Source organism: Merops nubicus, unplaced genomic scaffold, assembly GCF_000691845.1.
Source record: "Merops nubicus isolate BGI_N331 unplaced genomic scaffold, ASM69184v1 scaffold19323, whole genome shotgun sequence".
In the NCBI taxonomy this organism is placed as follows: domain Eukaryota; kingdom Metazoa; phylum Chordata; class Aves; order Coraciiformes; family Meropidae; genus Merops; species Merops nubicus.
Window position 1 is genome coordinate 1 of NW_008601571.1, and position 70179 is coordinate 70179.

The 70179-nt window shown below is 41.5% G+C and overlaps 2 protein-coding genes across 2 annotated transcripts in view; one reads left to right on the forward strand and one right to left on the reverse strand.

Moving 5' to 3' along the window:
- The first annotated feature begins 1747 nt into the window (after positions 1–1747).
- Positions 1748–45879, forward strand: DYNC1H1 (dynein, cytoplasmic 1, heavy chain 1). The gene is made up of 78 exons (XM_008938035.1): positions 1748–1814; positions 2289–2376; positions 2931–3104; positions 4102–4357; positions 5267–5453; positions 5635–5906; positions 6018–6245; positions 6758–7834; positions 8124–8303; positions 8795–8944; positions 9198–9344; positions 9491–9631; positions 9775–9951; positions 10063–10173; positions 10256–10375; positions 10592–10831; positions 11343–11498; positions 11783–11896; positions 12532–12642; positions 12739–12948; positions 13355–13501; positions 13724–13890; positions 14547–14720; positions 15448–15613; positions 15692–15880; positions 15964–16158; positions 16865–17147; positions 17420–17520; positions 19018–19177; positions 19476–19719; positions 19900–20083; positions 20565–20777; positions 20956–21194; positions 21291–21447; positions 21876–22103; positions 22339–22569; positions 22695–22835; positions 23092–23325; positions 23915–24121; positions 24215–24336; positions 24713–24878; positions 25149–25312; positions 25552–25681; positions 26447–26580; positions 26846–26960; positions 27083–27244; positions 27321–27535; positions 27632–27836; positions 27966–28139; positions 28237–28356; positions 28469–28589; positions 29956–30151; positions 30723–30840; positions 31810–32025; positions 32578–32790; positions 32982–33109; positions 33530–33683; positions 34468–34614; positions 34709–34859; positions 35068–35321; positions 35479–35613; positions 35713–35807; positions 35904–36078; positions 37550–37625; positions 38763–38923; positions 39188–39299; positions 39382–39442; positions 39835–39958; positions 40296–40409; positions 40670–40840; positions 41042–41259; positions 41453–41556; positions 41931–42142; positions 43009–43162; positions 43935–44077; positions 44453–44621; positions 44985–45112; positions 45548–45879. Exons 1-78 carry the CDS (start codon positions 1748–1750, stop codon positions 45674–45676), a joined length of 13752 nt encoding a protein of 4583 aa, XP_008936283.1. The 3' UTR covers positions 45677–45879.
- A 19340-nt stretch (positions 45880–65219) lies between these two features.
- HSP90AA1 (heat shock protein 90kDa alpha (cytosolic), class A member 1) overlaps positions 65220–70179 on the reverse strand; it is a 6123-nt gene continuing 1163 nt past the window's right edge. The window contains 8 exon segments of the mRNA XM_008938034.1: positions 65220–65962; positions 66111–66444; positions 66810–67078; positions 67807–67954; positions 68083–68273; positions 68530–68695; positions 69342–69650; positions 70111–70179. The exon segment at positions 70111–70179 is cut by the window's right edge and continues 12 nt beyond it. Of these exon segments, the coding sequence (XP_008936282.1) occupies positions 65853–65962; positions 66111–66444; positions 66810–67078; positions 67807–67954; positions 68083–68273; positions 68530–68695; positions 69342–69650; positions 70111–70179 (1596 nt within the window). The 3' untranslated portion in view covers positions 65220–65852.

The following is a 70179-nucleotide window of genomic DNA, read 5'->3' on the forward strand; positions in this document are numbered from 1 at the left end:
CGGCGCTCGGTGGTCTCGGGGCTGTCATCTGTGTACTGCGGCCGCGGCCTGGCCTGCGTGGAAAGGCGCCCGAAGTGCTTCGTCAGTGGGCTGTGGGTGCTTCCTACTGCGGCCTCCTTTTTGCGGGGAAATCACTTCCTTCTTGGCAAGGCGGGGGACTTGATTGTGTTCTGCAGCAGAACAAAAAACAAAACAAAACAAAAAACCTACCCCGAAACCCTGGGAAAAAAATAATAATAAAAAAAAAAAAGATAAAAACCCTCACACCTGAATCAGGCTGTAAAAAGCGTTATTCCATGACTCTGAAGTTCATAAATCAAGGTGTGGACCTTGCAGTGTCTTTGTTTAGTCAGCAAAGCTTGGTGGCCATGCTGCTTGTAAACGGTTCTCAGAAACCTCATCTAGTACTGTTTTAAGTACTACAGCTAGATTCACATTCTGACTTAAGAAGTATCCTTAGTATTTACATTTGACGATTTAATTTCAAATTATTGACTATTTGTTTCAAAAATGTCTTTTTATTGTCAACGAATCTGTTTCTACATAGGCACTTACTGTTGCAGAATCCATCGTAATGAACAGTAATAAACTATAACTGGGCTTCATTAATTACACATACTTTTACTCTTGAACAAGACCTAGAGGCTGTATATGACCACATGCCTGCCAGTCTGAGTTTGCAGAATTTTCATATTAAACTTCTGGCTCTATACTCCTACTATGCTGTTGGTGCAGTCCCTGTATATGTATATCAAAACTTAATATAGTTATATTTCATGCTGCATTGTTTAATGTGTCAACAGCCTCAGTGTAAGATATTGGATATATGCCCTGCAGTTGCATAGAAGGCAATAGAAGGTTCTTCCACTCACTGTCTGTTCACTGTGAACTTACAGTATTGCTTAAATATCCTGTCTTTATCTTATACCTATTTCCACTGATTATCCTCCTCCTTCCCTTCCAGAGCTTGAGACTTATTTTTAGCAGGCATGACAATAGAATTTTCTAGAGGGTGGAAAAAGAACAACAGTCTTTATGAATTTGTGGTAACAAGTGTTTAACAAGCTTTAAAGAAAATCCAGTGCATTTTAATAGGGTATGTAGATAATTTCTAAATTTCTCTTATGTCTGTCTCATGAGGTTAGTTATCCTTAGTTCAGGTTGGAAGGATGAACAGTAGTGGTGATCAGTTAGCTTCAGGCTTGTTGCATAAATATTGTTATACATGTATGATTAAAAACAGAGAGATGTTTTGGAAGCTGAATGCTAATTTACTGTGAGCAGAAGGTATTTCCGGTGATGTCTTCTGGTTTAATAGAAGTTACCTAGGAGAATGGATTTTGGGCTTGACAGACAGTCTTCAAACTCAACAGATTCAGAATGTCCAGCAGCATATGGAGTTCTTGTTTTCTCTAACCCTATTAAAAATGCTGTTGTTATTGAAATTTGTGCATGGACTAGATAGTATGAAGTAAATTATCGATTACAGATAGAAGAAAACAGAAGCCGTATTTGTGAGTAATTAAAACTGCTGTGTGGTATCACGAGCTGCAGAGCCTACAACAGCTTTCATACAGCGTTCCTGTGGTGTGTACTGCAGTGTTCAGTGACCAGGCTTCTGGTGCTCAGTATCACAAAGGTGACACCCTAAGGCTGTATCTCCTGTGAAGGGCCACATGAAGGCAGAGTCCACTGTACTGCACCCTTTCAGTGTGTCCCCCAACAGGGAGTAACCCTGGGCACCGAAATGGCTGCATTGCAGCAGAGCTTCCTGCGTGCCCAGCAGTTACGTCATCTGCAGTACACTGGCTGTGGTAATGCCTGAGTATTTCCCATGGCTTGGGTTTTTGTTTTGTCCAGAGGCTTTTTATTCAGAGACCGAATTTCAAAGTCACTTTCAAAGAAAACGTCTGAGCATACAAAGCAAGCTTTAAAAAGAAAAAGCAACTGGTTAAGGTTCTCACTGAAGTGTAGTGACTCTGGCAGCATATCTCTGCAAATAAATGGACATTCTGTACTGCAGATTTCTTTCTCAGAACACAGGTTATATTTTGCCTGTTTTAATGTTTTATCGGGTTTTGTAGCAACTTAAAAAAGGAAATAGAGTTTTGTTAAAGAACAACCCACTCTAAATCTGAGGGATTATTGCAAAGCTAAATTTAATTTAGTTAATTAAGTTGCTGTAGAAATTAAAGGTTAGAAGATAGTCTCATAATGGCAGAAGATGATCGAGAGAGGGGCAGATGCCTTAGAAATACAGTATTTCTTACATAGTGTATTTTTTGCAGAGGATGTGGGAGATGAAGGAGAAGAGGAAAAAGAGTTCATTTCCTACAGTATCAGTACTGATATTCATTATGGAATAAAATCAAACAGGTGAGTTGTAAAATAGATCTTGACATTTCCACCCTATGAACACAAAACCTACACAGGCAGATTTACCTCTTTACCTACAAATTCACCTGCAGTTTACACAGTACTTCATGCAGTGTTTTTATCAGGTAGGGCAATAGCGTTTCAAGGAGGAGGCTCTTATAAAGCATGGGTGTGTCATGAGGCTGAAAGGAATGGATTTAGGACCAGCTCTGAGGTTGAAGAAACAAAGTCTTATTAATTTGGCATAGGTGGAGATGTAACACAAACACCTTGGGCTCAATAATCTTTGGTTATGACTGACTCTTATGTACTTGTCACTTACCTGAATGCATATTTGACTCTGAAGCTTCCAAAGATGCCTGTCTCTTTGGTGTGTCAAGACGTATTTTTGGGGAAGACTTGTTTTCATGTCTCTCAGAAGAAAGATTATAAAGTATGATCCTGCAGGTTGGCTTCTGATTGCCATGACCTAAACTTGCAGTCAGATTAAAGGTATTGTAATTGTTGCTTACATTTGAAACATTTGGTCGGTAACTCTCTTCTTTGTTCTGCAGCCTGGCATTCATTAAGCGTACACCAGTGATTGATGCTGACAAACCAGTGTCTTCCCAGCTGAGAGTGCTCACACTCAGTGAAGACTCTCCGTACGAAACACTGCACTCCTTCATTAGCAATGCTGTTGCTCCCTTTTTCAAGTCCTATATCAGGGAATCTGGCAAAGCAGACAGGTAATTCAGTATAAATACTGCACTTCTCTGCAGATGAGTTAAAGTAGGTGTTTATTGAAAAAAATAACAGTGACTGTTCAAGGCAAGTCGTGAAATTTTTAAGCGGACGTTTGCACATGATGCTGGTGCTGACTGTCTCAGTTTGGGGTCAGGGCTGCCCCCAGACCTGTAACAGACACACTCTGTTAACCCCCCTACCCCCACAAAGTGAAAGAGAAAGGGCATAAGGCAGAGAGACTTAATGATTAGAAAAGTGAAACAGCTTTAGTACTACTACTAATAATAGTAATAATAATACAATGGAATATATACAAATATATACAAAACCAGCATTGAACCCAACTGCCCCCTGATGGCAACACGTCACCGTCACCCCCTGGCTGGGGAGCAGCCCCGGGGAAAGGCCCCAGGCTGGACTCAGCCACAGAAGGGTCCAGGATCTGGACTCTGGAACTCAGTTCAGGAGCATGGCTTGGGATCAAAGGCAGGATGGATGGAGTCCTCCTCGGGTGCAGCCACTGCAGGAGCAGCAAAAGGGACCAAGAAGGTGGAAGGGAGGCGGAAAGGCTTCACCCTCATGATCCTTCAGCTTGTATACTGAATAATGAGGGATATAGGATGGAATACCCCATTGGTGAATTTTAGGATCATTTATCTTGTCCGCTCCTCTCTGCAGGTGCAGCCTTTACTTTCTGTCCCCCCTCCATGTGGTACACAAGCTTTAGCAGTGACCTTGGTCTGCATACCGGTCCTTGGTAGCAGCTCTAAACATGGAGTGTTACCACTGCTAAAAGCAACTCTGCAAAAATACACTGTTATCTTCAGACGGTGCAGTTAATTAGAAGAGCTTTATCTGAAAAGTAAAATCATGGAACAGAACCATCTCTGTTCTACCCCAGACCATGACACTGACTCTGGGGAAGTCATTCAGGTGGCTTACATGTTCTGTATGGTTTTTGTTTTGCCTTCTTACATGGAAATATTTGTGTTTTTTCAGAGATGGAGATAAGATGGCTCCTTCAGTTGAGAAAAAGATTGCAGAACTTGAAATGGGCCTCTTGCACCTGCAGCAGAATATTGAAATCCCAGAGATCAGTCTGCCAATCCATGCAACCATTACTAATGTTGCCAAGCAGTGTTATGAACGTGGAGAAAAACCAAAGGTTACAGATTTTGGTGAGAAGGCTGAGGATCCCTTATTCCTCAATCAGCTGCAATCTGGAGTCAACCGCTGGATTAGAGAGATACAAAAGGTAAAAAAAAAAAAAGAGACTACGACAAGAACTTCAATGTAGTAGTCATGTTTTCTTCATAGTTTAACTGGTAAAATACTGCTCCGTGCAGGATCTTCTGAAGATCTGAGACTATTTTTTTAAGTCAAAAGAGACAGTAGTCTAAATTAGACTAAGTTTAATTCTAGACTAGATGAAGCATAGTCTAAACTTGGAGTATAATCTGAATTATTCTGCAAGTAGCTGAGAGCATGACTATTTTGTCTCTGCTGTGACTCAAGTAACTAGCAGTAACTTCTGAATTTTGTAATTATTCACATCTTTACAGGAGATTGAGAGAAACAGATCTTGTTGGTTTGTTATATAATTTGCCCGGGTGCATGTACAGCCACTTCAGAACAATTGCTTCAGTCCTGTCTTGCAATCTCTTGTACTCTTGCCTGTTACATTTCAACAGAAATCTGATGTTCTTCTGTTGTCACTCAGAAGTAGCATCTCAGATACTACTTTGGCTTTTTTTTCCTCCGTGGGCACGGAAAACACATATTGCTCATGGAACAGTGGTGCCTGTTCTGACTCAAGAGCATAAAACAGTTGTTTTCTTGCCTGGCTTGTGTATCATCAACCAGAATAAAAGACACTGATCAGAAAAATGAACAGCTGGCCTTTTTAGGCTGTGCTGAAGGTACTACATGAAGGTCCTAAAACTGGCGTTTAAGACCACTGGAATTAAACCCTGACTCTTGTTGTGCTGCATTTCTTACACTTGTCACTGAGTGCCAGAGCTGCCTGAGGCTGTTCTATTAAAACCTATTAGATGTTAAGGGTTTCAATTAAGTTTAGTAATGGAGCATTTTTGTGCATATATTTTGAAGCATATAAATTAAATAGTTTTCTACTTCCCTTCTATTTTTCTCTATTACTTTTAAGGTGACCAAATTAGACCGAGATCCTGCGTCAGGCACTGCATTACAGGAGATAAGCTTCTGGTTAAATTTGGAACGGGCGCTGTATCGCATTCAGGAAAAACGTGAAAGTCCTGAAGTTCTCCTGACTCTGGATATTCTGAAACACGGCAAACGTTTTCATGCAACTGTCAGCTTTGATACAGACACAGGTAAAATGTCTGTTCAATAAAATTTTTCACATGTCCTGCAGAAATTAAGCTGTTATGAAACTTGAACACGATAGTATAAAGAACAATGCTATTTAGAGTAACTTTGGTATAGTTAAAGCTACAGATTTATTTAATGAAAAAAATGAAAAGTGGTATTCAAAATGTTTTCCATTACATTTAGGTCTAAAACAGGCTCTGGAAACTGTAAATGACTACAATCCACTGATGAAAGACTTTCCACTGAATGACTTGCTGTCTGCTACTGAGCTTGACAAAATAAGGCAGGCCCTTGTTGCAATATTTACTCATTTGAGAAAAATCAGAAACACAAAATACCCAATCCAAAGGGCATTGCGTTTAGTGGAGGCTATATCAAGAGATCTGAGTTCTCAGCTCCTTAAAGTTTTGGGAACCAGAAAACTGATGCATGTTGCCTATGAAGAATTTGAAAAGGTATGTTCATGGTTTTGTAATACTGGTGGCTTTCTTTGTTTGCATTGAATATTGACTTTTGGGAAGCATTTCATTTGGGAGCTAAAGTTCCTGTTCTAAAACTCTCTTCAGGTAATGGTTGCATGCTTTGAAGTATTCCAGACCTGGGATGATGAGTATGAAAAGCTTCAAGTGCTGCTGAGAGATATTGTGAAAAGAAAAAGGGAAGAGAACCTGAAGATGGTGTGGCGTATCAATCCTGCCCATAGGAAGCTCCAAGGTCGTCTTGATCAAATGAGGAAATTCAGGCGCCAGCATGAGCAGCTGAGGGCAGTTATTGTGAGAGTCTTGCGACCTCAGGTAATATTCTTGGTTGTTACCAGGCAAGAGATAGGTGTGAATTTTTCAAAAGCGTTCAACTTTAGGAGCGTTTGCTGTTGCTTTAAGAACCTACCTACACAAAACTAATATCATATTGTTTTGCTGCCTGCTTCCAAAAACAGTCTAGTTTTGAACTCTTGCCAATATGCTTAGCTTTAATTATGAATGTACATCCCATATTATGTGACTGTGTTTGTGTTTATAGACACAGAAAGTCCAGACGTAGAATAGAGGGGATTAATAACTGTGTAAATACTTCAGCTTTGCTGAAACACAGTGGAAAATGAGATTATCCTGCACAGTAGTGGAAGTTTGTAAAGTAACTGTATTGCCCCATTCCTAGTGGAACTCAAATCTGAAAAGACTGAAAGTTTGTTAAGGATCTGATACTAATTTGTAGGGTTTTTGTAATGCTTGTTAGAACAGACTTTTTACCTGTTTGCAGGCCAACTTTGAAGCATCCAGCTGACTAAACTGTGCTTCTAATGCAGGTAACTGCTGTTGCCCAACAAAATCAAGGAGAGGTACCTGAACCACAGGATATGAAAGTAGCAGAAGTCCTTTTTGATGCTGCAGATGCTAATGCGATTGAGGAAGTCAATCTTGCTTATGAGAATGTTAAGGAAGTAGATGGGTTAGACGTTTCCAAAGAAGGTACAGAAGCCTGGGAGGCAGCGATGAAACGATACGATGAGAGAATTGATAGAGTTGAAACAAGAATAACTGCCCGTTTGAGAGACCAGCTTGGTACAGCAAAAAATGCCAATGAAATGTTCCGAATTTTCTCTCGGTTTAATGCCTTGTTTGTCAGACCCCACATTCGAGGTGCCATTCGTGAGTATCAAACACAGTTGATCCAGCGTGTGAAAGATGATATCGAGTCTCTTCATGACAAATTCAAAGTACAGTACCCACAAAGTCAAGCCTGTAAAATGAGTCACGTTCGTGACTTGCCTCCTGTGTCTGGGTCCATAATTTGGGCAAAACAGATTGACAGACAGCTCACCGCTTACATGAAGCGTGTTGAGGATGTTCTTGGCAAAGGCTGGGAGAACCACGTGGAAGGTCAGAAGCTAAAGCAAGATGGAGATAGCTTTCGCATGAAGCTCAACACTCAAGAGATCTTTGATGACTGGGCAAGAAAAGTTCAGCAGCGCAATCTTGGTGTGTCTGGTCGTATTTTCACCATTGAAAGCACTCGTGTTAGAGGTCAAACTGGAAATGTGCTGAAACTGAAAGTCAACTTCCTCCCAGAAATAATTACGCTTTCAAAAGAAGTCCGAAACCTGAAGTGGCTTGGTTTCCGTGTTCCACTAGCCATTGTCAACAAGGCTCACCAAGCAAACCAGCTCTACCCGTTTGCTATTTCTCTCATTGAAAGCGTCCGGACATATGAGCGAACATGTGAGAAAGTAGAAGAGCGTAACACTATCTCACTTCTGGTTGCTGGCTTGAAGAAGGAGGTGCAGGCTTTGATTGCAGAAGGAATTGCACTCGTGTGGGAATCGTACAAACTTGATCCATATGTGCAGCGCTTAGCTGAGACTGTCTTCAGTTTCCAGGAAAAGGTTTGTTTTACCTTTCAAATTCTGAAAAGTTTTTACACTTACACTTCCGTAACGTGTTTTCAACCAAGAGTGGAATTAGATAGTTGATGACCCGTTCTGTAGCTCTTTGCTTAAGCAGCTGTTTGAATTGGCACATATTGGCCAGCTGAATGGATCTTTTAATGCTACTGAAATTGATAAGACTTGCTGCATCCAAATGAAGAGAAGTGACTAATCATGACTGCACAATTATTGCTGTGTATATGTAACGTGTCAAACTAAACATCCCATTTTTCCTAAACTATTTTAGGTGGATGACCTGCTCATTATTGAAGAGAAAATAGACCTGGAAGTGAGATCATTGGAAACATGCATGTATGATCACAAGACTTTCTCCGAAATCTTGAACAGGGTTCAGAAAGCTGTGGATGACTTAAATCTTCATTCATATTCAAATTTGCCAATTTGGGTCAATAAGTTGGATATGGAGGTAGGTTTGAGATGAAGAAGTAGTATATATTTAGAAGAAGCGTTTTAATAAGATGCAAAAATATATTTTGATTATCCTCTGTAGTCACCCAGGCAAAATTCTGTCTCCCCATTCTCTGAAAATTTCAGTGCGTTTTTGGTACGCAAGAGATGCAAGACTTGTTTGGTCTTAGGTGTTGACTTCTGGGATCAATTAAGGAGAGTTTTTGATTCTGCCTGCTAAGTTTCAGGTTATTGAACACTAGGCCAGCTTCAAAACAGTTAAAATGTTTAATTCCATTGATGTCCATGAGGACCAAGAGAAGGTTTGAATAGATATTTAGTGAAAATTTACCAGAACTCTTAAACCTCTTTAGTGACTAAGTAAAGGAGCACTTGATTCTTTGAGGTGCCAGCGTGTGCCTGGTGTCAGTATATGTTGATAGTGGGGATCTTTATACAATGAATATGTATATGGCAGCTTTTTACTTCAATTTGTCTTATTTCCTTTAGATTGAAAGAATTCTGGGTGTTCGTTTGCAAGCTGGGCTGAGGGCCTGGACCCAAGTTCTTCTGGGACAAGCAGATGACAAAGCAGAAGTTGACATGGATACAGATGCTCCTCAAGTGAGCCATAAGCCTGGTGGTGAACCCAAGATCAAAGTAAGTTTTGTTGTCAATTCTTTATGTTTGTTTTTTCCAAAAATGTTGGTCAGTTACTTAGTGCAAGAATTGTATCTGGGGCTTATGAGAGATAAGTATTTATTCTGCATCTGGTTTTGGAGGAATAGTTGCCTCCTCCCATTTAAGTGCAGGTTGATTTTTCAGAAGTGTGCGGTATTTCTTCAAGTTCAAAAGTCTTGTCTGCCTGTAGTACTACCTGCCAGTAAAATTGGGTGTTTTCCTGTTTCTGCAGAACATTGTACATGAACTAAGAATAACCAACCAGGTGATATACTTGAATCCACCAATTGAAGAGTGTAGATACAAACTTTATCAAGAAATGTTTTCCTGGAAGATGGTAATCCTGTCACTACCAAGAATTCAAAGTCAGAGGTACCAGGTAAGTGTCATGAAGCTATATCTAAGTCTGAGCAAGTATTTTCACTGTAGAGTTAATTGTGCTTGATATCTTAGCGTGTTGCTCTGGGACCGAATCTGAGTGCCCTCTAAATTCGTGTGTATCACATGTACAATTGTGGTCCTTAGGTTGGAGTGCATTACGAGCTGTCTGAGGAAGAGAAGTTTTATCGTAATGCATTGACAAGGATGCCTGATGGTCCTGCAGCTCTGGAGGAGTCCTACTCTGCTGTCATGGGAATTGTCACTGAAGTGGAGCAGTATGTTAAGGTAGGAAGCTGACACCACATAATGGTACAGCTAAAACAAACACGGACTTTTTTATCAGTTCTCCTGTGGACTTGGGTGGACATAAAGTCTTTTGGAATACACTGTAGAAGTTCTGAATGTTACTTGTGAAATACCTCCATTAGGTTTGGCTGCAGTACCAGTGTCTGTGGGATATGCAGGCTGAAAACATATACAACCGTCTTGGAGAAGATCTGAATAAGTGGCAAGCCCTTTTAGTTCAGATAAGAAAGGCAAGAGGAACATTTGACAATGCAGAAACCAGAAAGGAATTTGGGCCCGTTGTCATAGACTATGGCAAGGTAAGAACTTGTAATTATTGTTTGTGATTACATGCATTATTTCAGAATGTGTGTAGAACAGAAAATAGCAAGGCCAATAAATTACTATTATGTAACTTTCTTCAATTGTAGGTACAATCAAAGGTGAACTTGAAGTATGATTCCTGGCACAAGGAAGTGCTCAGCAAATTTGGCCAAATGCTTGGCCAGAATATGACAGAGTTCCATTCACAAATTTCTAAGGTAAGACAAGTCCAAATTCGAGTTTTCCACTCTCAGATCGACTGTTCCAGACTTAGAGAACACTGATTTGTGCCCCAAACAGTCCCGTCAAGAACTGGAGCAGCACTCAGTGGACACTGCCAGCACATCGGATGCGGTGACGTTCATCACCTATGTGCAGTCCTTGAAACGTAAAATCAAGCAGTTTGAGAAGCAAGTTGAGGTACGTTGGTCGCTCACGATTCTTACCTGTGGAAATGTCAGGCTTAGCTCTTAAGATGAGCTTTTGTGATACTCAAGTTCTTGAGAACACTTGAATTTCCTATCCTGAGGAATCCTGTGAACACTATAGTGAGTGCTTGTTAAAATATGTTGAGTATTTAGCCCTGCAGCTTAAGTTAGTTTTGTCTTTTTAACTTATCACCACTGTCTCTTGCAGCTTTACCGCAATGGTCAGCGCTTGCTTGAGAAACAAAGGTTCCAGTTCCCATCCTCTTGGCTGTACATTGACAACATTGAAGGAGAATGGGGTGCCTTTAATGACATCATGCGTAGAAAGGATTCTGCCATTCAACAACAAGTAGCAAACTTGCAGATGAAGATAGTTCAAGAGGATCGTGCAGTGGAGAGCCGCACCACTGACTTGCTAACAGACTGGGAGAAAACAAAGCCTGTAACAGTAAGTAGTGATGTTCAATACTCATTCAGCAAATGAGGTAGGGTCTCTGTATTCAGTGAGGAGTAGGCAGTTTTTTTTAATGCAGTTTTTAATTTTAAATTATAGTAAAAGTAATTTTGGTGATTCTGTAGTAACTTGCAAATTTTTTTATTTTGGGGGTGAGCAGAGGCTGGAAGAGCAAAATTAACTTAAAATGTAAGCCTCTGTTAGGTGCAAAAAGCAAGATGACTTCAGTTACTAACGAAGCTTTGGCTAAAGTGAGGTATGTCAGAGGTATGGGTTTGGGTTTGAGTTTTTTTTCCTCCCTAAAGTGATGTTTAGTAAAGCAAGAAATTGCATGTAAAAGTGGGATGAGACTTATTCTGTATTGGTATGTAGCCTTATTGTCAGTGAACAGGAAATGGAAAAATAATGGGGAAAAAAACCAACTTAAGTATTTAGTCTGTGTTTTTAACTTGGCTTCAACTTGATAGTAGCATTTTTGGATTAATGTATCCTATGCAAACTTTAGGGAAACCTGCGTCCAGAAGAGGCTCTTCAGGCTCTTACCATTTACGAAGGAAAATTTGGTCGGCTGAAGGATGACCGTGAGAAGTGTGCAAAGGCCAAGGAAGCCCTGGAACTAACAGACACAGGACTGCTCAGTGGCAGTGAAGAGCGTGTCCAGGTACAAGCTGCTCACACAACTTCCTGTCAGTTTCAGATAAAAATGTTTCAGTTCCACCTCTCTTGCCCTTAAGAGAGAACTTGTAGCCTGCCATGTACTAATGGCAAGAAACAATCTCTGCACTCATTCAGCTCTAGCTTTAAGAGATTGTATTCTCACGAGGCTGTTATGTGACTTGAGATGTGAAAATCTCACCTGGATCACTTGCTATTGCAGTTCTGTTCAATTAATGAGCTGTTTTGACATGTTGGGAATAACTGCTGATGTTTGATACATTTTTTTAGGTAGCCCTTGAAGAGTTGCAGGATCTCAAAGGCGTCTGGTCTGAACTGTCTAAGGTCTGGGAACAGATTGATCAAATGAAAGAACAACCATGGGTTTCAGTACAGCCTCGCAAGGTATTTCACTTCTGCATACATAAACAATGTAAATGGAACTCCCAAAAGTATATGCAATTAGGAGCTGGACCTCTTGAGATAGACATTATCAGTTGTTATGTTCCAGATAATTTTTAGTGTTTAGGTACCTTTTTCAGTGTCCTGTGAGCGTGTTTCTTCTCATGCTAAGCTAGGAAAAAAATAAAAATAGGCTTTGTCACAGCTTAAATAGTTTTGCAGGGGATTTGAGCAATTCCAGCAGTTTTGAAATTGACATTGAACTGCATCTAACAAGAAGAAATTGCTGTTTCTAGATAGGCTCTTGGTGCTCATTGGGGAAAGTTCATCACATGGTTGGATGAAGAGCATCAGTTTTAGTTTAGTGCTCAGGAGGTAGGGAGCAGGAGGAACGCAAAGCCATGGACTGCCCATGACAATACTAGGTCAGAAATCTTAATCAGAGCAGTAAAATCGCATGCCCAGCTGTAGAGGAACCACATCTTATGCAAATACTTACAACGCTGGAAGAACTGTACTGTCTGTAATATCTCATTAGTGAGACATTTCTGTAAGAATTTATAGACAACTTTAAACTTGGACATCTATGTGCACAGTGTTTGCAGAGACAGATTTCATTGTTTTTATGTTGCTGACAGCTTCGACAAAACTTGGATGGTCTGCTGAACCAACTGAAAAACTTCCCTGCCCGCTTGCGACAGTATGCCTCCTATGAGTACGTTCAGAGGCTTCTGAAGGGCTACATGAAGGTAACTTAAACTCAGTTTTTAAAAAGCGTGGGTTTTAAAAGCATGTATTTTGGAGTTCAAGTTCAAGGATGTAACCTGCTTTCTTGTCTTCTGTAGATAAACATGTTAGTTATTGAACTGAAATCTGAGGCGCTTAAAGATCGTCACTGGAAACAGCTGATGAAAAGGCTTCATGTTAACTGGGTTGTCTCAGAATTGACCCTGGGCCAGATCTGGGATGTTGATTTACAGAGAAATGAAGCAATCGTCAAAGATGTGCTGCTCGTGGCTCAGGGAGAGATGGCTTTGGAAGAGTTCTTGAAACAGGCCAGTGTCAACTCTTGGATGTATGCATGTCATAGCAAGTCAAGGGCTTACTCTGGTGGCTGACACAGCTGTAGTTAACTTGTCGGTCTGAGCTGTCCATACAAGCACCAAGACTCCGCTGAACACTGATTTGGGGAGCAGCTTAGGTCTATGTAAGCTTCCTCTGATGAAACTTGCATTGTTTGGGAGAAGCAGTCCTTGATAATGACTGCAGAGCCCCCACCTTGTTTAGGTTTTACCTACTTGCATTATATTCTCAACATTTTTAACAAAACCTTGAGTGTAAGCCCAGTATTCTTGGGTTTAAAAAAAATTTAAAATATGATTGCTGTAATGCATTTCTACTTTGTAACTGTGTTGGAGCAGAAATTATTGATGTCATATCGTAAAGTTTTTTCTTCTTCAGATAAGGGAAGTGTGGAACACTTACGAACTGGACTTGGTCAATTATCAGAACAAATGTCGTTTGATTCGTGGGTGGGATGACCTTTTCAACAAAGTAAAAGAGCACATAAACAGCGTGTCTGCAATGAAGCTATCACCATACTACAAGGTAAAATAGAGGACAGAAGCTAAAGAATCCTCACTTAACTCTGCCTTCCTCTTTTGTTTAGGTTTTACATTTGTCAGCAGTGACTATATTCACTGTTTAAGTTGACAGACAATTGCATATGCATACGTTGTAACTCTCAAACAGTGGGTTTCTACTAATAATTATTAGCACTCAAATGCCTGATACAGTAAAATGAATATTAATGCAGTGTTTAAACTTCAGGTGTTTGAGGAAGATGCCCTTAGCTGGGAAGATAAGCTGAACCGTATCATGGCACTCTTTGATGTCTGGATAGATGTCCAAAGGCGATGGGTCTACCTGGAGGGAATCTTTACTGGTAGTGCAGACATCAAGCACTTGCTGCCTGTGGAGACCCAGCGGTTCCAGAGGTAGCTTTTTCATTTCTCTTGGTTCCATTGTGGCACCATGTGGACAGGCCTGTAACTTCATGACTTCCATGCAGCACTCTCAAAGTTGAAATACTAACTGTATTCTTACCTGATCCAGATGGATTACAGCTTTGCTGTAGACATAAGTTCTTCAAACAAATAAGTATGGTAAGATGTGTATGTATGTAGACAGCTATGATAGAAAAAGAAATTCAGGTGGTTTTTCTTACTAGTTCCAGTCAGCTACCTCAAGGATTTTTCTGGCATTGTGGCTGCAGCTAGCAGGCTGATTTCTCATCCTTTTTTCTCACCCTTCAAATGTTGTTTTCATCCTCTGCTTTAAGTTGCTCTGGTCATCCCTATTCATTCCACACACTTCCAGTTAGAGCCAAGAATCAGATTTATCCATCTCTTCAAGAAATGAAGAAAAGTAGACTTTCAGCAGTGGGACTGATAGATTGAACATTATAAAAGAGTTAGATTTTGTTGTGGACCTGATGTAGATGAAGAGCTATTTTAGGAATTTAGCCTTTTGTTCCATAGGGCAGCTGCAATGATTAGAGAGGCAGTGGTCATTTAGAAACAAATAACTTTTTTGTTCTGCAGGCCTGTGGTTACTAAGTTTGCACTAATGTACTGTGTTATTTTACTTGCAGCATCAGCACTGAGTTTCTGGCACTCATGAAAAAGGTGTCTAAATCTCCACTTGTGATGGATGTCCTTAACATTCAAGGTGTGCAGAGGTCATTAGAGAGACTGGCAGACTTGCTTGGAAAGATACAGAAGGCACTGGGAGAATACTTGGAAAGGGAGAGGTCCTCCTTCCCTCGGTAAGAAGCTGATGTTAGTTGGTGCTTGAAGTAATTTGAAGTTTTTGTGCAGAAGTTGTGTACTGTTCTTTAAAGAGTCTGCCAGTTTTTATGTCTTGCATACATACAAGGACTTATGGCCATTTAAAGATGTGTTATCTAAATACAGAATTTAGTTACAGCTGCTTCTCAGGAAGTGGGACTGTAACCTTACTTGCTCATCCGTGGCTGATTATAGGATTCAAATATTGCTTAAAGAACCATTGTAGCTGATTTCTGCAAACAGAGCTTATATTTTGAACTGCTTAATTCTGGCATTTACATTGGAAGACAGTGTCTGAATTGTCAAAATCAAGTGTTTAAGTCATTGGTTCTGCCTTAACCCATAGTCCTCAACTAGTTTGTCAGCAGTGTAGCATGAGAGTAAGAGTGAAGGAGGTACTGAGTGGGAGTTCTCATTGCCTAGTAGACTTAATTCAATCCCAGAGTTCTGCTGCAGGTATTGTGGGGATGAATGGGTAAAGAAAACCATCCACAGTGTGGAGCATGTGTACACTTCTGTATAGTACAGACCACGTGAACTGATACTTCATCTTAGAACTGAACTAGAAATTCTAGGAAATTTATAGTTCATGCATTTTTGCAAGTGTGGGGAAGTGAGCGTAAATTAATCCTTTGTAGTGGTCATTTGTGAAGCATATGTGATAGCTGGAGTTCTGATACAGATCTGATTTTATGTAATTATTAGGTTTTATTTTGTTGGTGATGAAGACTTGCTTGAAATCATTGGAAACAGCAAAAATGTTGCTAAACTGCAGAAACACTTCAAGAAGATGTTTGCTGGCGTTTCTAGCATTATTCTCAATGAAGATAATTCTGTGGTTCTTGGGATATCCTCACGTGAAGGAGAGGAGGTACAGCTACCATGTTTCTTTTTAAATAAAATTGTGAAATTGAGTGAGTGTAGGATGACTTAAACCTATTTCTTGCAGGTGCTGTTCAAAACACCTGTCTCCATCACAGAACATCCCAAGATCAACGAGTGGCTCACTCTCGTTGAAAAAGAAATGAGAGTGACCCTTGCTAAATTGCTTGCAGAATCTGTTACTGAAGTAGAAATCTTTGGAAAAGCAACTTCAATTGATCCAGCAGTTTACATCTCTTGGATTGACAAATACCAGGTATCCATATGGAACACTAAAGCATACTGCAGCTTGATTGGTTCAGTGAGGAAAACTATCTGATTGTGACTCCTGTTACACAGGCTCAGCTTGTTGTCCTGTCAGCCCAGATTGCGTGGTCTGAGAATGTGGAGTCAGCCCTCAATGGTGGAGGTGGAGGTGGAGACAACAGTCCTCTCCAGTCTGTGCTAGCTAATGTTGAGGTCACACTCAATGTCCTAGCAGACTCTGTGCTGATGGAGCAGCCACCTCTTCGTAGAAGGAAGCTAGAGCACTTGGTAAGTTAAAAAACTCCTTTCCTATTCCTATGGGTTTGCGGGGGTGGGGGATTTTTAAAAGCTTAATGAGAACATTGATTAGTCTAAGACTTATTTTTCCTCTCTGAAATCCAAGTTGCATGTAATTCGAGCAACTGCATCAAGACCTGATCCTGTAGGTTGTGGTATTTTTTCAATCTAGTCAGCTTAGTGCATGATAGAGTAATATAGACTAGCTCAGTGAATTGAGCTTCAGGCTAGGTCTTCCAAATATGGAAGCTACCGATTTTTCATTCAAAAGTAAAATAGCTCATTAAACTGCTTATTGTAATTATTATATGCTTTTGTTTGTAGGTAAGGACTGAGGGAAAGGTGGAGTTAAAATCTTCCTGGGTTATTTCTGTAGATTTTAGAAGGAAACATCTGTTTTAGGACTACAGTTCATAGTTTCTTCAGTAACTTAGAAACTTGGCAAGTAAGGTATCTAGTTCAGTAGTGCAACAGCTTAACAGACTAACTGGACCAGGGTGTGTTGCTGAAAGCTGGGCAAGTCCTTCAGAGCAATCAGCATTGTTGGTTTTATTGTAGCAACAGCTTTTAAGGCAGGGTAGGTCATGATTTCTAGGTGATGGCAGCTTACTGTGCTAATCTGAGAAGCTGTAGGAGTTGTGGCTTTATTAGCAATGGCTTGTATTGCTGTGGTCTAAAGAGTTACTTTGTTCTCCAGATCACTGAGCTGGTGCACCAGAGAGACGTTACAAGATCACTGATCAAAAGCAGGATTGACAACTCCAAATCCTTTGAGTGGCTCAGCCAAATGCGGTTCTACTTTGACCCAAAACAGACAGATGTGTTGCAACAGCTCTCCATTCAGATGGCAAATGCCAAATTCAACTATGGCTTTGAGTACCTTGGTGTTCAGGATAAGCTGGTACAGACTCCTCTTACTGACCGCTGTTACCTGACAATGACACAAGCCCTGGAGGCAAGACTGGGAGGATCACCATTTGGTAAGTTTGTACTGAAGGACAATAAAAGCTTGAAAGGATAAATTTTTATATATTTGTCTCTAATGTATAGCTTTAACGTAAACATGCACAGCACCTATAAGTAAGATAGTGGGGGAAAAAAGCGGTCTCCTGGGGGAAGTTGTAATAGTTTTACACTTCACTGAACAGTCTTCTTGGGGACCATCAGAATCAGCATGCCGGGAGATTACTCGAGTAGGCAGTAGTACCTCAGGTGGTGAACACTAAAACATGTCTGTCCCCCTTGAAAATAGGTCCTGCTGGTACTGGTAAAACAGAATCTGTTAAAGCACTTGGACATCAGCTTGGCCGCTTTGTGCTGGTTTTCAACTGTGATGAAACATTTGACTTCCAGGTAAGCTGTTTGATTAAAAAAATGTAGTCCTTGCTAACAAGCAATAGGAATCTCCTCAGAACTCTGGAACAGCCAGCAGTGTTTGCTTGCAAGGCAGTTATCTCGAAGTCTTAACTGAGTCTGTATGTGTGGGTTTTATGGATGCTCTGTAACAAAGAATGCCTGAAGCAAAAGTGAGGCATAACATTTCTTGGGGAGGGGTTCTGGTTTTTTAGAACAGGTAGTTCTATAGGAGCAAATGAAGGGAAAGGAAAAAGAAAGGGGGGGAGGCTTAAGACTGGCTTCAGTAAGGTAACTTAAACTGTTTAGTTCATGTTGATAGTACTGATAGAATGGAGAACAGATGAGGGCACGAGACTGCCAAAGTAGCTGTTCTGGTACCAAATTATTCTTTGCAACATAACTGGGGAGTTTGCCTCACCAGGTGAAAAATTTTTGAAAACTAAGAAAATCTACTGTGATATTTCAAAATTAACGACATCTGAAAACTGAATTCAATCCCTCTGCAAATCGTAGCACAGCGAATATCTGAAAGTAAAAACCTCAGTCAATTTGATATATAAAAAAGAATATTAAATGTAAATAAGGAATCGTGACACTTCATGGAGTCTGGCACATTACCCATCTTTTCTTTTTTCTGTACAACTGCATTTTGATCAGACCAGGGGTCCATTTAGATAGCATTTGGCCTGTAGTAGTTACTGTAAGAAGACACGTACGGAGTAGTAAAATCACAGATAGCGCTCCTTATTTGCCCCCAGTCCCCTTCCTACCTCTCAAAAGTTGTGAGGATCAGGAGGTCCCAGGCTGAAGTTTGTTATTCTGTTCACACTCCAGGTACTCATTTCTGCACTTAAATTCAGATACACACTTGCTTCTACAGCATTCTTTGCCAGAATTCCACTGCATTGCTATCTACTTTATGAGGGAGCACCTTTTGTCTTTTTTTAATGATTGCTTGGGTCTTATAGTGGGAAAGACAGAGAACAGCTGATGGCTTTTCGTCATAAACCAGTGGATTTTAGACTTCCATCGTATTCCCTCATGTTGCCTTTTGCAGTATCCTACCTTAAAGGTTGTTCTTTAGGTGGGAGCTTTATACTCTGGCCATCCGGTTTACTCTTCTGAAATGTTTTATGGTTATAGTATCCTCCTTGTGATAAAGAACTAGAACTGCACCTGGTATGAATGGTATCAGCAAACAAAACATTATGCAATGGACTTCAGTTATGACTGCTTTGTGAATATACTGCAGTACAGTATGTAGCAGCAGGAAGTTGTGAGCATTTTCTACAATTCTGTGAAGCAGTAAACATTTGAAAGTCAGTTAGAACCCTTTTGTAACTCTTGCAGTACTACAAAGATGGTAACCTACATGTAAATAAAGCTACTTTCTGCCTGGGATGCATTGTATAAAGTGCTCTTTCTTAGTGCCTTTGCCTGTGCATAGGCAAGAACGACCGTGCAGCTTCAGTGAACTTTTCCCTCTACTTGCAGGCGATGGGACGCATCTTTGTGGGACTGTGCCAAGTGGGTGCGTGGGGCTGCTTCGATGAGTTCAACAGGCTGGAGGAGCGCATGCTCTCTGCTGTGTCACAGCAAGTTCAGTGCATCCAGGAAGCCTTGCGAGAGCATTCCAACCCCAACTATGACAAGAGTACGTGGTTGTTCATTCCTAATAGTGTTGTACAGCATCTCTTATGTCTGTCACACTGTTCTGTTGCTCAGTTACGTTTCTCCCAAACAATCCAAAGGTGAAGCTGCTTTCTTATCGAAACTTAAAACATTGAAGTAACTTGCTGCTGGTAGAAATTTGTAGTTGGGTATTTGAGTTGCAGCACTAGAGGACCTGCTGTCCGTTACTGTAGGAAGCCAAAATAGAATAAAGTATGACTTCTCAGGATGATTGGTCATTGACTCAGGTGTGTAACTAAATGCATTCACTCTCTTTTCAGCTGCAACACCTATTACTTGTGAGCTGCTGAACAAACAAGTCAAAGTGAGCCCTGACATGGCTATCTTCATCACCATGAACCCTGGCTATGCAGGCAGATCAAATCTGCCTGACAATTTGAAGAAGTTGTTCCGTAGCCTGGCAATGACAAAACCAGACCGTCAGTTGATTGCCCAGGTCATGTTGTACTCCCAAGGTTTCCGTACAGCTGAAGTGCTTGCCAATAAGATAGTACCATTCTTCAAGTAAGTAACAAATTTGGCTCCAGTCAGTAAAAATAGAGCTTACTGTTCAAAGCTGTAATGGTCTTTGCTACTCGCTAAACACATTGTGCAGCAATCAGTTCAAGTAAATAGTGACATTTACTGAGTGTTGTCTTGGCCCCTATTGAGAATTCAATTGTATTCTGTCTTTTTGCTGCTTAGGCTTTGTGATGAACAGCTGTCCTCCCAAAGCCACTATGATTTTGGCTTGAGAGCATTGAAGAGTGTGCTGGTTAGTGCAGGTAATGTGAAGAGAGAGAGGATTCAGAAGATAAAACGTGAGAAAGAAGAGCGTGGTGAAGTTGTTGATGAGGGAGAAATTGCTGAGAACTTACCAGAACAAGAGGTAATGTGTGTGTCAACTCTTTACTTCTGTAATAACATACAAGATGCACAATAAACAAAGCCAGTAGTCCTACAGTGTTTACCATTGAGCATTAAGCCATGCAAACAAAGTAGTTAAAAAACGTGGTAATTAGATAGCTTAGAAGCACCACATTAAACATGTCTTGGGAGTCCCTGAATCCTTGTGAAAGAGTTGTTCTTACAAGATGCTGTGTTTATAACACTGCCACTCCCATTCCTCAGCAGCTAATACCAAGAGTGTAGTGAAGAGGTGTAAGAAACTACAGTTGCATGAACTGGAAGTCAGTAGGAATGTTTTGTGTAGTTTGAAAGTTGAAACCCCATCAGTGGCTGTTTTTACCAAGACCACCATTGTCTAGTGCTTTATCAGTAAAGCAATAGGTGAAGTATTCCTCATCAAACATGTTTGGTAAAGTGAACTTGACAAAAAAATCTTAACTAAATCATGACTCTCTCCACAGATCCTGATCCAAAGTGTATGTGAAACTATGGTGCCAAAACTGGTAGCAGAAGATATTCCGTTGCTGTTCAGTCTCCTTTCTGATGTATTCCCTGGAGTCCAGTATCATCGTGGGGAGATGACAGCCTTGCGAGAGGAGCTTAAGAAAGTGTGTCAGGAAATGTACCTTACCTATGGTGATGGAGAAGAAGTTGGTGGCATGTGGGTTGAAAAGGTAAAATATAAAGCTGCAAATGTGGAATTGAAGTTTGTGTACAAGACTAAACTTCCTTTTTTATTGTGAAAGATGGAACACTTTTTCCTTTTTCTTGTTTTAAGTGAGCAATGCATAGAAGCCTAGATTGACTATTGAAGTTAAGAATGAATTGGTACATCATTTCTTCTTGTCACAGGTTCTTCAGCTGTATCAGATTACACAGATAAATCATGGACTGATGATGGTTGGTCCCTCCGGAAGTGGAAAGAGCATGGCTTGGAGAGTGCTTCTGAAAGCCCTCGAACGGCTGGAGGGTGTGGAAGGTGTTGCTCATATTATAGATCCAAAAGCAATCAGCAAAGATCACCTCTATGGTACTTTGGATCCCAACACCAGGGAATGGACAGATGGCTTATTTACACATGTCCTGAGAAAGTGAGTCTTCAATAGCACAGATGAAAAAAGGCCATGGGTAATTTGGCCTTCCTAAGCCTTTGTTCTCAAATTAAATAAATATTTCTTTTATTGTAGAATCATAGACAATGTGAGAGGTGAACTACAAAAACGTCAGTGGATTATCTTTGACGGTGATGTAGACCCTGAATGGGTTGAGAACTTGAACTCTGTTTTGGATGACAACAAACTACTGACTCTGCCAAATGGAGAACGTCTCAGCCTTCCACCAAATGTAATGTTCCTTCTTTTGCATAGTTTACATGCTCTCCTATAAACTTGTTGCTTTTACCTTAATCTATGTTAGTATTCTCCCTCTTTCTCACCATTGTTAGTATTGTCCCCCTTTGTCATCACAAGCTGAGTAATACTGATCTCAGATAGTGGTTTGCTGGAGTTAGGAGCTTTTGTGGAAACAGGCATTTCATGTTACACTTACTCTGACCCTCTCAGGCAAACTTTATGGCTTGTATAAAAGTCTAGGGTAGCAGTCAGTAATGATGAACTTACCTTAGGATAGTTTAATGCTGCTGTTGATTATTCAAAGCCTAAATACAAATCGAGTTATTTTAAAAGTTCTCTGCTTTTTTAATGAGGGGGGGCAGTGTTTTGGTTTGCTTTTGGTTTTACTTCAAACTCTTATTTTATATTTCTGCCCGTTAGGTGCGTATCATGTTTGAGGTACAGGATCTGAAGTATGCCACTTTGGCTACTGTGTCAAGGTGCGGCATGGTCTGGTTCAGTGAGGATGTTCTCAGTACAGATATGATATTCAATAACTTCCTGGCCAGACTAAGAAGCATTCCTCTGGATGAGGGTGAGGAGGAAGCTCAGCGAAGGCGAAAGGGCAAAGAAGATGAAGGAGAAGAAGCAGCATCCCCAATGTTGCAGGTATAGTCAGATTACATTTTGGGGTAATGTAAGAAGGCTTGTGCAAGTAGTATGGTGTACTTAGAATTTATGACAGCCTATCGTAAAAAAGCTGACTTCCTCTTTACATCTTTTTTCTTTTTTAAAAAGAATAGTCAAATATGAAGCATTTTGTACCTTAAACAGAATTATTTCCTGCTGCCTGGTAACAAAATGGGATGCAGGTTCTGTGAGCAGTGTTTGTCTCCCCCAACAGATTCAGAGAGATGCTGCAACAATAATGCAGCCATATTTCACATCTAATGGCCTGGTAACTAAAGCACTTGAACATGCTTTCAAGTTGGAGCATATTATGGACCTCACCCGCTTGCGCTGCCTTGGTTCTCTCTTCTCCATGTTGCACCAAGCCTGTCGCAACGTGGCCCAGTACAACGCCAACCACCCAGACTTCCCAATGCAGATAGATCAACTGGAGCGTTACATCCAGGTAAACACAGCACGCTGCTGAGTGACTGCTGTGCTTGATGGGTCAGTATAGCAGCCAGGTTTGATTTATTGTTTGGTTTGTTCCATTACTCTAAAACCAATAGCTGCTTTTGATGTTGCTTACAGAGGTATCTGGTCTATGCAATACTCTGGTCTCTTTCTGGAGACAGTCGTTTGAAAATGAGAGCAGAGCTGGGAGAATACATTAGGAGAATCACCACTGTGCCACTGCCAACTGCACCCAACATACCTATAATAGACTACGAGGTAAACCTTTCTTATGCTACAAGTGTTTCTCTTTTGTGTTCTTAGAAGCTTGCTTTAGATATTGGAATGAAACTGGAAAATAAACCACTAAACTATCTTAACTTTATAGTTTCACAGTTCAGCGAATCAGCTGCCTGTTTAAGTAAACGCATTAAATTTGATACTACAAACTATTCTGGGGATTAAAAAAATATTTTAACTAAGGTTGAGTTATATTCTTATTCTAAATTGTCTGATTATGTTTTTATGCTCCTAGGTGTCCATTACAGGTGAATGGGTGCCATGGCAATCCAAGGTTCCTCAAATTGAAGTTGAAACACACAAAGTTGCAGCTCCTGATGTTGTAGTACCAACCCTAGATACAGTTCGCCATGAAGCATTGCTGTATACTTGGCTGGCAGAACACAAACCTCTAGTACTGTGTGGCCCACCAGGTTCTGGAAAGACCATGACCCTCTTCAGTGCCCTCAGAGCTCTGCCTGACATGGAGGTATGTGAGAGACTCTGTGTGTGCACACACCTGCACCACTTGCATGTCTGAATTACAGTAGTAACAAGTGTCTAATCTCCTTAAAGGTTAAAGCAGTCTTGATTTAGCATGGAAATTGTTTACTAGCCAGAATTCAGTGATACCTTCACTTCAGTCAGTCATGTATACATAGCAAAAAAAAAAACTATTGCATTGAACAGAATCTATATTTATGTCTCAAGATCCTTCACCTAGAAGCTAATTCCTTCCCTTGCTGCCTCAGTAGTACAGGAGCATTCCTCCATTTACTATTAAAAAACTTGTGGTAATGATTGAGAATTGCTCTTGTCCTTCAGTGTATTTAGGAGCAGTACCAGTTGCATGAAGTTGTGATGCTCCAAGAACGAGGTTGGGCAGGGGCTGTTGCTGCATGGTAAACAGAGATCCTGCAGTGGGAAGCAAACAGTATACAGGCAGTAACCTGAAACAGAGATGGCATGTGTACTTCCGCTGCAGAAAGCCCAACATGCCTGTTTCCAGGACTCTTGATATGCTTTCTTTCAAGCCATAGTGTATTTTAACTAATTCTTTTCACTGTTCTCATTTTAAGGTGGTTGGACTCAACTTTTCTAGTGCTACCACTCCAGAACTGCTCTTGAAAACTTTTGATCACTACTGTGAGTACAGGCGTACACCTAATGGAGTTGTGCTGGCTCCCGTGCAGTTAGGGAAGTGGCTGGTGCTGTTCTGTGATGAAATCAACTTGCCAGATATGGACAAGTATGGCACACAGAGAGTCATATCCTTCATTAGACAGGTTTGGTTTTCTTTGTAATAAACTTTTATCATAGCTGTTATTTTCAGGGAAATAGGGTGTTCCACTCATTCTATATATTTATTTATTTTCTAGATGGTTGAACATGGAGGATTCTATCGCACATCAGACCAAACATGGGTGAAACTGGAGAGAATTCAGTTTGTTGGTGCGTGTAATCCACCTACTGATCCTGGAAGAAAACCTCTCTCACATAGGTAATGTATCTAATAATATAGCATCAGAATAGGGGTCATAGCTAAAGCATTGACTCTGTAATGTGTTCTTAATACACTTGCTCAACACCTGCTGTGCTGAAACTTGTGTTCCTTGCTTTTGAACGGACTGCTGATTGGTCGCTATCCTGACAGCCAGACAGTGGACTCGCTGTCAGACTTCTTGAACAACCTATCTGAAATGCTGTGGATATTTGAGAATGCTTTTTGGTCTGAGTAATTTAAGGACTAGTCAAACCAACTGCAGTTACTGCTGATAAGTTTGAAACAAGCTGTTAGTTAATTCTGGCAAAAGATAATGGTAGTAGTACAGACAGCAGTTTGACTCTCTGGGCTCTGTAATATGCTCATCTTTCAGATTTTTGCGACATGTTCCTGTGGTTTATGTGGACTACCCTGGACCAGCTTCACTTACTCAGATATATGGAACATTCAATCGTGCAATGCTAAGGCTGATCCCATCACTTCGCACATATGCAGAACCCCTCACTGCTGCTATGGTGGAATTCTACACAATGTCTCAGGTAACTACTTGTTAAATACAGCCCTAAATTCTAAGTAGAAATCTTCCTTTCATGCTGATAAATGATTAAATGTTAAATGATGCTGAATCATTTAACGTGCATTGTTTTCCTTTTATTTGGATAGTATGTGTACAAGAAGTCAGCTAGTTACGTGAGTTCTGGTGAAAGCCACTGAATGATGCTAGCAAAGTAATATCTTGCAATACCAAGACCTGTAAAAAATAAGATGCTACTTTGGAATGAAGTAACTAACTAAGTTGAAATTTTTAGGAGAGATTCACTCAAGACACACAACCACACTACATCTATTCACCTCGTGAAATGACTCGATGGGTGAGAGGTATATTCGAAGCATTAAGACCACTAGAAACCTTACCAGTTGAAGGCCTTATCAGGATTTGGGCCCATGAAGCCTTACGTCTCTTCCAAGACAGGTAAAACCGACATGAGATGAGGTGGGGGGAGTTCAAAATTAATTTTCCCCACTCCTTACCAACTTCAATTAGAAGACCAAACTAAAGTGTAATTCAAAGTAAGTAGCTGGAATACAAATGGGAACATTTCCCTTTGCTCTGACACTCTTGGAAGTTGTATCTGTACAAAGCAGAACCATATTTCAGTTGTATCACTGCCCTGTGAGAATTTGTACTCACTGACTTGTGTCTTTATCCAGACTCGTAGAAGATGAGGAGAGACGCTGGACTGACGAGAACATTGATATGGTTGCTCTAAAACACTTCCCCAATATTGACAAAGAAAAAGCTATGAGCAGACCTATCCTATACAGCAACTGGCTGTCGAAGGTAAGTAAAATTAAAAACAAATACAAAAAGATAGTTCGGGAGCAACTGAGCAGCAGCTCTTATGGGTATATTAACATGGTAATCAGTGTCCATCCTTTTCTTAAACTGATTTCCAGGAAGATCTTAACTATGATTATCTGAAGTGAACTTTACCACAGAGTTAATAGCTGTTATGCTATGGATGTCAGCAACTTCTGGGAGTGTTAGTTTTCCTGAGATATATTATTCAATACTGCCTTTATGTGCTGTGATATCTCAAGAACACTAACACTCCCAGAAGTTGCTGGCAGCTACTGCTTATGGAATTCCTTGGATAAGGCAGTGACCCTTGAACAGTACTGATATTATAAATTTTATGATGGAGTGTTGCAATCTGAAGTGATCCAGCTGGGCAATCTGCAGAAATCCTGCTGGGTCAAGACAAAGTCTGTCTAGCCTGCCTCCAATCTCTTACTGTGAAATAAATTAGGAGAGGGTGGGAGGGGAGTAATTCTGTCATGCTACTTCGTGGTCTCTTTGGTGACTGGCACCAGAGACTCAATGTATAGTAGGTTCAGTAGGTGCAGTGTTTAAACCCCATGCTGCTGTGACACTCTAGGCTGTGGACATGTTCCTGTGCAAGTTAAATGAGTACATCTTTTTTAAGCTTTTGTAGAGGATGGCTACTTATGTTCTGATAGCTCTGCTTTCATCTGCTCATAAACTGATTCCTAAGAAAAATTCCCTTAATCTTAAATTCCATACTGTATTGACTGGTTCTTATAGGATTATATCCCTGTGGATCAAGAAGAGTTAAGAGACTATGTGAAAGCTAGACTTAAAGTCTTTTATGAAGAGGAACTTGATGTACCACTTGTGCTGTTCAATGAAGTCTTGGATCATGTGTTAAGAATTGACCGGTAAGTTGAGACTTCAGTTGCTGCTCATATAAATAGTATGTAGAGACTTTGTACTTGGGCTGCTCTGTTTCAGGAAGAGTAAGAAAGAATGGAGTATGATCCCATCGTTGTCCACAGACAACATACTGCTGACCTTCAGACAGCAGGATCCTGTCTGGAAGGGTGTGTCAGTTGTGGTGCTAACTTGAAGTTTAGCTGTTCCTGAGGAAAAGCTTCACTAAGGTGACAATACATGTCAAACATAATTGGTTATATTCTTTTTCAGAATCTTCCGCCAGCCACAGGGCCACTTGCTGCTTATTGGAGTCAGTGGAGCAGGGAAAACAACCCTCTCAAGATTTGTTGCCTGGATGAATGGTTTGAGTGTCTACCAAATCAAGGTAGGCATACTAGTTTAACTTAAACCTGTTCATCAAAATTCACATTTCTTAAACATTGACCCCTAAAAAATCCCATTCAAAGCAAACCCAAAATGTTAATAACCAATATTAAATCTTACTAGGTTCACAGAAAATACACTGGTGAAGATTTTGATGAAGACCTTAGGACAGTATTGAGACGTTCTGGCTGCAAAAATGAAAAGATAGCTTTCATAATGGATGAGTCAAACGTGTTGGATTCTGGATTCCTGGAAAGAATGAACACTCTCCTTGCCAATGGAGAGGTAAAAATATTTTAAGTAAATATTTTAAGCACCTTTTTACAACTATAAGCTACAGCAAAACTACTTTTTGAATTAGGTCCCTGGTCTCTTTGAGGGAGATGAATATGCCACCCTCATGACTCAGTGTAAAGAAGGAGCACAGAAAGAAGGTTTAATGTTAGACTCACATGAGGAACTCTACAAATGGTTCACAAGCCAGGTTATTCGCAATCTCCATGTTGTGTTCACCATGAACCCATCGTCTGAGGGCCTGAAGGACAGGGCAGCCACCTCTCCTGCGCTCTTCAACAGGTAATTGCTGCATATTCCAACATGTATTGCAAGTATTGTTAGAACAGTGTGTTTGGGGAAGCCTTTAAAAATGCTTTTTATATTTTTATATTTCAGGTGTGTCTTGAACTGGTTTGGAGATTGGTCAACTGAGGCACTGTACCAAGTTGGAAAAGAGTTCACAAGCAAAATGGATCTTGAGAAGCCAAATTACATTGTGCCCGATTACATGCCAGTTGTGTATGATAAGCTACCACAACCACCATCACACAGGGAAGCTATTGTTAATAGCTGTGTGTTCGTTCATCAGACTCTTCATCAGGTATGTTATTCTCAACTTACACAGATTTCTAGGCCACAGCATCATACACAAGTTTCCTAAAAAGAGTCATTTTTGGCATGCAAATAGATTTAAAACCATACATAATCTACAACTTTTTCTTCCCTAAAGGCTAATGCTCGTCTGGCAAAACGAGGAGGCAGAACCATGGCAATCACACCACGCCACTATTTAGACTTCATCAACCATTATGCCAACCTGTTCAATGAGAAACGAAGTGAATTGGAGGAGCAGCAAATGCATTTGAATGTTGGTCTCAGAAAAATCAAGGAAACAGTTGATCAGGTACATCTTTAAAACTTTGTCCTTTATAAGTCTAGAGTAATTAAATAGATCTCCATGCTTAACATGAATTCTTTCTCCACCTTACAATCAATCTCAGGTGGAAGAATTGCGACGTGACCTAAGAATAAAGAGTCAGGAACTGGAAGTGAAGAATGCAGCAGCCAATGACAAGCTGAAAAAGATGGTGAAAGAGCAGCAGGAAGCTGAAAAGAAAAAGGTAAAAACTTGTTAAATCTCTGTGCATAGTTAATATTCTTAGTTACAAAACAGAGCCTGCAGAGCAAGTACTGGAAGAAGTTCAGCTTCTAAAAGGTGAAACTTCCTTCTAGGTCATGAGCCAGGAGATTCAGGAACAGCTGCACAAGCAGCAGGAGGTCATTGCAGACAAGCAGATGAGTGTTAAAGAAGATCTTGACAAGGTGGAGCCTGCTGTCATTGAAGCTCAGAATGGTATGTTAGCATCTGAAGAGATCATGCTACAGGGCTGTCCCAACCCAGTGTTGGGGGAGGTTTCAATATTGTCCCAAGAGCGAGGTTAAGACACAAACAAGGTCAGATGCCATATACCCAGCACAACTTTTATTACAAAAAGAGAAAAATAGTAGAGAAGAGTAGCGATAAGACAGAGTGGAAACAAAAGGCAGAAATCAAGCAAGCAGTCAGTGGGGAATCGCCAGAGCAATTACCACCACGGGTCCACAGCGTGCTGTCAGGCTGGAGCTGTCTCAGCTTCAGGGATGGGCGGTGGAGCAGGAGCAAGGTGACAAGCAGGTGACAAGCAGGCCAGAGAGCCATGAGCAGGTGAGCCAGAGGTGAGCAGGGGAGGGGAAAAGAGAAAGAGAGGCCCCTGGGCAGTGCCTGCGCCGGTTTCAGTTGAGTCTGGGCTGGGTACTGACGTCCTGGCTACTCTCCAGGTTGGCACACGCTCTTTCAGGGGCACGTGGGTGCCACACAAATGCCTGCTCAAGGTGTCCTGCGTGACTCCAGGCAGAGGGGCTGCCGGGCCTGGGCACCAGGACTGTCTCATGCAGATGCCCATGCTCCACCTCCCCAGCAGGGGGAGGGGGGACAGGCTGTCAGTGCCATCAGGGCTTATGAGATGGCCCCTGACTAGTGCATGTGCTTGGCTCCTGACAGCATGGTCCACAGCCCAGACAGGCTCTGCCGAGCTCACACAGCTCTTCCACGTGCAGTCCTCCATCCAAGGCTAGCTTTGAGACACACACTTCATGGTTTAGTCCCTCACAGGGGCTTGGAGTTAAAACCAAAGCCTAAGGGAATGTGATTTTTGGTGTGGTCTGGGTTGGTCCTGTCTAACAAAAGCATAGGGTCTTAGCATGGAGCTGAACAGTGTTAAAGAAATTCCTAGTCTTTGAGCTGTGATTTTGTGCTGTTAGTAGTACTGATCCTCCTTGTACGGCTTGTGGTTTAATTTCTGGCAGACCAGCTCTATTTAGTTATTCTATATCACAAAGAAAGCTTCTAATCAGAAAGACCAGTGATGCCTTATTGCTGCACAGACATCATACAGTCAAGCTGTCTGTTCGTTACACTGGATAGAGGAATCACTGCTTTAAGTGAATCATTTCTAGGCAGCAGAATAAGTTGCCTGTGCCCAGTTAGCAAGCTGACATTCACAGAAGTTTATCTTGTGGTATAGTAATTTGAATGTTATCCACTAGTATCAGCTTCTCTGATAACCTCAAATTTCTTTGGAGAGTCTTGAAGGATTTTTACAAATCCAAGGTACTTTAATGGACTTGGCTAACTGTTTTTCTTCACAATCGACACTGATGATATTTCTTGCTCTGGTTAGCTGTGAAGTCCATAAAGAAACAGCACCTGGTAGAGGTCCGCTCTATGGCTAATCCACCTGCAGCAGTTAAGCTGGCACTGGAGTCCATCTGCCTGCTACTAGGTGAAAGTACAACTGACTGGAAACAAATACGTTCCATCATCATGAGAGAGAACTTCATTCCGACGATTGTCAATTTCTCTGCTGAGGAAATCAGGTAAAGTGTGAGCTATTTATGTGAATAATATAAAGATATGGAAGGTCTTAACTGAATTTCTCTCTATGTAATTGCTTTGGTAGCACTTCTTTTAAAACTAATTTGTTCCTGCTTGTAGTGAATGGAAAGTGGTACAGGAAACAAACTACTGAAGCAAAGGCAAATCATGCAAACTGGGACAGTTATGTTACTAGTTGAAAGTACTTAAGCAGCAAAAACAGACCAGGTTGCTGAAGGCTTTATCCAAGCTGACCTAGCAGACTCTGACTCTGAGCAGAAGGTCAGAGTAGACACACCTGAATTCGTTTCCAACTCCAGATTTTTCTGAGCAGAGTTCAGCAATTTGAGAGTGGCTAATCTAAAGATACTGTTAAATGCCTTTTATGATCCATAAGCTGTAGTTTCTGAAACAGAATCTTGATCTAATTAAAACATCCCAGCTACAAGTCAGCAAAACTGCTAGGGAATGTTCCTGTCAACTGTGGAAGGCAGGCCAAATAAACGGATACTGAACATCTGCATGTGGACATGCTATGTACTCATGCTGTCTCTAAAAACTTTTCCCTTGCAGTGATGCCATCCGGGAGAAGATGAAGAAAAACTACCTGTCAAATCCAAGTTACAACTATGAAATTGTAAACAGGGCATCACTGGCCTGTGGACCTATGGTGAAATGGGCAATTGCACAGGTAAAGTCAGCACTGTGGGGAAGCAAACACAAGGTCAAAAGAGTGAGCCTGAAGATGTGTAACAATATCTGAAGGCTCTGAATTTGCCTCTGTTCAACTAAACTATTTTAGAATTAAAGAACTGGGTAGATGGTTCATATCAATGATTTTGGGCTCCGTAGTACTGTGCCAGGTAACTAATGGCCACTTGCGATAAAGCTTTTGGGCCGAGAAGCTTGAGGTTTTCAGTAAACAGCAGATACTTTCTGTATGTAGCATCATTCCACGATTGAGAACAGTACAGTTCTCAACTGGAAAATTAAATGTTATCCTCTTAGTAGAGACTGCATAAGCTTTGTCTTGCCTCAGAGCAGGGCATACTCACAGGCACCTCTCCAAGGTCTTTTAAGCACAGTTATAAATACTTGACTAGTTTCCTAAAGAAACAGTCTTTTGAAAAGGTGCCCTGCGACTGAGGTATCAAAGAGTGGTTTTATTTGCCTTTTGGTGTTGAACACAGCAGAGTGATTGGCTTGTTAAAACTGCCTGTTCTGAATGACATGATGTGGAGGCACTGTTCAGCTTGAATTTTGCCAGTAGGCCCGATCCTAATTGTTCTGTGGCTTAGCTATTACTCGATACTTTATTGAGAAAGGCAGACTAGCACAGTACTGGCATGGACACCCAGTCAAGTATGCAAAGTAGTATGCACACTGCTTAATGTGGTCTCAACCCTTCAGATGACTTCCTGTAAATCTACAGAGCAGTAAAAGGATCTTGCAAAAAGCAATTACTTGTGTCTGCTTGGTTTAAACTGGAGTCTTTGGGACTGATAAACAATCCTAAGGTTCTCTTAAGCTATTATTTCTTATACAGGTCACAAGTAATTAAGCTTGAAAAGATGCAGTTGATAGTGCATACCTGAATGCTGTGATTCTTGTTAATACATGCCATTTTAGAAAGTATAAAGGGCCTGTTTACTGTTTACAGTTAAACTATGCTGATATGTTGAAAAGAGTGGAGCCTCTACGCAATGAACTGCAGAAACTGGAGGATGATGCCAAAGACAACCAACAGAAAGCAAATGAAGTGGAGCAGATGATACGTGATCTTGAGGCCAGTATTGCCCGTTACAAAGAAGAATATGCAGTACTGATTTCGGAGGCTCAAGCTATTAAGGCTGACTTGGCTGCTGTAGAAGCAAAAGTAAGACTTCTGTATTTTCCATTTAATCTTTGACAGCTGGAAATTCAATCATTCTGCAGCTTGTGAGCAAAATTGGTTACTTTCCCCATGCAGTGTATTGGAGCAGTCTCTTTCATCTCTGGATGTCATGAAACTTCTTAAGCTACTGAAACCTGGCTAGAGTTAGAAATACCAGCTCATGTTGCTGGTTCATTGACAAAACAGTTCACATAAGGCTTTAAAATAAGTAGAAGGACTTTGCAAATAGGCCTGGATGGATTGTAATTGTAATGTGTAAATGGACTTGCCATGGGAACAATTTCTGTATGTACTTGATCTAATCATTAGCATGTTACTACTTATGTTAGTACTGAGCACTTTTAATTTCATCAAGGTAACAGTTAAAAACAACATCATAAATTAACACTGGATTGAAGAAACAAACAAAATTTCATTCTAAGCTTTTCCATTTGAGCCTTGAATCAATATTTAAATGTCCCAAGAGACTTGTAATACTATTTTTTTTTTTTTTTTTAAATTGTCTAAAGAGTCTACTTCACCATTTATTTCTAGGTAAACCGTAGCACAGCTCTTCTGAAGAGTCTTTCGGCTGAACGTGAAAGATGGGAGAAGACAAGTGAAACTTTCAAGAACCAGATGTCCACTATTGCAGGAGACTGCTTACTTTCAGGAGCTTTTATTGCCTATGCTGGGTACTTTGACCAGCAGATGCGTCAGAATCTGTTCACTACGTGGTCTCACCATTTGCAGCAAGCAAATATCCAGGTACAGATGCAGTTATGACTAAGTTAGCCATAAACCAATTTACCGCAACAGCTAAAACAGCATTAAGACTGCTGAGTAAAGAATGGAGCTGTTGGAAAAGAGTACCTCATAGAGCTGCATTGACTCAAAATGTGTTCGCCAGCTAGCTGGACAGTCTCTAATGAATTGCCGCCCGCGTGTGCTCGTTGCAGTTCCGCACGGACATCGCCAGGACCGAGTACCTGTCCAACGCTGACGAGCGGCTGCGCTGGCAGGCCAGCTCTCTGCCCGCGGACGACCTGTGCACTGAGAACGCCATCATGCTCAAGCGCTTCAACAGGTACTTGCTGCTAAGATACAGAGTCCTGAAGCAACACGCTCGCAGCAGGCGGGGTTTGCACCTAACCAAGAATCACATTAACTTTTTCAAAGCACTCTTCCACTGTTGTGAGGGTTTCTAAAGTTGTAAAGGCTTCTCAGCCATGTGTAAGCATAAAAACTCAGTCATCTTTGCTTGCCTTTTTTGTTATACTTAGCTGCTAAAATAAGTTGGCTTCAACTGAAGCTATTTTGTTGTCCAAATACAGGCTTAGCTTTGAAAACTCTGAACTGAAATAAGTAATTGAACACAGCCAACTTATTCCTTCAGTATACAAGCTTTTAAAGTTGACACTAATAATGCAACCTAAATTTATAAAACTGCTTGGAGGTTGTCTGCAGTCAAAACCCAAGTAACAACTATGTTTTATTCCTAACTTAGGTATCCATTGATCATTGATCCCTCTGGGCAAGCAACAGAGTTTATCATGAATGAATATAAAGACCGTAAGATAACTCGTACTAGTTTCTTGGATGACGCTTTCAGGAAGAACTTGGAAAGTGCCTTGAGATTTGGTAACCCACTTCTAGTCCAGGTTAGTTGCATGACTGTGTAAAAACTATTAAAAATTTTTGAATTCTGCCCTGTGTACTAGAAAAGTTTGCAATTGTTCTGTTAGTAAGGTGCAAACAACTTTGTTTTCAAACTGTAACTTTACACGTAAATCAGTACTGAGTGATATGTGAGTTGTTAATCCTGGGAAAAATACAATCAGTGAGTTACACAATCAAAAGAAGGTATGTCCTTTTTCCATCATTCCAAGGTCAAATTTTCTTATCTTGAAATTATCTTTCTTTACGTCCACTCTATGACTTGCACCCTGTCTATCTATTCCTTTGTTTCCAGATGCTATCTCTAGTTACAGGTAATAGGACCTATTATGGCTTGTCATGTAGAATTAAATCTGCTCTGAGGAGCAGGAAGAAGTTTCAGTAATACGGAGAAGTAGGCAACTGTAGGAATAGTTGACTTTCACTTGAGATGAACATATTTTCAGTTTCTTAGTATGAAAATGGGAAACAGAGGATTAGCTCACAGGTGAGATTAGTATCTGTTGCTTGTGCTGCTTAAAATAGGGTTTATTATGCATTAGAACTAAAGGTCACGACCATTAATAATAATCACCTTCTGAGATTTGTATGGCAACAGCCTAAATTCTGTTTGTGTAGCTCAACCACAAATCTAAAGTGGAAATACTTTCTGAATGTGATCTCTATTCCAAAGCAACTGCAAATAGATTTGTAGAACTTTAAGCCCCAGGATTTTTAGTTTGAAATGCTTGCAAGCAACGGAATCTTTTAACACATCTCTGCTTCTAGGATGTGGAGAGCTATGATCCAGTTCTGAACCCTGTTCTGAATCGTGAAGTGCGTAGAACTGGTGGCAGAGTTCTGATTACTCTGGGAGACCAAGATATTGATTTGTCACCATCCTTCGTTATTTTCCTCTCCACCAGGGATCCAACAGTAAGTTTTTTTAAAAAAAAAAAAAAAGGGGTCTTCTGTTTGTAGAAATGGTATGTCAGAGAGCTAATAAAGTTCTTCATGCTTCCTGTGATAGGTTGAATTCCCACCAGACCTCTGCTCTCGTGTTACGTTTGTGAACTTTACAGTAACTCGCAGCAGCTTACAGAGCCAGTGTCTGAATGAAGTCCTGAAAGCTGAAAGACCAGATGTTGATGAAAAACGCTCTGACCTCCTTAAGCTTCAGGGTATGCTTACCAAACTTAAAGTAACTTTCTCCTGTTCTAAAACAAAACAGTGGTTTTAATATGGCTGTAGATATACTCATTGAAATATCTTTATAGCTGATAATGTTGCTTTTTCAGGAAATCCAATGGCAAAGTGTACACAATTCATATAATTCTTCAAAACTAACACATTTATATTACATGTAACCTACCTTTTCTTCTAATTAAGGTGAGTTTCAGTTGCGCTTGCGTCAGTTAGAAAAATCCCTGCTACAAGCACTTAATGAAGTGAAGGGACGTATCCTGGATGATGACACCATCATTACTACTCTTGAGAACCTGAAGAAGGAAGCAGCAGAGGTCACCAGAAAAGTAGAAGAGACTGATATTGTCATGCAAGAAGTGGAGACTGTTTCTCAGCAGTACTTGCCTCTCTCTACAGCGTGCAGCAGTATCTACTTCACTATGGAGTCACTGAAACAGGTCAGATGAGTTGTTCTTCCTACCAGAAGTTTCATGTATTTACTGTTTGAACCAAATAGGTTTTGCCTTAGCTGTGATATTGCAGTTTGATAGGCATAAGCCATTGACTATCAAAGAGCAGGACTTGAGTGAGAAAAACCAAACTTTTGTCTTTCAGATACATTTCCTCTACCAGTACTCCCTCCAGTTTTTCTTGGACATCTATCACAATGTCTTGTATGAGAACCCAAATCTGAAGGGAATTACAGACCATACTCACCGTCTCTCAATCATCACAAAGGATCTCTTCCAGGTTCATTTTTTTAATTAGTAACTGTAATGTTTTTAATCATTTTTGAAGTGTCAGAGTTTAAGGCCTCTTGCACTACTAACTCCACTGTTTTGTTGGTAGGTGGCTTTCAACAGAGTGGCACGTGGCATGCTGCATCAGGATCATATAACATTTGCTATGTTGCTGGCCCGGATTAAACTGAAAGGCACTATTGGGTAAATACTTGTTTTCTTACTTCATTCACTTGAGCTGAAAAAGGGAAGGATGTCTTGAAGGCATCTAGCCAAGGTCTTCTTTTCCCTTAACCTTAGAGAGCCTACATACGATGCAGAATTCCAGCACTTCTTGAGAGGGAAGGAGATTGTACTAAACACTGCATCTCTCCCCAAAATCAATGGCTTGACTGTGGAGCAGACAGAAGCAATGATGAGGTTGAGCTGCCTTCCTGCGTTTAAGGACATTGTTTCAAAAGTTCAAGCTGATGAGGTAAGTGGCTAGGGTTTGTTTCTGCAGTAAACTATCTGGTTAAGCTTTTCAGGTGTCTGCTTTAAGAACTTCATGCTTGTAAGTAAGCTCTCCTAGTATGAGAAGGAAAGCCTTACAGATTAACTAGTTGTAGTTGTGGAAATTAGTATTTGTACTTCATTTGTAGTCCAGCTGTAAAACTTGAGCTGTAAATACCAGCATTGTTCATCACTCAGCCTTAGAAGCATCTTCATCATTCATCTGACTTTGAGCTCAGCGTTGGTTCCTGTGGTAGCAGGAAGTGTGACACTGTGTCTTCTGCTGCATTGCTGTTGTGTGGTAATTCTGCAATAGAGGGGAGCAGCCCTAGCCACACGTAACATCATTATGGGGGGCTCTTGGACATTACTGTTTGGAATAAATCTGGATAGTGCTCAGCTGATGAACACTTTACTCCTTCTCCTGACCTAAGTGTTCTAAGAATACATCTGTGTCCTGACTCTAAAACTGGTGTGTTCTAAAAGATGTCCATACCTTAACTAGTACCCATTTGGTTGCCCTGCCTAGTTTTTATATTAAAAGTTTAATTCTCTTTATTCTGTTTCATTTTGCTCAAGCTGTTTAACCTGAGGTAAAATAATATATAGCTTGGCCTGAGACTTGGTAGAGATCTGTAGAATCAGGGGTGCTGGAGGCAATGCAGAATTAGGGGATATCAATTAAATTATTGGACACCCCTAAAGAAAGCATAGTAGACAAAGCATAATTTGAGTTTTACATGTGGATTTTTGCTTAAAAAAAAAAAAAAAACAAACAACAGAACTTGGAAAGATTAACTGAAGAAAAATTAGTCGAAAACTTACTAAATGTGCTGGACAAACTGTAGTCTTGCTCAGGAAAACATTCCGAGCATTTATATATGAAACACTGAAACAATGTGTATCTAGAAGACTTGGAAAAGACCAAACTATGTTGAATGTTGGACAATATTTGGGGATAAGTTTAATGTTTGACTTAATTTTATTAATATAATAGTACTTCTGTTTAACTAACAGTGCTAGCCCTGTCTTGTTTTTAAAGACTTATTTGTTGATAGAAACTCAGATGCTTCATCTGATACTCAATATAAATTTTTATTCTAATGATAGATGACAGGATATGAGCATTAAATGGGAAGAATCCTGTCAACTTGTGCATTTCATTGTTTAAGTATTTAGCTACTTATTAGACTTTTTAAAGATCTGTTGCAAATCCAAGGCTAGCATAGTCTGGATTGTACCAAGATCAACCCTACGCTACCAATACTTGTCTCCTACTGGAAGTTGGTACATAGCAGAACACTTCTTCAGTACGTTAAATTCCAGATTTTAATAGTGAGATTGAAATATCTGTTGCATCATGAATAGGACCTGCACCTTGAAGTAGATGTTTTTGGTGCCATGAAACTCCTCCTCAGTTTTGGAGTTTTTTTTTCCATTTTCTTTCAATACAGCAATTCTGTATCTGGCTGGATAGCAGTTCACCAGAGCAAACTGTGCCATACCTTTGGACTGAAGAAAAACCTGCAAGTAAGTTAAGTTGCACTATTGTCCACACCAATCCTACTGTACTAATCTAAGTAGAACTACTATGATTTTAAAGCAATTCTAAAGTAGAACTTTAATTTGGATCTTAATGCCTAAGAAAATCATAAACTTGGGATTGTGCAGGAACCTCAGGTCTGGTGAATTTAGTTTTGTTATTTTGCTTGATTGTTTTTTTAAAAACCAAACTTTTGTAAGCAATAGCTACTACATTTGGTTCCTGCACTTGAACCCATGATGTAGTCCTCCACTAGGGATGAAATTGACTTCTACAATCTCATTAGATTACATAATAGTTTGGATTAACCTTAGTCATTGCAAATCTGGAGGCAGCTTAATACTCTAAAAAGATCCAAGACAGGATTTCCTGAGGACAGGACTGGCCTACTAGACAGTTTCCTCTTGTAGTTGTATCTAAGCATGAAGTCTTAATTCTTGCTGCCTTGGTGCTAATTTGTTAAGAGTTAGAACTCAAGGATAACTGATGCCCGTCAGTTCCTCCACTATCTGAAAGGTAACATTAGGAAACGTTTGCTGTGATCATTCAGGGCTCATTCCTGTTGGCTTTCTAAATTAAGCCAACATGCTAAATTAAGGATTTTAAGTATGTGTTTACTTACCATAAAGCTGCTTGACCATGAACTGAAGCAACTCTGGGTTATCTATTCTATCCATGCTAGACAAATAAATAATCTGTCATTCTGTTAGACTTTATTATTGAACAAGTTAAAAGGTCTGTTGTCCCTGGAAGTTAAAATCACTTCATGGCAGTACTTCTAGCCTGTAGATTCTGTAAACCGGTGACATTTCAGTAGAATCCAAAAGCAGTTTGTCAAGGTAGGCTTTTAAAGGGCTCACAACATGAGCAATTGAGCAGGTAATTAAAATGTTGCCAAAAACAAACCAACTGAAGATGCATGGTAAGTTTCTTTTAACTGTCAAAGTGGAGACAGAATATAAGCATTCCTTTAAAATGTTGCAACAGGCCTTTCAAAAGGATAATTAACTTTGTAAATGTCTACTCTTCAGAACAAGATGGGAAAAATTTAATGGAGATTTGGAGAGGAAGATGTTGAGGATGGTTTTCTTACCCATCCATCTAATCCTGTCTCCTCTTTTCAGCTCCTATTGGACAGGCCATTCATCGCTTGCTTCTGATCCAGGCCTTCCGTCCAGATCGTTTGCTGGCAATGGCACATACCTTTGTTTCAACAAATCTTGGAGAGTCTTTCATGTCCATTATGGAGCAGCCTTTAGATCTGACACACATCGTAGATACAGAGGTAACTCACCTGGTTTTGAAAGGGTAAAATCCTGAGGTAAATCTGAGTGCCACCTTGCATGAGTTCCATAGTGAGTAAAGCTGTCCACTGGAACATTTCTTCCACTTATCCCTGTGGTATGAGGAGTGGATTTGTCAATGTAAAGCTAAGAGTAACATCTAATGTTTTTAGCTGACCAAAGGGGAGAAAAAGTAAGTTTACTGCATTCTAGTATTCATGTAGTGACTGTTTCATACATCTCCTTTTAAATGTCTTGGCCAACAGGTGAAGCCTAATACTCCCGTGCTGATGTGTTCAGTGCCTGGTTATGATGCCAGTGGTCATGTTGAAGACCTTGCAGCTGAGCAGAATACACAGATTACTTCTATTGCTATTGGTAAGAACATGCCCTGTTTCATCATCTAAGCGTAAATGAAACCAGTACCAGTAAGAGCTTTAGCAACCCTTCTGTCTTTTAGGTTCTGCTGAAGGGTTTAACCAAGCAGATAAAGCAATAAACACAGCCGTGAAATCTGGAAGGTACGTTCTATCTCGTTTTTAGCTAGAATACTGCCTAACAGAACTGTAAATGGGGGGAAGGAGGAAGTAATCTACTGGCTACATAGATAAAAACTGTCAGTAAAAAAAAAAAAAGGTAAAAGGGACTGTCTTCTGAACTGAAATTTGCAATAACTCAAGTACAGCTGTTCACAACTTCTATTTGATTTAAGTATTTTCAAGAGGAGTAGTTGTATCTGCAAAACAGGAAAGTTGGCCCATTTACAGTAACAGTAACTTATTCTGTGTAGAAGACAAGTTTAAAAGAGGGAGGAAAATCTGTAGTGTTAATGTCATACTCTGTTATTAGTGATTTTAGCCAGGATCCATAAGCTGTACATTAAAAGCACTTATTCTGTCTCAAAACTTCACAGATGGGTAATGCTGAAGAACGTACACCTGGCTCCTGGCTGGCTTATGCAACTAGAAAAGAAGCTACATTCCCTACAACCCCATGCTTGCTTCAGGCTTTTCCTTACCATGGAGATTAATCCAAAGGTAATATTGATTGGAAATTTGATTCTCTCCTCTCTCTTGGCTTGTAGAGCCAAGTGTGCTATCCATGAAAAGATTACTCATGACTGCCTTTATGCAATGAAGAAAAGAAAATACGTCCCTATCAGAGTAGTTACTAAGCCTTGGTTCCTGATAACTTAATTCTAGCTGAAAACTTCATACCATTCCTTTTGCTACCTCCACTACCCTGAAAGAAAGGCATGACTTCACTGTGTGTGGTCACAGTGAGGTTTTGAAGCTAATGCAAGTTGTGCTGTTAGAGGGATTTAATTTAGTGAAGGCTAAGGGACCTGGATTTGAGTTTATTAATCTTTTCTAGGTCCCAGTGAATTTGTTACGTGCTGGCCGAATCTTCGTGTTTGAACCTCCTCCTGGTGTAAAGGCAAACATGCTGAGGACTTTCAGTAGCATTCCAGTTTCTAGAATGTGCAAGGTAAGACTGCAGTTTGCATAGATGGAATTTCATCTTCTTACCTTTGGTGATAAAACCTCAGCTTCTAAGATGTACACAGAAGTTTTTTTTTTTCTCACAGGAGTAAAGTAGTAGTTGCTTCTTCTGTTGTTAGAATGTATTCTGGTTTTGTATCAATGTAGCATTAAACCTGGTATTTTCCAGCCTTTTAGCAGGCTGTGATTTTTATCAATTCACTTGAGTAATAGTTGCATTTTTATTTTTTCCTCTGCACTTCCTAGTCTCCAAATGAGCGTGCTCGGTTATACTTCCTCCTTGCCTGGTTCCATGCCATTATCCAAGAGCGCTTGCGCTATGCTCCGTTGGGTTGGTCCAAGAAGTATGAATTTGGAGAATCTGATCTGAGATCTGCCTGTGACACAGTAGATACATGGTTGGACGACACAGCAAAGGCAAGTAGTATTGTGCACAAGTATGCTTAAATTACTTAAGATCTTCAGTAAAACAGTCCATTTGGGAAACATTTTGTAAGTTAAATGAGTAGGCACAAATAACCTGATGGCAATTTAACTTCGTTCTTGAATTTGCTTATTTGAACAGAGGAGATGTGGAAAGGACTGTTTCCTGCTAATTATGCTGCATTTTACTTACAGGGTCGCCAGAACATTTCACCTGATAAGATCCCCTGGTCTGCACTGAAGACACTGATGGCACAGTCTATCTATGGGGGTCGTATCGACAATGAATTTGATCAGCGCTTGTTAAACACCTTCTTGGAACGTCTGTTCACTACTTTAAGTTTTGATAGTGAATTCAAATTGGCTTGCAAAGTTGATGGACACAAAGATATTCAGATGCCAGATGGAATCAGGTATAATTTTTTTTTCTTTATCCTGATCTGTATAGCTCCTCTTTTTTTTAAATTTAAAAAAAAAAAAGAGAAACCTCTAACCTGTATCTCTGTGCTGGAATTCAGCTATATAAATGTTTGTCTCAGGCAAAAAATTACCTTGCCATGCTAATAGAGGAAGCCTTCTAATTAATATTAAAACTCTGACTTACAGGCGTGAAGAGTTTGTCCAGTGGGTTGAGATGCTGCCAGATACACAAACGCCATCATGGCTGGGCCTGCCAAATAATGCTGAGAAAGTTCTTCTCACCACACAAGGTAAAACTAGAATGATGTCTTGCATAGATAAGCCACATTTTCAACTAAAAAGCAGAAGAGAAATATAAGTCCTGCTGAGGAGTTGATAGCTTTCATCTCTTCCCTCAACATAGTTGTTTTAAATTCTGCAAGGTGAGACACTTGAGTAGTCCAGGAGCTTGTGAGTTAAAAAAAATTGTTAGATTCAGCCTTCCAGATTCAAGCTCCCATCTTGATTCTGGGAAGCTTTATTGTCAGCTATGGAGCCATCTACAGCTAGGCAGTGATGAATCTTGGGTCTAGACTAGGGAAAAGGAAAAGTCTAGTTCTTGCGTGTAGTAGGATGTTTCCATCTTGATGCCACTGCTTCTCTGACAGCATATTTTCTATTTTAGGCATTGATATGATCAGTAAAATGCTGAAAATGCAGATGCTGGAGGATGAAGATGATCTAGCTTATGCAGAAACTGAGAAGAAGACAAGAACTGATTCTACATCAGATGGTCGTCCGGCCTGGATGAGAACCCTGCATACCACAGCCTCTAACTGGCTTCACCTTATCCCACAGACTCTAAACCACCTGAAGCGGACTGTGGAAAACATTAAGGTAAGAACTAAATTTTAACTAGAGTGGGCATAGGAAGTGCACAAGTCCTGGTGCACTGGAATAAGTGCATTGTGGTTTGCAAATACCAACTAAGCTGTTGGGGGGGTCAGTGGACCTTGTACCAGTGCTGATTCTGACTGCCACAGTGGTTTAGTGCCCTGCTGGGTTTCCTGAAATGCTCCCAAAAGTTAGTTTATGTCTTCTGGGGATTATTGCAAGAAATACAATGACAAACTGTCTATCAAGGGTACAGCTTCTGACAGTTCTCTTTGGACACAAGTGCTTCCAGTCATACTTGTAGCACACTCACTGCTATTAATGATGTTGCCTTTAGAGACAGTGCGTACTAATTACTGCTAAAATTTAGTGATGGTCAGTGAGGAGAGATAAGGCAGCAGCTTCCACTAACTGGGAACAGAAATTTCAAGGGCTGGAGGAAACTTTTGAGATCTGGACAGTAATACCCTAAGCTCGAACTCAGGAATAAGCTCCCCAGTTAACTGAATGTGCCCATGATTGCCTAACTACTTGCAAAGACTTACTCTATGGTAGTAGGTGAGAAATTTTTTAAAAGAAAAAACTCTGATTTAAAGAAATACAGAGTTGATTGGAAGGAGCTGCAGCAGGCAGTCTACATTAATTGTTCAACTAAAAAGTTTACTGTGTTGCTTCTCCAAGGGAGAAGAGTGTGTTGGTTGTAAGAGTCTCTGCAATCACTTTCTCCACCGTAGACCGTGTCTTCATGTTTAATGCTTGTAGTCACGGTGTCACTGGTCAGTCCGTCCAGGATTTTGGGGTTGCTTTTTGTAGCAGTTCTCCAGCAAGAACTTTGATCTGCAACTTACTTTCAATATTTTGACAATCAGGATCCTTTGTTCCGGTTCTTTGAGAGAGAGGTGAAAATGGGAGCTAAACTGCTTCAGGATGTTCGTCAGGACCTTGCAGATGTGGTTCAAGTGTGTGAAGGAAAAAAGAAACAAACCAACTATTTGCGTACACTTATAAATGAACTGGTGAAAGGTATGGTAATGCAGATTGGCATGTCCCAGTACTCTCTTTGCCTCTTGCACCTTGTAGTTAGAGACTGTTACACTCAGCAGCTTAAAGAAAAAATGGCGGCAAAATTGGGTTTGACTTTACCATTTGACACAAGCAATATCTCTGAGTCGAGCATAAAATTCTACATGGTTTGATCTGGTAGCTAATAGTAGACTTTTTTTTTACAGTTTATATCAGCAGCATAATTTCTAAGTTGAAATTCTTTCAGTCTTTGAATTGTGACAGAACAAAGTTGTTTATACCACGAAGGGAGTAATAGTGCTCCTATAAAATCTCCTGGAAAATATTCAAGTTCTTTAAACTTCTATTTCAAGATGGCACATAAATGGGGAATTTTCACACATCCTGCTCCTAGCAATACATGAAGATCTGCTGTCTGCCTGCCTTGAACAAAAGCATTTCTTGAAACACAGATACTTGACCTCCTCTATTTTTTCTAAAGAACTTAAATCTTCAAAAACTTGAAAATAAATTACTGCTGCATATAGCTGTGTGTAACTGAAGTTGATGTTGAAAAGTTTCTGTAACTGGATGATGTTTTTAAATGAGCAGTGGACCTGGAGGCCATTTGCTTTGTAATCTTTGAAAATGCTTTCACTTACTGAAGAGCCTTTCAAGACAGAGCTTGATATCCTGGTCCAAGTCTTAAATGGCTTTCGGGAGAAGTGTCAGAACAGTGTGTAATTTCAGCTTGTAGGCAAACAAAACTTAATTCTGATCCCATTTTTCCTAGGTATTTTGCCTCGTAGCTGGTCTCATTACACGGTGCCGGCTGGCATGACGGTGATTCAGTGGGTGTCGGACTTCAGCGAGCGCATTAAGCAGCTGCAGAATATCTCCCAGGCAGCTGCTTCTGGTGGAGCAAAAGAACTGAAGGTACCCCATCCTGACTTCTTCTAGGGGTTGTTGGTGGAGCTGTGTAACTACTTCACAAAGTCATGACATCAAGGCTTCTAAATAGTTCCTCAGGCAAAACAGCTTCAGTCAATGTTCTCTGAAGTGTGCTTGTAAATACTGTTGAATATCTCTTGACCTCCAAATGGTAAAGTTCAGCAGAATACAAATCGAAGGGAAACCTCATGTTTTAAAATGACAAAAGATGTAGCCTTAGAGGAAAAAGCAGTTTAGGAGTTTCACAATGTCAAGTAGCAGCAGGAAAATTTTCATGTAAAGAGGTTGCTGAAGTAATGTTTATGATAATTAATACTGCAGCTGGTAATGCTTTTTTAAAATTTCTTCCCCCTCAAATAGAACATCCACGTGTGCCTTGGCGGCCTGTTTGTACCAGAGGCATACATCACTGCTACAAGACAGTATGTTGCCCAAGCAAATAGTTGGTCCCTTGAAGAACTCTGTCTTGAGGTCAACGTTACAACCACCCAGAATGCAGTACTGGATGCATGCAGTTTTGGAGTCACAGGTAAATGTGTCAGAAAGAAAGAGTCCTTGCTCTGAAATATTTTCAGGAGCTTCTGGTATTCTATGGGCTATATCACATGAAAAAGATCATATCATTGCAAAAGGTAACACAAACTTTCTGAAGTTATTTCAAGAATAGTTTGATATTAGTAGGGAAGTAATTATAATGCTAATAAACCTCAAGACTCAGGTCAGTATATATTTAAGTGGTATTAGATTGTGTATCTGCTACAACCTCTTTATTTTGCAGTGTGAAATGCTTACCTTTCATTTACTGGACTTAGCCCTTATATCATACACAGGAAGACAATCTTTGCATGGGTGAAAGATCTTAGAACTCTGTAAAGTGTATTTCCATTTACAGGCCTGAAGCTCCAGGGAGCTACGTGCAGCAACAACAAGCTGTCGCTTTCAAACGCCATTTCCACCGTGCTGCCCATTACGCAGCTCCGCTGGATCAAGCAGACAAATGCTGACAAAAAAGCAAATGTTGTAAGTATCAATAAAAAGAGTTTGAAAAATAACTCTCGTAATTAGGTATACCTAGCAATAGTTTTCCTGAAGCTTTATGGATATTTTCATCATGCACCACAGATCAAATTATTCTTTTCTAATACTCTGTGTCAGCTGGTGCCTAAATTTTGGGCTAGCAGCATACTGTTGCTTAGGTCTTTCCTTTGATAGTTAGTTAGGTAATAAGGTGAGGCATCCAAAAATACTAATGCTGTTCAGGCCAAAACTTGAACTTGTACTTACTTATATAGAAAGCTGTGCTTTCAGTGATTTTATTGGGCCTTTTCTCATATTTTGAGTATTGAATTATCTGAGACTAAATTCCCATCTCGTAAGTACCAGTAGTATTATAGAAGCTTCTTATACTCTTCAACTACCTTACATAACTTGTTCTATGCTCATGTTTTTCCCTAGGTTACTTTACCAGTTTATCTGAACTTCACTCGTGCTGATCTGATTTTCACAGTTGACTTTGAAATAGCTACTAAGGAAGACCCCCGTAGCTTCTATGAACGTGGTGTTGCAGTTCTCTGCACTGAGTGAAAAAACTTGTTTTGACTGGTTAATGTAATCGTAATTGTCTTCTATGTAGTATTCACCTGTACCTTTGTAACGTGGTTAGGTTGTCTAGTGGGTTTGTGTTAAGTGGACTAGAAAGAAAAGTGGCAGTGCAACTGGAAAGCTGATAGGCTGGATTTATTTGAAGGAATATTGGATGAGATTTGTAGATGTTCTAGTTGGTGGATCATGCTATATGAAATAAAATCTGTAGCAAGACTCTTGACTCTGTTTCTGGAAATAAAATTCTTACAGTGATTCTTTTTTTGTCTGGAACCTGTACCTGTGATCTTTTCAGAGAATAACAAGTCAATGTTCAAGTACATTATTGACCTTCACAGACCTCCTGTGGCAGCTGGTTCAGCTAACCCCCAGTAGCAAGAACCTTGGGATTTAAGTCTTCAGTGCAGTAGGACACAAAGTCTGACATTATCTGCTATGACCCTGATGCCTTTGCATTAATTACTTGTAATAAACGCTCTTACTTGAAGTAACCTGCATTTATACAGCTGCTGAGATGCATTCAGAAGCTGGAGTATCCTAAACAAGACTTGCTTGTCCTGTTGACCACAGGGACTCCTCTTAAGCTGCTTTTATGATTTCGTGTTTCATTAAGCCCAGGAGGATAGCAGTAAATGTTTAAACACGGAGTTACAATATTATGTCAGAGATTCACATGTGGTCAGCTGTTACCAAATTAGGGGAGCTGAGAGGTCCTGCAAATTGGTTGGGTTGGTTTTTTATGGTTTAGGTATTCTCTGAATACCTAAATGTAAAATACCTGATGTTCTAAATTCATTGGGCAAGTATTTCTACTCTTCCAACACTCCTGTCAGAGCAACTAACTCTAATAGTGGCTAATAGCAAGTGTTCAAAGAATACAGGTGCCTAGCTTTTCAGTCTCAAACTTCAGGAGCTCACTTCTTCCTTCCAGTGATTTCTCTGATGAAAGCAACGACTTCATGAACCTGCATCAACTACTATTTTTTTTTGTGTTAAGTGGTTCTACAGCACAGGCCTGTGCTGGGAAGACAAAACTGCTCTTACCTCAGCCTACTAGTGGCTGAAATAGAGAATTCTTGCTGTGTGCCTGCTCCATACTGTTTTGTATAGTTAGTCTGTGGAGGTTTTATTACCTAACAAAGAATACATCCCAGATGAGTGCATCATGTAATCCTTGTCTGCTGCCTCGTATCCAGTTGTGAGGAGCAGAGATGGGAACTACATGTACCAGCCAAGATCAGTTTTAACTGTAACAATTTCCTCGTTCATGTTGCGGTTTCTGTGAGTTGCTTTCCCTTCCATCACCAGAAATAGTATCTGGAATTCACACTGTCACTCCCTCTGAGATCACTGCAAGCCCCTTGTACCGCAAGGACACAGACCACTGCCTGCTCAGTGTGCTCTGGGCACCAGTTGCATTATGAGCTCAACTAGGTACAAGTTTAGCTGTTAGCAGCTCAGCTGAACATGCTCCTTTCTTTCAGTAGCTACTGTGCACAGCTCCTGGGCTCCAGTACCAGCTTACAGCTACTATAAAAAGCTCCAAACCAGTTCCACATATTGGCAAGTACTAACAACGAGGTCAGGAGAGTCTCAGATAGATAGATATGCTGGGAGTGGCTAAAGCTTCCCAACAGTTCAGCTCTATGTGCTGACTTCTGCACTAGGCCTCAATTAAAAAAAGGCCAAATTTTTCAGTGGAGAAGTTAATCCACAGTTAGATTCTCTTGCTGAATAAGCAGATGGGGGGTGTCTGAGTATGGACTGTCCCATGTGGCTTACCCTTCAACTTCCTTCTCTCATGATGAATCCTGTATTTTTCCTAGTGGATAATTTCAGTATGCTGTGTTAAACAGCTGGTTTAAGCAAAATCCTCACTAGATGACTTTAGGGTTCAGGTCAGTGGTTTGGTTTTATTTAGCTTCAAATGAGGTGGTTGAAGACTGCAGCAGACAGCTAGGACTGAAAAGGTGCTGAAGGGCTTGACTGCATCACAATAGTACATTTTTGAAGCTTTTTATGAGTCTTAATTCTACAGATATCTGTGGCCTAGTAGCAGCAGTACACACAAGCCCATAGCTGCAAGGGGTTTGGGGTTTTGTTTGCAATTAACTTCAGCGTTCACTGCAGCCTTGATTGCTGAGACAAGTCAGCAGGCAAGCAGAGTAGCTTATGTTTTAGGGCAAAGGCCTCTGAATCTTTCTGTTCTAACCAGTTTGTTTCCAAGCTGATTAAACACCACCTCCATGTCTCCAGGTTGGGGTATAAGGATGAAAGCAAAGTTGCTTTAATAAAAGAAATACACAGCTGTTAGCAGAAGCATGCAAGGCTGGAAGTTAAATAGTATTTTGGGTGGCTTTCCACCTTATGAAAGAAACTGCAAATTAAAAATCTCTGCCAGTCATACACAGCACAACTTCTCTCACAAGTAGCTAGTACCAGCATATTTCAAGCCAGTTCAAAACAGGTAGGAACAAATACTTTAGTGGCACAAGTCACTTTCTTTGAAGAAAAAAATAAAAGCTATATTGCCTTTAGTTGTAGTCAGTTCAACTTAATGCAATTCAGTTGTTTATAGGTAAATCCCTTAAGACTATTTACCCTACAGCTACTTCTCATGCAGTAGGTCAAAACCTTTTTGAATTTGCACTGAAATGGAGCAGGTCCCTAGAGGTACTAGGTACAGGAGTTATGCTGGTGCTTCAAGACACCCCAGGCACCTAAGTAGCACCCGAGCACAAAGCTTAGCTGTGATTCTGTGGACATACCTTAGCCAGCTGTCACTTAAGTTGTCACACAAGCTTATCAGTTGATTCCATCTCCTCAGGTGAATCTCAAACCTTAGAGTACACAGTGCAGTTGCACTTGTAACAGGCTTGAGATAGTTTGTTTACAGCTTGTTCTGTTCAGGTACCATCTGCAGAAGAAATCTCTACCAGGTTCATTCTCCAGAAGCAGCAGTTTGTCCAGTGATTTATTCATAGCTCAGATTAAGTTGCACGGAATTTCTTTCTTAGTTTTTCACTAGCACCTCCTGGAATGGGAACCCCATGTTTTCTTTTAGTTAGGGGCTGCTGGGCCGTTGTGCCACCACAGTCAGCTGCTAGTAGAGGTAGTGGAGTGCTGTCACCTGAGCTTGCGAGAAGATCTGCAGAGGCGGGAGGGTTAATACTCACCAGTAAGGGGTGGTCAGGTGTCAGCCAGGTGGAAGTACCTGCTCCTCTGGCTCTAGACAGTTCAGATGATTGCAACAGGCTTCTCAGGAAATCCTTCCCTTGGCTAGGAAGTTCCATGGGTTCTTTGCAGTCATTTACTGTCTGAATTTCACCGACCTTTGTTTCTGGGCAGGGCTGGTCTGGAGGTTTAGGGAAGGACTCTCCATCTTCCGAAGTATCAGCATCCTCCAAAGCCTTCGGGGCACTGTTCACCAACAGCGCCATTTTTCTACTATTTAAAGAACTCAAACTGCAGCCAGCATGAATGGATGCATCTTCTGAATCACCATCATAAGGATCTAAAAACTGAAATAAAAGTCTCTCTAAATATGATGGAGGCTTATTTGCCCACAAAAAAAAAAAAAAAAAAAAAAAAAAAAAAAAAAAACAGCAAACAAACGGGGGGTTAAAAAAAAAAAAAAAAAAAAAAAAAAAAAAATAGAAGCAGCAACATACGGTGTGCTTTAAAACAACTTTCAACACAGTCACAGGCTTACTAGGAAAGTTTCTCTGTTTATGCACACATTCCCACCTATGTTGTAATTTTTGGATCCTACACTGAGAACAAGGCTGCTGCATAATAGCCAAACATACTTGCAGTCCTCTGGAGTCCCTCGCTTTCCTGAGTCCTCCAGCAAGTGGTCTAGGCACAACCTATTGAAGATAAGTTAACATAGGTTTATAAAGCACCTTCCTATGAATTGTTGATCAAAGTAAATTTCCTACAGATGAGGAAGCCAGATTGTCCCCTTGCTAAAAGATAGTGAAAAGTGCCTCTCAGTCCACCTTTTAAAGGTCAGGTAAAGTTAGCCTAAAATAGAGGGACTGAGGAGGGCCACGGTAAGTCTTCCTGCACTTAAAACATTGATATGAAGAGAATAATGAGTAACTGTAGAACTTGCCACCACAAAAACAAACCAAATCAGCATTTAACTAGTAGTAGACAAGACAGATTTTAGAGTGCTTCCCTCCTACTCCAGTCCCTTTTTGTTCCTTTACATAGGGATAGTCTGAAATCCTTATTAGGCAGATTACAAATTTACTGTCCTTTGAAGAGCTCTGTAACTAGTCAAAGTCCTTTCAAGCAGTCTCTATATCACTGCTGTAACACTGAGGTTCCAGGCTTCTTAGCTCCATATGATTAAACATGGACTTGTCCAGACATGAACAAAGAGCTTTCTTCATTAATTTATGCTGGAGAAATACATCACTCTAAAATAGTGCTTATAGCCTGAGCCTATTTAAAAAACAAACATGGCAAAAAAAACCGCTCCTTTTTTAGAAACAAACCATAGGCACAAAACAGCCACACAAAGAGGAAGAATATTTACTGCAAGGAAAGTGCTCACAAAAGGGCCTCACCACCAGAGCTGCCTGGGGAACAAGCTGCCAGTCCCTGCTGTGTCTGCTTTCAGCGGGGAAGGAGGAGGGCCCAAGCAGAGCTGCTACAAAGCAGGGCTTGGCACTTCTGGGCTCCTCACAACAGGAACTGAAGACTTTAGCAGAGGAGGAGCTGAAGTCTAAGCCCATCTGTGACTGTGTTTTTGTGCTAGTTCAAGGACACAGAGACATCCCCAAAAAGCTTCACCCTGGATTCAGCAGGCATTGGGAAGTTATTACAAAGGCTTTCACATCTAATAAATCACACACATCTGTCATCCTTTAAGAGTCCTCCCCTCTATTGGAAACTGAGCTGACTTGTACATACAGAGACAAAACGTACTATCTTGTCTACTGTGAAAGAAGCCAAAGCCAGTGGGTAGTGCTGGGCAATGAAGAAAGCAGTTGCTGCTTCTCCAAAGAGCCCAGACACCCTTAGTCCTCACCTGGCACCTCCCTCAGCACCCTCAGTGAGATCAACCAGTTTTTCATCCAGGATGGCACCTTTGCAAGCCCCTCTTTCCCCCAACCCAGCCATCAGAGTCCAGCCAGGCAGCTGGACCTGCAGCCTTGTTTCTCTCAGAAGGAACAATAGACACCCCCAGCTTTCCCCTGTGCTTCCTGGAAGGTAAAGTGGTGGCAGGTTCCCAGCAGAGAGCTTCCCTAAGCCACAGCTCACAGCAATTCACACAGACTAACAGTGAGCACCAATTCTGAAGGCTTTTACCCAGAAATTACTTAGTTCTCCACTCCAGAATCAGATCTTTTTCATAAAAATTAATCACACTGGTTTGATACAACAACATTCAGGAAGTTACCAGTATTCATCAGTAACTGCCACGGCAACGGAGCTGCTCTCTCGCTCTCATCCAAAATGGACAGTGAGAAGGTCAGTTCTTCACCCAGAGCTGTAGAAATCCTGCTGGAAGTTAGCCAGCAGAAACAACCCAGTGCCTTTGTCTGTCTAAAACACTGGCAATTTCCTGCCTCATGCCCCCAGCATCAGTGTTACTAGAATTACTAACAGGTGTAAGGAAGAGCCCGATGGCCAGACTAATACTGCATTTGGGGTTGTTGGGATTTTTTCCCCCCCTTTCCTTTTACACTCACAACCCTTGCAGCCATGCCATAGACTCCCACTACTGAGAGCAAAGGAAGAGCTGGATACCCATCAGGGAATCCCAACACCATCAAAATGCTTCACAGAGTCAGTTCTTACCTCCACACTGGATTCAGACTCGGACTCCGTACTGGACTCTACCATGCACTTCTGCTGCAGAGGAGAAACAGCAAGAAATGCTACTCAGAGCAGAAGTTTCTGCAGCTTCGGGTGGAAGCTGAAGATCTAGTACAAACTGCAGGTGCCATGTTTCTCCAAAGCTTTCCCATCTGTTGCCAGCTTATGGGATATTTGGGAGGACGTTTGCGGTCCTGGTTGGGTTGTGCAGTTGAGGCATACGGAATCGACAGAAGTCAGCCTCCCACCCTGCTTCCTTGGCAGGAAGCTATCCAGAACATGCTTTGCATTTGCTAGGAACAGTTACTCCAGGTCTGTAAGTAACTCTACAAAATGTTTGTTGATTTGCACTGAGGTTTGGTTCAATTGATTTTGTTTGTTTGTTTGTTTGGGGCTATTTTGTTGTTTTTGGTTGGTTGATGGTTTATTGTTTTTTTTTCTTCTGGTGAGCCTACATCTCAGAAACATAGGTGCAGATTAATGACTGAAACTACATTCTAATTTTTTCTGAAGCTGTTGTTACAGAGATCTTAAAAACAAGTAGGCCCCTTATTCCCCAGGTGATAGCACAGAAGTGGAATATCTTCCCCCCTCCCTTTTTGTTTCTTTGCAGGTGACACCATTTGAATTAATTCATTAGCTCCTGTTCCTCACACACTCTTTTCCAGTACAGCTAGCTGTACTACCAGGCTAATGACAAAGCAACTAACACTTTCTAAATGATATTTTAATAAGGAGATAGAAAAGCAGTGATTAAAGAGTTACCATGTATTTATGTGCCAGTCTTTCTATGTGGTCTGGGCTTTTAACAGAATCCTTCATTTCCTGAGCAGCTACTAAAACAGGCAGAGGGTAGAAGAACATATTAGAGAAAATCTCCTCGTAGGTAAATTGCCTTTACATAGTAGCTCCCTTCATTCTAGAAAAGTTGGTCAGTTCTTCACAAAGCCTGTGTTAAGTTCTCAGTCAAAAGCAGCTTCTGCTTAAAAACAAACAAGAAGCAGCCACTGCCTTCTACCAAACAATGACTTGCTTCACTGGTCCTTCACTCTGCTTGAGAAAATACAACTTTTAAAAAACAAAATCCACTCTGTAAAGTGGATTTTTATTTTTAAAGTCACTACAGGATTTCTAAACCCTCAAGGAAGTATTTATACTCAGGACATGAAAGACAGACTAGAGAGGGACAGACAAAGCCACGCTGAGAGCCCTGTACCCCAGCACTCAGTCCCTGTACACCCACCCCACAACCAACAGGGTCTGTAACAGGGAGCCCCCTTTCCTCTCATACCCTCCATGGGCTTCCCAGCCCCACATCTCTTCCTCCTCCTCCTCCTCTCAGCTGAGGCCATCCTGCTCCCAGCACCTTCATCACCCCCTCCAGCTTTATAGGCTGGGCCCCCGGCTGCCCCACCTCTCACACATGCCCCACTCAGCTCCCTCAGCCTGGAGACTTCACTCTTCTGAAAAAGATGGTGGCAAAGCAGGGAAAAGGGAGTGAAGCCCTCCTGAGAAAGCACTTTGTGCCCCTGCTAGAGGCTGCAGGCTGCTCTTCACCATGTGTCCACTAGAGCTGGGCTGCACAGCAGAAACACGCACAAAGCAGCGCGGCAGCTCGAGTCCTCCGGGCGTCGCGTTGTTTTAGGTGTACACGTATACATAAAGCACACATATACGCAGACGTATGCACGGGCACCTGCAGCTGAGTTTGCAAGGCCTGCTCTTGCCAAAGACGCTTCCTCCTGCCATTGGCTGCAGCAGGCCATCGCCCAGCTGTGGGGGGACAGTTGCAGTTGGACACACAACGCTTTCTCAGCATCTCACTCACTGTCCATCACATGTGATTTGGAGGACTCAGATACCATCACCCTTACTTACCACCACTTGCTGAGAAAAGGAGCAACAATTTTGCTCTTTTTAAATACCAGGAATAATATTTTTTCAGATTTATTGGAGAACTATTAATTGAGTCCAAAAAGCAGATCTGATTTGGCCCTTCAAAGGCCACATCTCTATTCCCTTTCTTCTCCTTTTTATAGGCAAATGGGAAACTAATTATTTTTACTTTTTCAAATCTGGGGATGAATAGCTCTTCTTCCCATTATTTCCTTCCTGTCTGCCTTTCTTGCACCATCCTGCACAATGCAGAAGGTACTATTATTTTAGATTAGTTTTTACATTGATATAAAAGCCTCAGTAAAAGAAACATCTCACTCTGGAGCCAGCAGTGGATTGTCACTCCGAAAAGGCACCTGGAAAAAGTCCCTGGGGAGATGACAGTAAGAGCAGCTACACTGGGAGCAGCCCACAAACTTCACAAGCCTTCCACCCCACTTCTGCCTCAAGCTGAGCTAGCTCCTATTGCACACACCTCTTTTCTTCCCAGACACCTCCTTTTCTATCTCCTTACCTTCTCTACCTGGGCCAGGATCATCTGATGGTTATTGCCCTTCTTTGGATTCTCCAACCACTTTCAAAACAAAACAGAACAGAACAGCCAAAACTCTCATACAACACCTCCCACCCCTGAGGTGGGAACTAAGAAGCACTGTGTTAGTGCCTGCAGTGCCAGCTGAGTTGAATGAGCAGATATGATCATCATCCTTAATTCAAACACATGGTTTGTAGTCCTTTGTCCAACAAAAGCCTGCCCAAAATTAGCTCCTGATGCTTTACAAGCAACAGCTGTTAGCAGCAAGGCTCCAGCATCTGAGGCTCAAGAGAACTGTTTGTCTGTGAGGGATTACAGATGAAACCAGGACTGTGAGGTTGAGGCTAGGCCAAGGCTTGCAGAAGAGACCCCCTGCCTGCACCTATCTGCGCAGGGTTAAGGCTGTGGGGGTGCAGTCAGACAACAGAGTGCCAGGGAAGATTTGGGGTTTGCACTTTCCAAAGCACCCACACAATGCCATTGCCACCCAGGGTGGCTGCCAGCAGTACCTGGCTGGTGCAGGGTCAGCAAGGAGGGTGGTCGGGGGGTTACAGAGGCTCAGAAATGCTCACTCGAGCTGTTTGCTGCAATCATCTGCTGTGCTCAGTGCTCTGGCTCTCCTAGTCACCCTTGGAAAGAGCCCTTGACCCTGCACAGACCTGTGCCAGCCCCAGGTAGCTCTAATGTCCCCTGAGCCCAGGCTGTCTGGCCAGCCGAGAACACGGCTGAAGGGGATACACTTCCTCTCTTGTTTTCAAAGGTGTGATGTCTCCTTCTCCTCCTACCCACGGGTGCCCCCAGGAGCCCAGCACTGTGAAATCCTCTCTCAGCAGACAAGTTCAGCCTCTGCGTTATAACTTCACATCTAATAAGTCACACATGTATCTCTGTCATTCTTTAAAAAATTCATCTCCCCTCCATTTGAAATATAGCTAACTTCTGCATACAGAGACAAAACGTACCAGATTGTCTGCAGTGAAATGGGCTGGAGGAAAAACTGTCGAAACCTACAGAAAATGCATGAAAAAGGCCTTAAAGCTCTGGGGCTGAGGCCAGCAGCATTCAGCTCTTGCAGAGCAAACACTGGAGCTGGAGCAGAGGCTGCACAAGGCTGTGTGTCCATCGGGGAAGGGCCATGTCTCACTTCCTGCCTGCAGAGCAGCCAGGACTCATATCTTCAGGAGCAGATTTAGGTGGCAGTTTATATTAATCCTGAATTATTAATTAATAACCTTAATACCTCTTATTAGTCAATGGAAATAATGATCATTTAGCTGCAGATTGCATCTGTGAGCCGTGAGCAGGGAGCTGATTCACAGTGAGCTGTGTTTGACTCGTGGCTATCTTGTTCCAGCCAAACCTCCCATCATAAGATATGCAAGGGGCATGGGATGAGCTGGGGCTTTGGCTCTCCACATGCAGCTCTGCAGCTGTGGTTGGAGAGCTGAAAACAAAGCAATCAAGCAAATGATACATTCTCTGCATGAGGACAGGCGGTGGTGAACTCTTAGGGGGAAAAAAACCCCAAAACTCCTGTTTATGTACTGAGCATGACATTATATGGTATGGAATATCCCTTTGGCCACTTTGGGCCAGCTGTCTTGGCTGTGCCCCCTCTCATCTTCTTGTGCCCCCTCCCATCTTCCTCAGCCTCCTTGCTGGCAGGGCAGCATGAGAAGCTGAAAAGTCCTTGGCTTAGTATAAACATCAGGGTGTTGTCAGCAGTATTCTCACACTAAATCCATAACACAGCCCTGTACCAGCTACTAGGAGGAAGATAAACTCTGCCCCGGACAGAACCAGGACAGCTCCTGATCTCTGAAGGCCAAGATGATGCAAGAGCAGCCTTTTCCCTTAAAGTCACAGCCCTTCCATAAGAATAGGTTTCCACCCTGCCCAAAGAGCCCAGGCAACACTTTATAGTGCTTTTATCTCCCTTTTCTCCCAGACCAGTGCCACCCTGCTTCCTGACACCCACCACCTGTCCCTGGTGGCTCTATGGCTGCAGGTGCTCAACTGCTGCTGCTGTTGATGCCCCCCCAGCTGCCAAAGCCAAGGCAGGTGCTGCCAGGCAGGATCAGAGTGAGCAGAGATTTTTCTATTAATTATAGCAGAGGGCTTGACAGAGCACATGCCTGTCTTACCATGAGTCAACTTTGGGGAGCAGTGCCCATCTCTAAATCTTAGTCCTCAGGTACTGTTGGAATTGCTGTATGGCAATGAAACCCAACACCAGTATTGCTTGTGCTAGTTAGACATCAGGAGTCGTGTCTGTCACACATGAAATTTAATTCTTTATTTTAAATGCAAAATGGGATTGCGTTGTGACGAAAGGAATTTTACTTCATTTGCAATAGGGAACAAGTACCATACCCAAATTCATCAGATGAAGCACGTGCGGATTAGAGAAGGATTATCTGCAGCCAGTTGGCTGTTTGAGTCAACCCACTGCCAAACACCAATCAAGAACATTTCAGTCAAGCTTGAGAGTGCTGTGGGAAGATAGAAACAAGATGCTGCAAAAATTGCAAGGTCTTGTCTCACACTGCATATTTCTGTCGATATGCAGCATAGGAAAACTTTCAGACTCCACTCCCTATTAAAATCAAGCTGTGAGCAAAGGCATTAAAAGTACAGCTTACAGCTGCTTTGCAGAACAGAAATTTGCTTTAACCTTTATGTCATGTGTACTTGTACGAATGCTGCAGTACATGACTGGAAGTATGGGCAAACTACAGCTGCTGCTGCAGTTGCCTTATTCCCACATTTTACCTCAAAAAGTACTACTGCACCTATTATTGTTAAAACATGGCTGTTAATTCCTCACAAAAATAAGAGAACGAAGGCAGCCTTTCAACTCCTGCACTCACAGCTGTTTGGACCCAACAACATCCCATTGTTATCTTCATGAAGTCTCCCTGTGATGTGCGACAGAAGGGTGTGGGAGGCAAAGAGATGTCCTTGGTGTCTCCAGCCTCTCTGTGCTATATTCAGAGGCAGCTGCTCTGAATACTCCCAAGGAAACGTATCCAAAATACTGGATATTATGTGGCACAGCAACCATGAGGAGTCGGTAAGATTCTCAGGAGCTGAACTGGAGATTAGAAAACATAACTTTGTTTCTTGATTTTTTTTTGTGTGTGTGTCTTGTTGCATGGAATCATTTATCTTGGAAAAATCACTTCAGCCCTTTTTAATGTTGTTTCCACATTTGTAAAATGTAGGTGTAACACTGTTTTTCTTTAACCTGCCCTTGGAACATCACAGTTGGCCAGGGAAGATGAAAGGCACTAAATTTTCTCAAAACAAAAACAAAACCAAACATCTTGCTTTAACAGAGTATTAATAACCCAGGAAGCCATACTGGCATTTGGAGAGGGAATCTAAAGACTGGCCAGACTATTGCTGCTTTACTTCCAAGTTTGTTCATGAATAATGGAGAGGAAATATTTTGCATGACTTAAAATACAGCTCTTTAGTCACCCATAGATTTCTTTGACAAGCTGATGATATTTTGAAGATGAAATATTTTACAGCAATGTTATCCACTGTCAGTTAAACAGATACAGAGTTAAAGATTTGTGAAAGATTGGCTCCTAAAGGTGCAGTTAAGGCTCTTAACATGTTTGAAGGAAAAGACAAATATGTATACAATGTCTAGGACAAGATGACCATCCTTGAAGCTATCAAAAATGATTAGTTAAGGAACTCTTAATCTAGAATCAGTTGTCCTTGAAGAAGGAACATCCTGAAAAAATATAAACCATATGTACTTAGAGATTATCTTGGCTTTATGTAGTTTTGTACCATCAGCTAAATGATGATTAGTGATATCCTTAAGCTAAATAGTCTCATTATAATACTAAAAATCACACCCACAGGGCAAGGGACCCGGGCCCAGGTGAAACCCCTTCCTCACAGAGCAGCATTGTATGAGTAAGGGTTGTGTAATCATATGCAAATTACTAACCAATCAGTGTCGATGGGAAGTTCTTGGAAAATTACCAGTCGATAACTCTGTGTATGAAAGGAACTCTGAAAAGTGCCTCAGGCTGCTGGCTTTGTGGGAAACCACCTAGCACCCAAACTGGCACAAGTTTGAAATAAAACAGTATCTCATCTCAGTGGGTGAGACTGGCTCATTGCACACTGGGTACCAGACCCAGTTTTGGGATAACAGTGATGTCCCTGGGGTATCCACATCCCCTTCTTTCTTTTGAGGCTGTACAAGTAGGGCATTTTGGCTGCCTCCATTGCCTCAGCCACTTCCTTAGGTATAAGACTGGGGTCTTGTACTTAGAGTACTGAGGAGGCAAGGAAGGTGACCAGCTCGTGAACCTGCAGGGTCCCTTTCCTAAAACCCCAGAGAAAAACCCCTTTCCCTAAAACCTCTTGTACCTGACTAACATGCTTTTTTTTTTTTTTTTTTTTTTAATGGCCTCTGTACGTTCCTCCTCGGCTCAATTTCATCAGTAAATGCATCATCTGAAGAAAGCAGGCTGGAAGTTGAGCTGAAGGCTGACACACAACACTCAGCCCACCTGATGAGCCACCATGTGGCTGCTGGACTGATTTCTCAGTGTGCTCTGCAGGCTCCAGCACAACGAAGTATTTGAAGGATGCAGCTCTGGCATCCCCACATGTATGCCCACACTAAAGGCACCGTTGTTTCCCCTGTGCCATGGGATCTAATCCTATCAGGTGAAGGACGAAGGCTACTCAGAGACTTCTCTTATATATGTTCTGCCTCACTTTAATTTTACTTTAATGATTTGCTGAACTTTGGGGGCCTATGTAATGAAAGCAGCCTGCTTTCTGTCATGTGGAGTTCTTACCTGGATATGGGCATGGCTTCTGGGGATGAATAGTGCTTAGTTTAGTTGCTAGTCCCAGTGGATTTCACGTCAGCTGAACATCCAGAGATGCATTAGCATCGCTTGAGGAATACAGTACATTTGCCAGCTGCTTTCAGCCTTTTTTTTTTTAAGTATTGTGGTTATACTGCTGTTTAGACAGGTAGAGTGGAGAGCACAAAAGCTGAACAGGGGCTTTGTAAACTGAGCGAGGACTAAGCTGAGTCCTTGCAGTAAGCTGCTTCTCTGACTGGGTTTTAGGAAACCTTTCCAAGCCCCTTTACCTGAGGAGCATACACAGCCCTTTCACCAGTGACCACGCAGCGAGCTGGATGCATGTGCTCCATGGAGACCAAAATGCTCAAGCTGAAGTGTCCATGGTCAGCCTCAGCCTCACACGCTGGAACTGCCTTGTTACCAGCAGCCCAAGTGGGGAAGCTTTTTGGTTTAAAATAACAGCTCACTCACTTAGGCTGGGGTCTGTGGGATCCTACAGGTATTACAGGACTTCAGGGTGACAGCAGTGTTCAGGGAACAAGATAGTACAGACAGCCCTGTTTCCATCTGGAGGTATCAATATTCCCTGGCTCCCAAAATTCACCACTTCAGCCAGACAAGCGTGGCATGAGGATACAGCACAGATCCATTATCTTGTGTTTTTTCAGAAAAAGAAAGCCTGGAAATAATTTTTGGCCAAGCCATGCATGGGAATCATAGTTGTTTTTAGGGTTTGTTTTACTTTCTTACTGCTTTCTAGATAGCAGGCTGGAGGAAAAGCCTTGGAGACTAACAGAGAACTGAGTAGGAGGAAAACTAATTCTCACGACTCCATCCAATGAATGTTACAGCTTGTATCATCTGCTGCTCTGGATCTGATTTCAGACTGAAAGGATGCACCTGGCCACTAGTGTTACAGTACGTGCTGGCAGTCTTAAATCTGCATCAGTAAAGATCTGCTAGTCTTCACTGAACTAGCACAACCCTCCCTTAGGGATTTGCCTTGTGCATGAGCCTTAACAGCTGGCTTAGTTTCCAGAATGTTTTTATAATGGCCTGGTCTTGGAGCTGCTAAAATCCTGCTTGGTTGTACTGTCAGAAAATGCAATCTTGTGCTCTCCTCTGCAGCAGAACAAGACTGACAGGGCTCCATGCCAGGCGAGTGCAAGGACTGGCCCCACTGCATTTGAACCTGGTCCCTTTTCATTTTGCACAACATTGCTTCAGGAATGGAACTGGCATCTTTAGCTGCAGTTCTGTTCTTTAGAAAGATAGGGAGTAATGTGAGTGATCTGGTCACCTCTTAAAACAGGGTGCTGGAAATAACAGTTTACACGTCATCCTGGGAATGAAGATGCTGTACCCTTACATATTTGCACAACTTAGACCAAAAAAGTAAAACCGTTTCTCCTTCTCTCAGGCCACTGTCAAATGCCAAGTACCTTTTATGACCACACGGACAGAATACCCCAGGACCAAGAGGTGTATTTCTTCATTCCTTAATTCATTCCTGCTTCATTTTCACATCTGCCTCAACATACATAAGCTCTGAACAAAACTAACACCTACACTTTTAGAAAATTACTAAAATGAAGTATATGGTTCCAAACTGATAAAACATGGCAAATGCATTTATTAAGTCTAGAAGGGGTTAGCATGGCAAACTCTCTAGCTCATCCACTGAAGAACCTGAAGGAAATGAGCAATAGTCAGAACATTGCCTTTATAGTCCCACCCTCCAATGCCTCTGTAACAATCTGGGAGAGAAGGCAATGAGAATATCCCAGTCATGCATACATCACCGTGTCATCTCCCACGTTACTTTTCATTAAAAAACCCCATAGCAGCAGTATTTCCATATCTAGCTGAACCTATGCTCCTGTTTTCCCTAGAAAAACCTTCAGGAAGCTGAGGGGGTGGCTCATCCAAGATGTCTTGCCTTCCCAACCCCATCAAACAGTGCTTCTTTCAAGATCCTATGAGAGACAGCAATAACTGGAACAGTGAGATGGATTTTGTCCTTCTTGATCGTTGAAACTGTTCAAGGCCCTTAGCTGTAGTTGCCTGGGTGTATAGATTCAGCAGAGGATTTCATGAAGTTTAGCAGGACCAAGCCCTTTCCATAAACAATGATTTTGAAGCTTTAGTTCTACTACACAACTTTAACCACAGCACAAAGGACATCAGTCCTTTCTGTTAGAATAACATCAGAAGTTCCACAGTACATTAATGACAGGACCAAGTATTGTGGATATTATTATTATTATTGCCATACCTTCTATAGGGCACATGAAAGGTGTTTTTCCTTAATTTTTTCATCACTGCATAATAGGATTGGAAATGTTTGCTCTTTGCTCACACGTGTTGCCATCCCACTCAGGTAACAGAGCAGCAGTAATGGAGTTCTCCAGAAATCCCACAGATCTTGAAGGCTCAGACTCCATGGGTAAAGGCTGTTCAGGCATCCAGGGACATTCAGACTCCACGGTAGTGCTAGATTCCTGAGACCCTTTGTACGATTCCACTGGTTTTGATGGAAAAGCAGTTGTCTCCTTACTAACTGTTTCCATTGGTGTTTGAAAATCGTTTTCTGGTTCCATATAAACATCAGCGTGGGACTCTGTAACTGGCAGGACTGCATTTCCAGGTGTAAGAACAAGCTGTAGATCTTCAAAATGGAAGATGTCTCTCAGACCTGGCATCCTCCGCATCAGTCGAGGTTTAACTCTTTTCTGATGTTTTCTGCTAGTGAAATTCACGCTGCAATGTCTGTGAAGTGATCCAGCTCCCCAGCAACTAGGAGAAGCACCTAAAACCTAAATTAAAATCAGTCCAAATGAGCAAGGTGAGTTCCGTGCTGCCAGGTCCATTTCCACATTTCCCACCACAGGAATCACCCAGATATCCAGGCAGGAGGTTGCCTGCTGATTTCAGGCACCCAAACCTGACTGGCACAGGGGCCAGCAAAAGCAGAGCAAGATACGCTGGAGAGCATTTTAGGGGGCAGAGCCCAACCCCTGGTGGCACACTGCAGGACAGGCTGTCACCCTTATCTTCTCATAAATCACTCTACCCATCTTTCTGTGTAACTTCTACTTTGCAACAGAAGACTGTTAACTGCTTTTTAAACACTGCTTCAGGAAAAACTAGTGGAAAGTATTTGAAAAGGCCTCACCTCAAGAAAAAAATAATTTTTCTTTTTTCTTTAAAAACTATTATGGCCTATGTTTTTTTCTAGTACAGAAAGGCCACACAACAATATGACTTACAACCAGTGATAAATAGTTAAGAGAAAAAATGACATAGTGAAATATACCTGGAAACCATACCTGTGTATTTTAAAGGGCTAATGAAATGCTTGGCTCATGGCTCGAATGGGGAGAACACCCTGTGCCCCACACCCTCCTCTTCCTCCTCCCCCCCCACCGAAACAGCACCTTGGTGTGAAAGAAGGCACGTCTCCTTCTCCTCTTCACACCACTGCCACGGACACTGAGCGCCCCTCTGATACAATTGGATCTGCTCCTCCTTGGACAATCCATACTTCCGATGGAATTTTATTCACCAGTTCTTTTTATTTAGCCTTAATCATAAAAAATGCAGCGTTTTATACAATTTGCTAGCATAAAAGCAAATCTGAAATCTCTTTCCTTGAAATGACTTGTTGTCCAGGATGACTTTTTCAGTTTGTTTTTTTTTTTTTTAATAGGAAATGTTTGCTTTGTTAAAGATAAAGGATGTTTAAACATGATTGCTACATGGTGAAGTATCAGAAACATCCAAAATTCAGGTAACAACTTCTTTAGGATGCCCTCACTATTAGGCAAATCCTGATAGTAGGAAAGTTCAGCTTATGCAGTCAGAAGACCACCTGAAATGATCTATTTGCCAGAGGTTCTACTGTCAAATTAAGACCTCCAAACGTAAATTAAGAATATGAATAAATAAACATTTCATAGTTAGCTGTAAATGAACGCAAAATACCTGAAAAAAATCTTCGCCAGCAAGACACATCATTGGCCATGAATGCTGTAGTAAGTGTTCCTGTACGTGGGCTATCAATGGCACATTCTAGGTGCATTTTTATTTCAAAAACTAATCCTGTTCCTCCTCATTCATCGCAGCATGGAATTTACTCAGCTACCTTTTGTGTTCCTTTCCTTGTTGTGTTTGGCAATCCCTGAGGTTCGACTGGTCGCTGCAATTTCTAGGACAACAAAAGCCTTTTTTTTTCTCTGCTGCCATCCAAAATTCAGTCTGTATGGCACACAACGGTGAGAGGCCTTTCATCAGAGCAACAGGGGCACCAGCACATCAGCTCCTGATGTTCAAAATCCCAAAACATGGTGAGTAGCTTCCTTCCGGAGAGCAGCAGAATCAAGTAATTCAGAACCAGTATCTCAGTGCCTTAACCCCCACATGATTTCAAAAAGATTATCAACAGGAAAATGTTCTGAAACCTCTGATTGTCAGCTGTATGAGCTCTAAACCAGGGGGCAAAGGAGGAGTGTAACACCAAACTGTGTCAGGTTTTATTGGCATCACTTGTTCAGAGTGCTTGGATTCACTGTCCTGCAGCTCAAACCAAGACAAACATTTTAATGTTGGTACCTAATCCATTGCTGAACTTTGTTGTGCATTTCTGCTTAGAAGCAATGACCTTGCAGCCCCCGAACAGCACTGAGCCTCATACGTAGGGTTAAAAAAACATAAAAGTCAAGTTATTATTAAGACACCTAGTCTACCCCCAACCCCCAGTGTGATGCTCTGCAACATTTACCAGCTGCTAAAACAGTACAAAATGTGAGAAACTAAAGCCACGAACTACAACAGGCAGCTGAGCAAGAGGAGAACTGGTAACTGTGCCTTTGTTTCCTAAAACCTGTTATCAGGGAAAAAGCTGGGAGGAGGAGAGCTCCACACTGTGCCAAAGCAAAGCCCACGGTGTTGTGTCCTTTGTGCCAGGTCTGCAGTGGGACCACACTGTGCAGTGCAGCAGCAGCTCAGAACAGTATGTCCTCACCCCACGCAATTCGGGAGGAAACCAACAAGTTTCACCTCAACTCTTCTCCAGCAAATAAAATTAGCTTTCAAGGGAGGTAAAGACCCAAGTCAAAGCCATGAGCCACCACTTCACTAGCCAAGTAGAGAAGTTTTTCACATTGTCATTGTGAATGTTCATCTCAACATACTCATTGAAAGGTATTTTCACAACATTTTTTACACATTATAAAGGTGTTTCTAATAGACTCTAGTCACAAGACCTGAGATTTTAAGACTCAACTGCTTTTTGGTACAATGTATCTAGGTAACACTTTTTGCTAATGGAGCCTTGGAGAAATTACCTAAAGCAGAGCTGAATCTTCCAACGTTTGCAGCATCACCAAGATGGAAGCGTTCACCTTCTGATCACTTGTCTTCCACACAGCCCCTGCCAGTCAGGACTGATGTACATGTGCTTTCAACTGTCCAACCCCACCCAGGCCAGGAGACTGCCATCTGTTCTGAGGTCATACTCATTGCTACAGCAACAGTAGGCTCATCGCTATGGCACAAGGTGGCAATGGGACACAGGACAGGCACCTCCTCCTGTGCCACTTCCAGCAGTGCAGGTACCTATTAACTAGGTACAGACTGCTAAGTTTAATTGGATCTCACCCAGCCTCCAGGGAGGGGTGGAAGCAGATCTCTTGCCTCATCACCCAAGGAAATTTCCACATTTTGACATTACCTACCTTCACAAGCAACAATCTCTGCTACAGGCTAAGATGACCATAATTTGAAGTGGTTTTGGACATTTTGCACCATGACATGCAGTGATGTGGAAAACAAAAGCCTCACATGCAATAACCTGACACAACCCTATTTTGTAGGTGTCACAATGTAATCCCTCTAGTTACCCACACCCAGGACAAGCTTTCAATGTGTGACAGGCTATGTAAAGCACTGGGAATTGTGCATGTGTGAGAGGCCCATTTCCTTTCACAAACTGGAACTCTGAACCATGGAAAGAACATGGCATCCAATTCTTTAGACCCTGCTTGTGTTAAACCCTGTTATTCCAGTTAACAGATGTTTTGGTGGAGCAGCTGGGGTGTAGAAGCAATGGAAACCTTTCAGCCATTGTGGAAGCAGCACAGAAGCCATTTACTTTTATAACAAATCCCTTAAATATACTTCCATTTTGAACAACAATTTTAGCATGATTTGGAAAAAATCTGACGACATCAGCCTAGCAAACCAACATTTAAAAATGCTATTTTGAATGTTGGCTTCGCTGCCCACCTACCACCTGTGTATATCCACCCCCCTCCACCCCACACATGAGGCACAGCCCATGTACTCCAGACCCAGAGCAGCAACCCACACCCAAACCCACAGGTCACCTTAACAGAGAAGTCAGAGACAGGAGTCATTCTTACACTTTTATTCTGACAGTTCTAGGTTTGAACTGTACATGCAGAGTTGCATAAGTCACGATAGAGATTTACAGTGGATTCTATTCTATGGTAGAGTGCAATTCAGAATCCTTAACAGTATAAAAAACAACTTTAAACATCAACACCTTGTTAGGAGCAAGAGGGTTAAAGCTTCCCCAGGTATTTCAGCTCTCCTAGATACCTAGTTACTAGGTACTGAATGTTAGACCGACTGAAGAGTTGAAGAGCTGTAGAACACTAAACAAACTCGAACATCCTGATGTCACACCACCTTTGTTAGTTCTTTCCCCCAATTCTGGCAATTAAGAATAAGTCAAAAACCCTGCCACCTGCAACCAGCTAATACAGACAAAAATAACTACTCCTTACTTGCCTGTTTAGGGTTGTATAATGTTAAAGAAAATATTCCCTCACTGGCATTTATCTCACATTAGCTGCAAAAGCAATGTAACAAAAATAAAGGTATAACATCTTTGAAAATAAATATAAAGAGGGAATGCAGACAAAGTGTCGAAGATTTTTTTTGGCAGGTAACATTCATAATATACAAAATATAACTTATTCATATTAGCCAAGGAAACATTCATGAGTTCCTGTAAACGGTTTTAATCCACCTCCTCCATGCGTGATGTGTCATCATCTCCTTCCAGCGGGGGCATCTCCTCAGTAACTGCTGGACTGGCTTCTTCTGCAGCAGTATCATCTTCATCAATGCCTGTCCAAGAAACATACCCCATTAATGCTGCTATCAGAACCCAAACCTTTGGTCTCCCCAGCACTTCCACCCAGCTGAGCGCTCCCCCTTTTCCACAGGTATGAACAGGCACTGCCCAGGGTTCACTGGAGACAGATTTATAACTTACCCAGGCCAAGCTTGATCATTCTATAGATACGGTTGGCATGTGTCTGAGGATCTTCTAAGCTGAAGCCAGAGGACAGGAGTGCTGTCTCATACAGCAGGATGACAAGATCCTTCACAGACTTGTCATTCTTATCAGCCTCTGCCTTCTGCCTCAGGGTTTCAATGATGGAATGATCAGGATTGATCTCCAGGTGTTTCTTGGCTGCCATGTATCCCATTGTGGAGTTGTCCCTCAATGCCTGTGCTTTCATGATCCTCTCCATATTGGCAGTCCAGCCGTATGTACTCGTGACAATACAGCATGGAGAAGTAACTAAACGATTGGACACAACAACCTAGAGAATTGAGACAAGGCAAAAGTTTGTAATTCCAACATTGCAACACTTGATTTACCACTATCATCACTGTTTTAACAAAGGTTCAGCTTTGAAATGCTGCTGCATATCATGAAGACCTAAGACTTGGCAGACAGAGCTGAAGAATTTGCAATACCAGCTGCAACAGAACCACTCAGCTTCACTAAAAATACCAAAACACACCATATGTCTAATGAAGACATATTAAAGATGCACATCTGCATCTTGCAGAGGTGGCCATCCACTGTAGGAAATACCCTTACCTAAGCTGCCTCTACAGTGACTCAATTTCAGGTCCTGATGTTTGTTTAGGTACCTAGAGACAAACCAAGTACTACCGTTACCTTTTCTACTTTCTTTTCAAGGATGTCTTTCATTATTTTGCAAAGGTTTTCAAACTTGGCTTTCTTCTCCTCCTGTTTCTTCTTCTCTTCCTCATCTTCTGGAAGCTCCAAGCCCTCCTTTGTTACTGAAACCAGGGTCTTGCCTTCAAACTCCTTCAGCTGCTGCACACAGTATTCATCAATAGGCTCGATCATGTAGATCACTTCCAGGCCATGTTTGCGGAGACGTTCCACGAAAGCAGAGTTGGCCACCTGATCTTTTGTTTCACCTGCAAGAAGGAAGGAAGGCACAGTTGCAGTTGACCCTCTGCACTTGTGGCAGCTTATTTTTTTGACTTGAGAGCCTATGGAACTTTTTCTCTGATGCTTGATATTGACCCGTAAGAAATCAGAAAGGGGGGACAGAACAAGTGACAAGCCACTGCAGAGGTTAAGATGGCCTGGTGAGACTGGAACCTTTGAACACTGGTTCGAAAATTTAGATTTCCCAGAATGCCAGTTAAGAGTAATTTTCTATTCCTGCCAAAGAAGGCAACTGAGGAGCACTGTACAGCACTTACCTCTTGAAAAAAAGATTATCCAATGTCTGAACAGTTGAACTGCTTTAAGCATTACATCCAAGATACTTCTGGCATAACTAATCAGTTTTGTATTAAGGCTTCAGCTATCTTAAATGTGCCTTGAAGGCTGAGGTGTACCTTCTGGACTTCCAGGGGAAAAAAGAGTGGGTAAACTACCTGTGCAAAGGGCAGAATTATCTGTAGCAAGTTCTGCTGTCCTCACAGACAGCGCCAGAACCACATTAAGGGACACTTAACTACTGTAACCATTGCTACAGTCACATCCTGCACAACATGGCTCCCCCCACCTTTCTAAATCCACCAAGAGAACCACTGTGGTCATTTTCCATTTTCTACACCCCCACCCCTCCAAAAAAAAAAAAAACCCACCTACGTATGTACCTTGTTTGCAGACAAAATTCCTGCTAGCAACTCACCAGTGATGTAGTAGACATGTTTCTGGTTCTCCTTCATGCGAGTGCAGTAGTCCTTCAGAGAAACCATTTCATCACCAGATGCAGATGTGTAGTACCTCAGCAATTCTGAGAGCTTCTTGCGGTTCTGTGAATCCTCATGTATACCCAGCTGGAAGAAGTTGAAGAAAAGAAGGGAAACTACTAAGTGCCTCCTTAAAATACTGAACTGTGCTAGTTTAGTAGTTCAGGCATAAAAACGTGTAGCTTTTTTCAGTCTTCAGCAGAAAGACTACAAACCTTGATGTTCTTTGAGAACTGCTCATAGAACTTCTTGTAATTCTCCTTGTCTTCAGCCAACTCAGTGAAAAGTTCTAAGCACTTCTTCACCAAGTTCTTCCGGATCACTTTCAGGATCTTGCTTTGCTGGAGCATTTCACGAGAAATATTCAGAGGTAAATCCTCAGAGTCTACCACGCCTCTCATGAAATCTGGAAGACAGAATTAGCTTTGCTAATCTCAAAACCAAACAAGATTACCAGCTGCTGCCTGAATAGTTTTGTCCTGTTAGAATTATGAACTTGGTTCTACAGTATTCTAACCCAACTCAGTGCTCTTCAACTACTCAGATACTTCCTGATCAGGCTCTGATTAGGACTCAGCCTTCGCCCTCCTGACTTCTTGAACATTAAGGGGAACTACAGACAATACAGTTATGGGTAACGTTTTTCCCTTCATGATACTCACTGAGGTATTCAGGGATCAGTTCCTCACAGTTGTCCATGATGAAAACTCTGCGCACATACAGCTTGATATTGTTCTTCTTCTTCCTGTTCTCAAACAGATCAAAAGGCGCACGGCGTGGGACGAACAGGAGAGCTCTGAATTCCAGCTGCCCTTCCACAGAGAAGTGCTGTGAGAAAGCAAATGGGAAGGTCAGTCTACTCAATTCACATGGCTCCGATTTAGTAAGTTTAACAGCTCTTGAAATGCAGAAGGAAACACAGTAACCACCTGTGATTTTGAAGTCCCCAGCAGGATAGGTACTCTTGAGGAACAAGTGTGCTCTGCAGACAGACACATCCAAACTCTTTTCACTTGCTACCAGGCAAGCAGATGGACTCAGGCGGTACTTTCAGTTCAGAAAGTGCATGTATGTATGGCACTTCACCCCCCCCCCCCCACACACACACAAGAACCACCTTTTTTCTTTTAAAAACTAAGCTGTGAAGCCAAGTAACTCAATGTACATTTATTTGAAAGGTACTTTTTCAATTTTTCAGTTGAAATTCAGTAATAACTGAAGTACTAATGGGGAAAAGATCTGTTTATTTTTTTTATTTCCTGTGGATTTCATTACAACTACAGACCCAGCCTTAACAGTAGCCAGGGTCATTATGGAAGATAATGTTATGTCACATACTGAAGATGTTTGATACAGTGTCACTCAAAATACTAAGCAACTTCTCCCAGTTAAGACCTGGGACAATGGATCAGCAGTGTATTTGGCAAGCTTCCAGCCTTAGTGGCAAGCACAACTGTGTCCAAAACAAACTTACCTTAACAGCCAAGTGGTCTTCCCAGTCATTAGTTAAACTCTTGTAGAATTCTCCATATTCTTCATTGGTTATGTCATCTGGATTCCTGGTCCAAATGGGCTTGGTCTTGTTGAGCTCCTCCTGATCAATGTATTTCTCCTTAATCTTCTTTTTCTTCTTCTTATCTCCATCCTTCTTCTCTTCTTCTTCATCAGAACCAACATCCTCTATCTCTGGTTTATCTTCTGTCTTTTCCTCCTTCTCTTCTTTCTCCTCTTCCTTTTCCTCAGCCTCATCATCACTCACCTCCTTATCACGTTCCTTCTCCACCTACAAGGAGATCATTCATTAAGAAACCTGCAAGTTTTAACCCTAACAGTCCAAAGGTATCCCTCAGTCTCACAAAGCTACAAATTACATTAACAGAGCATCAAGCTTCCCCCCTAGACTCAACTAAGGACTCATGCTGGGCACTCAAGACAAGCAGTATTTTCATGCCACATGCCAATGGGGAAGCTTGTTACTTAGAATCAGTGCTAACAATGTATCAGGGTGCTTTTGGACTGGTTCAGACACTAGTGCTACTGTAGCTTTGGAAAGCACATTCACTAAAGTCTTGTGAAAAAGCTATTATATTATGAATGAAAATATACTTCCTAAGAGTTACATCCCCATAGCACCTTGAACAATTGGAATTCATGAACCAAGTATGGACTGCTCATTAAACTAAAGAGAATCCCTTGAGTAAGGTGGTGATATACTACTGTAGTATCTGAGGCAAAGTACGTACGAAGAGTGTGATGGGATAGCCGATGAACTGAGAATGCTTCTTCACTATTTCCTTGATTCGCCGCTCTTC

Bases quoted from the DNA above. Each gene is read 5' to 3' on its own strand.
- DYNC1H1 (XM_008938035.1), top strand. From the start codon at position 1,748: ATGGCTGCATTGCAGCAGAGCTTCCTGCGTGCCCAGCAGTTACGTCAT. The intron at 35,808-35,903 runs GTAAATACTTGT...CCTTAACCTTAG, and splicing joins AAACTGAAAGGCACTATTGG to AGAGCCTACATACGATGCAG. The intron at 40,410-40,669 runs GTAAGACTGCAG...TGCACTTCCTAG, and splicing joins CAGTTTCTAGAATGTGCAAG to TCTCCAAATGAGCGTGCTCG.